We start from the raw sequence: 72,089 nt of genomic DNA, 5'->3' as shown, positions 1-72,089 counted from the left end.
TGTCAAGGAGCTTACACCCAATGTTTTCTTCTAGGAGTTTTACAGTTTTGGGTCCATTTTGAGTTGATTTTTGTGTATGGTATAAGATAAGAATCCGTTATCCTTCTTTTCTGGATATCCAGTTTTCCCAACATCATTTACTGAAGAAACTATCCTTTCTCCATTGTATATTCTTGGTACTTTGGTCAAAAATTAGTTAAACATATTTACATAGGCTTAATTCTGAGCTATTTTATTCTATTGGTCTATGCATGTGTTTTAAGGCTAGTACCACCTGATTAGTATACCATACCATATGATTAATATACCTTTGTAATATAGTTTCAATTCAGGAAGTATGATGCTTCCAGTTTCGTTCTCCTTGCTCAAGACTGCTTTGCTGAGTCAGGCTCCCTGCTCAGTGGGGGGTCTGCTTATCTTCCTCTCCCTCTGCCCTTCCCCCTGCTCTCTCTCCCTCCCTTTCTCTCTCTTAAATAAATGAATACATCTTTTTTTTTTTTAAGACACTTTTTTTTTTAAATAGGAGACATTATAAAAAGGCTTCATGTTTTGCAATGGCTGCTGTTTCTCTCCTCTAGGTCTGGACCACGAAGGTTAAATTCTTACCTTAACTACTATCTTTCTTATGAGACTGAGAATGCATGCATATTCCTTTTGTGTCTCTGGCTCCTAGTGGTTTTATAATCTTACACTAGTGTTTGCTTGGCCTTTACCCATTTGTTTAACATTTTCCCTGAAATTTTTTACCTGAAATTTTGCTTGTATGTTGTTGCCTGCCTATTATTCGTAAATAAGTGCTTGTGACCTCTCTTGAGGGTGCCAGTCTTTCTTTATATTTTGGGCAGGCTGGTTGACCTACAACTTCAGCTGTAAAAAGAGAGAAAAATTACTGGCCCATAGGACAAAGCAAGGCACACTGGGAAAATATAAATAGTGCAGTTTGATGTGTAGCCTGGGGTAGGTAGTGTGATCACAATGAAGTGGTCAGGTGGGTGGGGTAGAGGGGAATGTGAACCTTTTTCCTTCAAAGATGTGATACTAAGCTCTCCAGGCCAGATATAGGGGGGTTAGGAATAGGAAAAATCACTCAAGCAGCAGTGTGGATAATGGATAGAACAAAGGAAGAATAGAGGCAGAAAGCTTATTTAGAAAGCTTTAATTCAGGTGAGGGCTTGACCTATTGTGGTGGCAGTGTACTTGAAGAAGATGTGAGAGTTTTGAGAGAGATTTTGATAACAGAATGAAAATAATTTAGCAATCAACTGATTGTAGGAGAAACACATGAAATGAGTTTACAATAACTTCCAGTTTCTGGCTTATGTGATAGAGTAGATGTTGAAATCAAAGGGGATAAAAGAGAAGATTTTGAGCAAAAGATCACAAGAGGGTCTGAATGTGGAATATAATAAATTCTCTTTGGATGTAGTATGTTCAAAACAACTATAAGATTCCCAGGTAGAGATGTTAAAATGATATATGGTTCTAGAGTTTTAGAAAGAGGATTAAAATGAAGATGCAGATTATGAAGTCAGCAGTATATTAATGCCTGGAAAAGAGGCAACAGAAGATGCTAGGCACTGTTGTAGGTACATGGGATATAACAGTGGGAAGAAAGAAGAGGTTCCTGCTCTGAAGAAGCTTACATATTAAATAGTAATAATAAAATAGACAAATGCATAAGGAATGTAATTTCACACTATTAAAAATAAGGAAAAAATAGACCCCTTAAGGATGCTAAAATTTAGGAGTTGGATGAACAACAAAAAACTGTTTGTAAAGAATCAAGAAGGAGAAGTAGATGCAAATTATTGAAGAGAAATCAAGAGCAAGAGGCATCAGAGCATCAAGGGAAAGTGTTCAAGAGGGCTGATGCTAAAGGTAGTGAACAATCAGTAGATTTTCTCCTTAATTTTGTTCAAGGGTCTACGGCTCTGCCTTTGCAATCAGAGTTGCCAGAGTGAGCATATGGAATGCTGGCTTTCCTGTTCTGATTGCTGATTTTAAAACAAATCTCACCATATTTTTGATCTCTTATTCTCGAAATGTTCCCATGAGTAAAATTGAGTCATCTTTAGAATATTAGAATTTAGAATCCTTTAGAGGATTAAAAATCACATATTCTTTATTCAAGTTAATTATAGCTATCTCATCTCTTAGGCAAGGAAAGCCTTGCTCCCTCAAACCATATTGAAGAAAATGGGTACATTCTGATGTTGTTCTCTTTGAATAAAGACAAACATTTTCAGGGGCACCTGGGTGGCTCAGTTGGTTAAGTGTCTGCCTTGGGCTCAGGTCCTGGGATAGAGCCCTGTGGCAGGCTGCCTCCTCAGCAGGGAGCCTGCTTCTCCCTCTCCCCCTGCAGCTCCCCCTGCTTCTGCTCTCTCGCTCTCTCTGTCAAATAAATCAATAAAATCTTTTTTCTTTTAAAGAAATATTTTCAGTCACAGTACTTAAGTATTATTCTCTTTGTAACTTTTTTTTTTCTGGACAATAACATTGGTACACTTTCGATGATCTTAAAAGTAAACTAGATTATTTTCCATTCCTAGAACTATGTGTAGAAGTTCACAGTACCAAATTATTTTTATCTACAATTCAGTTTTTTGTCTTGGATGTTGAATATGAAACCTTGAAGATTCTTTGAGATACGTGATTTTGTCCCTCAAATTCATTATTCATTATTCGGTTGCTTTTCTATGTTGCTTAGAATAGGATCTGTGAGAAGTTTTTGAATGTATTTCAGATATAATTATATTTTAAATTCTGTCAGGTTTTACTAGTACTGCTAATGCATTTAAGTGTGCATTAAAACACAATCCTTTTTTATCCATTTCATTTTCACAGGCAAGAATTGTAGTGTCAGGATAGTTATTTTCTGAATTAGCTGTAAGCCAGGCAGAAGTTTTTCTGTGGCATGCATTTTTTAGAAATGGCAGGAGAAGAAATTTCACAGTGGGCAGCATCATTTTGAAAACATGATTATTAATCTTTTTCTGAGCAAAAGTGCAATAGATAAAGAAATTAGTTCAGCAGCAGGAGAGCCTAAACATTTTTGTATTTGTTGCAGGGTGTGAGATGGAAAATAAAATAGACAAAGTTACAGCCAAAATCCATTCTCCTTGAAAAGTTTTGAATGTAAACAATGGCAAATATATCTTTATTACTTTGTTTTTGAACTTGAGAGGGCACCAGTTCTTCACCTTTGTTAAGTACAAGGAAAATGGCCTTTTGATGGGCTTGTATTGTACCAGGTTGAACAAGAGCATGGCCTCCTCATTATTAACAATTCTATTGTGATAAAACAGTGAGTGAGTAGAAGAACTTTGTTGTACCACTTCAAAGTCTTTTTTTTTTTTTTAAGATTTACTTATTTATTTTAGAGAGAGAGAGAAAGAGAGAGGGTACAAGTTGGTGGGGGGAGCAGAGGGAGAGAATCCTCAAGCAGACTCCCTGCTGTGCATGGAGCCCAATGCAGGGCTTTATCCCAGGACCCTGACATCATGACCTGAGCCAAAATCAAAAGCCGACACTCAACCAACTGAGCTAAGCAGGCGCCCCTCAAAATCTTTCTAAAATCAAGATCTTTCTGACACAGTAACTGTTATCTAGCAAAACTACTGCCCAGGAAAGGGCACAGGCCATTCACACTTGCTCACTCTAGTTATATTGGTTGTTAAAGAGTTGTTTTTCCTTTTCTTCAAAACTGTCATTTCATGAAAGAGAAGACTTTGTGACTTATAAGAAATACAATGATAGTATTTTAGCATTTTGCCAGGGGACAGAGCAATATGCAGATCATATGAAGACATGAGAAACTACCATATCCAAAAGCCCTGAGGATCTGTAAGGAACTTTCTATAATAAGGCAAAGTAACACTATTTTCTGCTGAGGCTTTGGCCCTAATCTTCAAAACCAGTCCCTACTGAGATGCTCAAACTCCACAGAGAGATTACCTATAAGGGCAAGTGTGGGTTACCAGAGCTAAAGGTTTGCTCTGGATACTTCCAGCACAAAGCCTACAACTGAATTTTAGATGGTTCCTCCCCAATGTGAGAAAAGGGCACTGGTGCCAGAACAACCTTTTTGTCAGCAGTGTATGGTGGGAACTACCCTGCGACTCATGCTTCCGGCCCTTCTAAGTCAAGGTGATAGCTCCTGGGATCAGATGCCAGCTGAGAGTGGGGGAAGAATGGAGTGGGTGAGGGAGGGGGGGGAGGAGAGTGTGTGAGTGAATGAGTGGGTGAGAGAGAGAGAGTGTGTGTGTGTGCCTGTTAGAGAGACAGAGAGGGAGACAGAGAGAGACAGAAAGAGAGAGAGGGAGAGAGTGCCAGTGCACATGTGGGCTTACAATATTTTACTTTCATGTCAACAATTCTCTCTCCATTAACGCCATAAACAAAGTAATCTTCTTAGACCTGGTCAATCTACTGCACCCACCATTTCTCCCTTCCTCCCTCCCTCCCTCCTTTCTTTCCTTCCTTTCCCTACACTTAGGGGGAAAAAAAGAGGGCAGTTCAGTAAAGAAGTTAGGTAAGGAAAAAGCTTTGAGCTTTCCCAAAAGACTATTTTTCAACATACAGTTTTTCACAAGAATCTTATAGTTGGGTTTGTTTTTGGTTTCATTGGATATGTGATTTAAGAGTTGATAAAGTTCCACATACAACACATAACAGAATGAAATACAGTAATTTTTTTTCTCTAAATGACCTTAGTTACTTGTATTTACATTCATCTTTTTTTTTTTTCATAGTTGAAAATCAAGCTCCCATTTTTTTTCTGTTAAAAAAAAATAGATCATTCTTCACTGTGAAACCTATGCCCTAGGCTTTGGGAAAGACAAGATTTTATTCCTTTTGAATGTAATAGACCTGTTATTTCAATAATTTGTTTTTAACTGTACACTTCGGATTCTATTATCTAATCCTTTGAAATTTTCCATCTGCTTTTACTCCATTTTTATTCCACTGCGTATAGTTAGATTTTTCTTTTCCTTCTTTCTACACTAGGGAAAAACAAAAAACAAAAAACATCAGATTGCTCTATTGTAGACCGCTCTCTGGTGCTGAGATTGCAGGATTATCAATTTTAGCATTCTAAGCAAGTGTTCTTTTACTCTCTAAATTTCAATTGTTGCCAGAGTGGCAAAAATTCTTTTTCAAAACATATGCCAGAATTTGGGACAATAGTGGGCCCCTGTTGTAAAACAGAAGAGATTCTGCAAGTTGATGCCAATTTGCCTTGGAGAGACTAGAGCAAGTCAAAGCTTTCTCTAAAGAAACAATACCCAATTTCACTCCATTTTAATATAGCACCAAATGAGACATAATTTCAAAAACTTCTTAAAACACAACCACGTACAGTAACTGTAATTGATTTGTGGCTGTATTTAATGTTTATGTATTTAGTTACCACAAAAATATTAACAAAATGGCCTTAAGGATTGCATTCATTTCTGAATATACAAAAGTTTAATTATGGTCAGTAATAAAACATAAAAGGGCAGCTTTTGTGCTAGATGTAGAATCTCAACTTCTCCTAAGCCCTTGTGGGGGGCAGGGCAATCTTTAGAGAACAAAAGACTACTTCAGTTGTAGGGGATAACATGAGCTAACTGATTTAATGATTTTGTGACCCACTTACCTTGAAGGAAAAAAAAAGTTACTTTTCATTGTACTCCCTTACCAAGACATCCTTAACCTTTGTCAGATATTTCCAGGCCTGGGTTGTCATATTTTAAAGTAATGTCCTTTAAAGTAAGAAATTATCTTAACAAATCTATAATTCATATCCAATGTGTCTCATTTCACCAAATTCCCAAGGTCAATAGTGAGAAAATGGGTCAAAGTACCCAAAAGTACAAAATGCTATACATGGCAAAGCAATCCCCCAAACCTTGAATATCTTATGGGCCATACTAAGGAAATGGCCAGAGTTGTGATGACCATTCCTACATGCGAGAATTTTTGTGCAATTATTTCCTTGATCCAGCAATGGGTTGGAGTCTGAGCAGGAAGCTGATGCCATATAGGAACTGAGTTCTTTGAAAAGTGTTTTAAAACAATCCATTTGAAAAGGTGTGTGCAGGTAATAGAGAACAACAAGAGATTGTGGAGTACCCTGTGAGCTAGTAAGGGAAGGGTGACATGTCCCCTAATTTCCCCTAAATAAGAGCAATGGATGTTATTTGCCAGAACCTGGAAACAGAGAGATGTGTGTAGAGAGAGGGTGGCCTGACAGGAACAGAGACCTTTGGTGATGAGACACAGCCAGGCCATGCCCTACCCAGAGAGAGCTCTGGATTGAATACAACAGCCTTACTCCTTTCCCCTCCTCCAATCTCCTGCTTGTGTTCTCCATTGGCTGGATCCAACCCAAAGTCCTGGCACAGTAGAGTGGAGAACCAATATGGAGGTACATGAAGAAGATACTCAGCACATACCCCAATCTAAAAATGCCACCATTTCTGTGATCTAGATTTTGACCAGGGATATGAAGTAAATGTGACCAAAGAATAACTTTCTGCTTAATATTCAGGAATTCTTAGTTATGTCCTATGATGCAGGATGAGCATAATGATTTTTAAGTCTCTTACCCTTCTCCTCTCACTCAGTCTGACACCCCCTTTATTCTCAACCATTCTAGCTTTCAGATCAACTTTTCTACCACTGCTTCCTTCAGTGACATGGAAGGAACACACTGTGATTGAGGGACTGTTAGGTCTGTGGCTGAGAAGCTGACGTGATCCAACCCCTGCCACTGCACTGTCATGTAGACAAGATAAATACATAGAAGAAATTCCCGTTATGAGGTAACAAGAAAGATATGGACAAAGATTCATAGGCCTATGTCTGCAGAGTGTCTACTTGGCAGCCATGTTTCATAGAATACAAAAATACCTGAGTCCACCTGTAAGGCAATTTGTTTCTCCTTATTTCAATGAATAAAATGGCAAACTGATTTTGATTACACTTCTCCTGTGAGTCTGCATGCTAGAAATACAGACTAGCTATGTAGATTCAATTGTTTAAATTCCAGAAAATTTATTTTTCTTTTGATTTTGGTTAACATGAGCCCATACTGGAAAGACAGGCCTAAAGTTAATATGATATTTTGAGACTTCAAGACTAGGTAGGATCCTGGAGCAGGGTGATTTCCCTAAGATATTTTAGGTCATTATCAGGGGCCTCTTAGGAGGAAGTGTGCAAATGCTTTCCATGTAAGTGTTCATATTCTCTAACATTGCAATATATTAATTTCTTATTCAGATTATTATAGTATCAGCCTAACATGAAAGCAGTATGGGAGAACTATAAAATTATAAAGTGTGTGAGTATGTGTATGTGAAAGAGAGAGAGACACACACACACACACACAGAGACAGATAGGGAGAGAGAGAGAGGGAGAAAGAGAGATATTAAGTACTAGAAATGTGATAGAATTGCCCAATTTTTTGAAGTTACATCAATTGTGAATGCAAATTTATCAGTCAGAATTCAGTCTTTTTTGTAGCAATATGAAATTAAAATTATTCACAGAACAAAATTTTAAATACAACAAAGAACACTGCAAGCAATGGGAAGATTTGGGTAGGAATCACTTTATCCTAGGAGTTAAAATAACGACCCTGCAATGAAGACCATCAGACCCTGAAGAGTGACATGCGTACCTTCAGCTATCTCAGTTGTCTGTGTGACCTAGGATCAGGTTCTGTCTCTGATCCTATTTCTAATAACTTACTAGGCCTGTGCAAACTCTTTCCTCCAGAACCAAAATGTTTAATCTGTATGATAATAAAAATGGATTTTCAAACTTGTTTTGAGCCTGAGCATTTTTTCTTTATTATCTTGTACAGAAGCCCACTATTGGGGTGATTGCTATTGTTTAAATGATGGTGCAGGGAACTTACTATTCTAAGCACTTCCACTTCCCTGTTCCTGCCCCCAGGGCCTCTGACACACATCTGAAGAATATAGTTTGAAAATCACTGAACAAATCATCTAAGAGATTTTTTTCAGTTGTATATCTTTGGGATTAAAGAATGAATAACTTGATTGAATACTAAGTTTGCCTCCAGTCCTGATTAGATAAAGAGACCCACCATCCTCTTTTGTAAAAAAACAATTGTCAGTTTTGTAAATTACTACTCACATTTACAGGAAATATCTGAACCTACCACTTACAGAGAGCCAACCATACTTAATTTGCTAAAGGATCATATGTGACTTACTCTGAGCTGGTTTGCTTCTGGGTCAGGTAGGTACTCTTGCAAAACACAAAGGATGGATAATTTTTAACTTACCGGACTACATACATTTTTAGCAGCTTGTACATTTTTACCACTCCTGTTTATAAATTTCATTGCCATACACATAGCACATTAATTACTTGAATTAAAGTACCAGAGGCAAGGGTCATATTTAAATTTTCTATTTAAAACAGATACTGCCCACCTCACCATTTCTTTGAAGCAGAGCTATTTTTTCTTTCTTTCTTTCTTTCTTTCTTTCTTTCTTTCTTTCTTTCTTTCTTTCTTTCTTTCTTCCTTTCTTTCTTTCCCTCTCTCTCTCTCTCTCTCTCTCTCTTTCTTTCTTCCTTTCTTTCTTTCTTTCTTTCTTTCTTTCTTTCTTTCTTTCCTCCTGAATGGACCTTATGTCCAGTCTAACTATGTCCAAACTAACACCAGTTTTCCACAAAGCAATGCCTTAACACAGGAATATGCCCAAAGTGCATATAGTATTTATATAGGACATTAATTTTTAAAGTACATATTTTCAAGGATGTGGCACAGAGCTGCAGCTATTCCTGGAATATAGATGATATCCAAGACAGATGTGAATTCACACCAAATCATGACTATCTACAGGTACTCGTAAAAACAGTCAGTTATACAGTTAGTTATGCTTCCACATTCCCCAAATTCTCTAGATTTGAATGTTATAGAAATTTACTCTTTAAGCAGCTATGAATTCGTTTTGATATGGTAGAGGATGGTAGGTATTTTACTTTCCTTTAATGATTTTAGGTGGCAGTGGTTATCCTTTGAAAAACTACTTAATTACTTCTTTGTCTCATCCCCAGACTCCCTCTGAAAATAGAATCAATATAAGTTATAATGGAACTCAATGAGTGACTGGAATGATAATGAAGAATGCATTAGGAATCCTTATAAATGGAACATGAATGTCTTCTTCAATCTAGTGGAGACTCACCATGCTGTCCTTCAGATGTTTGAAGGCTTTATAATATTTAGCATGGCCATTAAGTGCAGTTTAATTTTAAAAGAAGCTGCAGAAATTAATGCAGCTCACCAAACGGCTGAAGTAAGTGACTACGATAATATGCACTTTCAAAAAATTGGTTCCAAATAGTAAAGTGGAGCTAAAGATATTGGGGCACGATGTGGATTTTCATTTCGAAAGGAGGGGACAATCCCTCTAACTACTATATTTGGGTAATTATTTATATTACAGAAGTAAATTATATACCACAGTTCTATTTCACCAGCATGTGGGTGTTCTGGTAGTAAACAATAGGGGATAAAAACAATTTTGGGCTGAGGAATTTCTTTTCTCCAAGCAGAGGCCAGAGACGTAGTAACTGAATTTGAGGATCTGTCTAGCGGTTGAGGGTGGGAGGAGCCCCCAAATAAGCCTGTCCAAAGTGTGGTGGCTTATCACCATTTTAGAGACTGGCATAAAGCTTGGGTCTCAATGGAAGGCACTTTTGCCCTTCTCAGCTGCCCACTCATGTCTTTGGGGCTATAATGAGGGTATGTATTAATTCTTATTTCTTCCTTATACTTCTGGTAAAATATTCTTAATGTTATCAACTAGCAAGAAAAATAAAATTAAGAAGAAATATGTTGAAACGCTCTGACAATTTTAGTCTCCTCTTTGGAGTAAATTCAGAGTTCTCAAAATGTTCCCACAGAGGATAGAGGAAAGTTTTCTAGAGTTTGAGGTTTTATTCACACAACCATTTTGTTACCAGAGTACCTAGACATTGTTTAGTGGAAAATGGCAATGATGTTTTGGATTGTGGAAGAAACAAATATATATATATATATATAATTCATTACATGTTTTTCCCACAATCTATGTATGATATGTATATATCTTCAAAATGTCTAAATTTGAGATACATATAACTATAATGCAATCTAAGTACTGATAAGAATAATAAAGTAACTCATTCTCTTATTTAAATAGAAGAATCTTGATATCTTTGCCCATTGAATCAAATTTCAGTGTTCATTCTCCCACTGATGATCTAAATTTTTGACTTTGGGAAAAATCACTCAGTTTTCTGTACATTTTAAAAATGTGGTTGTGAGAAAAAATGGTGTTTACTAACGTGAGCCATGGGTTCCTGAGGATTGCAGAGTTATTTTTACAAGGTCTAAATTCCAAATAGGCACCAAGTTTTACCTATAGATAGTCTTAATGATTTACTCACCTAAGCATAATACATTAAAGTGTATTTGATACAATAATAATTTTCAAAAACCATTTTTCATTTTATTGTAGCTATATGTAATAACATAATTTCTCAATCAATTGAAACAATCAACACCTGCATATCCATAGGGGTTTTTGGTTTTTTTTTTGTTTTGATCTTAGAAAGGGGTCCTCATATTTGAATAAGTTTGGCAATCTCATGAAGATGTGACCTTTCAAGTTACCTCCAACATAGTATTCTATGATCTCAGAATACTTTCATCATGTTTATCGTGGCTTGATTCAAATGAAAAGTAAATCTGGCAAAAATGAGTTTCATTTTATGGAATAGTTTTGTAACATATCCTCGAAACTTAAAATGTGAACATTTTCTTGCCACTACTGGAATGGTCATGGTAGACAACCCCTTGATCTATTATATTTATAATGTTTGACATAAAAAAGACAGTAAAGTTTGTATCTGAAAGATGGGAAGTCTGGTCAAACGTATATAGAGTAGGCCTTTGATTATGAATGACTTGGACACAAGTGGACCAGGGCATAATTTCTTAGTGTTGAATCTGATATTCATTCCCTTCTTTAAACTTTTAATATCTGAATAATAATTAGACTTTTCCAAAACTGGTATCAAATTTCTTCTTTGACTCATTGATAATAAAAAAGAAAAATTTTAATGATCTTTCTAACTCTACCGGGCCTTCTATTGTGGCACATATTTCTGAGGCACTGTCATTCTAGAACACAAAGAGTGTCACGTTAGTTTCAGTCTCAGACTCCTCCAACAGAATGGCAAAACCAGCAATCCCTCCCCTTGTCCACAATTTTCTCCAAACTGGTACTGGAAGAAACCAGTATAGGAAATATCTGTATGGTGGATATTTGTTGGAATACATGCACTCATGATTAGATTTTCCCTCACAGGAATTTTTATTTGGGGTCTGGGATGCTGGTGCATTAAGGCTCTGGAACTAAAATTGATGCCAAACAGGATAGTGGTAGTCATTTTCCACAATATTCTTGGTGAACTAGAAATGGTCAGTTTTGCGGAAAGAATGAAAAAGTATAGTGTAAAACAGAGGAAAACTGCCTTCTTTTGATTTCCTTGATCTAGTAAGTAAATATTGGTGGCACTTCTTCCCTCTAAGTTTCATGAGTTATCCTTACAGCTGCCAATGGATCCCTCTTCTCCATTATGCTTGTCTGAATGGGTGTCTGCCGCTTGCAATGGAAAAAGACTTGACTGACCAACTCAGTTTCTCATATGCTAGAGGCTAAGGCCATCCCAGCACACTGGTGGCATCCCCAGTACTGCTGTTTTGTTTCTGATGTTGGCATGTGACTCATTCCTTCCAAGGGAATGTTTCTAACTGTACACACAAGACCTTCCACCTCTCTTCTATTCCAAACAATGATGTACTTTTCAGTCTCTTATTGCATACATTCTCTCACACTGAAGTGGGGAAAAAGATCTTCCTTTTCATTTGATTAACAAGCTCACAAAACCCTGCTGCTCTTGTACTCCCAATTTCCTGTAGATATTTTTGTGTGCTAGACCTTTCATTCTAGAATTCTCTCTCTCTCTCTCTTATTTCTTGTGACAGTCTCTTCTCAAAACTCTGAGTAATGAGTCACAGGAACTCCCTTGAGGGCCAACTTGAGTGTATCATTCAGTTTCAAAATTGGCCCTCTGCTTCAATCAGAAACCACTAACAGTGAGTCAAATGTGTGTTTTGTACTCTCTTCCCTTTGGATAACTTACTTCCCACAAGGTCCCTTGATTGTTTATGTCCACAGAGCTTTGGTGGGCCCACTTAAATAATTATTTAAAGCATGTTCAGACAAGTCTGAATCCACAGAGTCTACAGAATTTGAGCTCTCAGGTCATGATTTCCATTAAACCATTTGGATATCAACTCTTGACGACTCAAGAAGTTAGCCACTGTGTCTTTGAAAGCCAGAATAGCGGTCACATCAACCAAAGTTGTCTATCTCTATTTCTGAATATTGCTTATTTCTTTATTCCTAGGCTCTGTACTCTGTCAATTTATTCTGACCACGCCATGTTGGAACTCACAGATACCAACTTCTGACTGTAACTACCAATTGTCCTCTACTGGTTTCACCTGTGACTACTTTGTTTTGACAGTTATACTAGAGGTCTAGTGACTTCTGCTCTATGTCAACTGCTAATTCCAAAAGCATGCCACTCTGTACTCACCTGGATCATTGAAAGAAAAAATCTAATAATCCTTTAAACACAAATTAATAAACTCAAAAGCTTTTCATGATTAGACTAATCATTGTCAACCTTTCTTAAGTTACAAAACAACTGGATAGATACATCATGACATTGTTTACACACAAAATGTGACTCATTTAGAAGCTGTCTTATGATAAAATAAGTGTACCAGAATTTGAAGAGACAGTTTATAAAAACTATGAATATTATATAATAAATGATCTTAGAAGAAATCAAGATCTGAAAATAAGGAGAACGTTTTCTTTATTCCAGGGTGAATCCACAGCAGTATTTGATAAGGTTCAAAATGGCTTATTTGAGATTCACTAGGGTCTCATCAGAACTATTATGAAAATTTTAAAAATTATTCTTATTGCCATAAATCCTAGATTTATGATTTGTATATCTAGGAACATCATCTATACTGTCTTTAAGAAAATCTAGGCGAATACTCCTAGCCTGCCATGTCTGAAAATTTAACTTGAGAACTTTAGGTATCAGAATTATTCCCCCATCTCCGTCCCACTCCCAGTATAAAATTGCTAATACCTTCTGGGACCAAAAATTATTTGGTCTTATTTAGAAAAGGACTGTGGGACAGAGACTGAACTTCTTCCTTCTCCTTTCAATTGGATCAATGCTGCCTGAAACTCTTACGGTACAAGTTGCAGCTTACATGTGGTAATAGGAACAGAATCCACTCCATTTAAATTCAAATGTATTAAGCCCTTTCTTATGGGTTGGGTACTGTGTAAGCACTTCTGTGTAAAATGCCACTTCCAAACCTACAGGAACCCGGTAAGTCAGAACCCTTATGTTCTTTCCAGATAAGGTCATGCAGCTAATAAGTGGCAGATGTGGGATTTAAAACCCAGGGTCCTTGACATTCTATACAGCTCCTATTCAGAGGGAAGATCCTAGACAATAGGGGGTAAACTCTATGAGGACCTAATTAGGAGGCACTGTAAGAGACCTTAAAAGATCACTTTAAAGCCCTAGAACATTAGGCAGTTTATTTCTGGCCACCTCTTTCACACATTTTTGGGTTTCTTTTTTCAGTATTTGCTGTGTTACTACCTCGTCTTTTAGGAAGACAGCAGGAATTCCATTCCTAAAATTGTGTTGCTTCAGGAATGAGTATGAAGATGAAATATAAACTTCTCTGGAAAATAATTTTTATAGCATAAAGCAAATGTCCCGTTGGTGAGTGAGGGTTTATAGGAATAGCTTGGAGGAAGCAGTAGCAATAATCTGGTCAATTTAGAGATCTGGTGGTATAGCCTTTTCATTTTTCCCATGAGCAAATCAACGTCCAGAAGTATAATAAACTTCCTGAAGGCTCTAGCTAGATATGGAAGTGCAAGGACTCAAATCCACGTCTCTTGACTGCCCACTGAAACTTTTTCCTATATTTGCTACCCCATACTGCTCTTTTGTATATAAGTAGGTCCCTAGGAGTATGTTGGCTTTCCTATTTAAAATTGCATCTGTATTTTCAGGCAATTATTTCTCAAAGCCATTATGGAGATAAAATATAGATTCGATCATAAATCACTGGACATCTGGAGGAAAAATTAAACAGTAGCTTAAAAAAGTGGGTTAAAGGAAATCAAACAGGACTGTCCAATTCTTGGTATAGGACAAATTTAGGATTAGAGGTTTTGGCATAATCTTCAGCATTAATAAATCAAAATTCTAAGTTCACTTTTTATATCAGCCACAGAATGATAGCTTTGAGTTTGTTTTCCAGATGACACTGTCCTTTCCAACCTACCTCATTCTCAGGCTGAAAGCTGGAGTCCATTTGAACAATAAAAGTCAATTGCACGTTATATTACATCAGCATTGTAGGCACATTCAACTCATTCTCCATCATCAAAGGAATAGGCCAGCAGAGGGCTTTGGGCAGCCTTGGCAAATACTTAAGCTTATGTGAGGCCAAGGATAATGTAATTCTGCTCCTGTGCAAGAAGAGATTTGTACTTCCCTAAGCAAATTGGCCTGAAAGGAACCACTGTGGTGTCCTCTAATAGGGCACATGATTTCTTCAGCAGCAATTCTGCAGCTGTTGCTGTGCTTTCTGAATAGAAGCTTCTTCTAAATCCTGGTGAAGCGAATTCTTATAAAACTGCCCTTGGGAAACACTTGGAGAGCCATCTTTCCCTTTTCTGGTTCTCAGTGTGGTGTCACTCTAGGATGCCTTTCATGGGGGTACAAATTAGTCCACTTTATCCTAAGAATATTGTGAAGCAGTGTGGTCCTTACTTTATTAATCTAATCTATTCTACAAATACTTATCAAGCCCAAACTCTGTTAGGTGCCTCAGATATGACAGCAAATACAGCATGTTTGTTGACATCAGGAAATTCTCAATAGAAAATAAAATTAAAATATTAGTTTCCTTTGTCCAAGTACACACTGCCTGTACCCAAATGATCTGAGGTTCGAGTTCAAGTTGAGTCTGATTCTGGAGTTCAAATGTTACCTATTGCACTCTACTGCTTCTGTGACAGGTCAGAACTTCACCTTGTTCTCAAAGTCTCCCTAGCTCTTTTGTGAATTTGCCTGTGGGTTGCTTTCTGGCATCTAAAGAATTTACTTGGCCTGCTGAGCAGGAATTATTCAACACTGTAAATATAACAATCATTTGAGGAAAAAAATGATAATTGAAAACATACTTGCTCCTGTTTTATTTTATGTTAATGGAAAATTCAAAATAAATATTCTATATTTGTCTAGAAGCAATTAAGTGACAAGAAGGATAATATTTTAAATTTCATTGAGACTCCATATACCATCTGCTTGGCAGGACGGGAGTTGTGAAAGGGTCTATGGGGGAGGATGCCATCAAAGGCATGGTTTTATCCTAGGCTACTCTGGGTATGAGCTTTCAGCATGGCCGCTCATAATTTGCTGTTGCAGACATCCCACAATTGATTTTTTAGAACCTACAACAACAGGTGATTAGGTCAAAACTGAAGCTTGATATGTTTGAAGTTAATTTTCACCTAAGTGGAAAATTGTATAACATCTGATAGAAGCTAAAAGGAAACACTTATCACTTCACCCTTTCAAAGGGCTTTAAGCTATTATTTAATTCCCACTGAATCACTTTGAGGCTCAGAATTTTCATCTCCATTTCACAGATAAGTAGGAAAAGAAACCATGGGAGGTTCAACATCTGGCCACAGGCCATGTAAAAAAATCAATATCAGAGTGGAGATCAGAACTCTGCAAACTTGGGTCCTTTTGACTTCTCTGCTTTGAGGACAATGCATCTTGCAAATTGACCCAGTCTTTGAAAAGTCAAACTCCTTGGTAAAGTCCCTGTGTCCTTTGCAAGTCAAAACTTTCTGACTTGTATTTCAGGCTCTTTGGAAACCCTCTACTCTTCAAAAAACATGGGGGAGGGAAGGCATCAAATAAGCATGGTAGAAATTGAAGTGACACAAAACACCATATATCTGATTCATCCATTAACTATGCCTGTGTAGCATCTTCAGAATCAACTTACTGCTTTATTTGGTCAAGTACAACACATCTCAAATTACCCCAATAGTATTCTTGTGTACTTCTAGTTGACCTTTGAGAAGACCCTAGCTAGATTTAGCTTTTCTTTGTCAGTCCCTTCCTCTGGAAAAGAGAAATCAGCAAATTAACTTTTCAGAGAAGGATTAATGTCTTAGAGTTTTCTAACATAGCAACTCCAAAGGAGGGGTAAGCAAAAGTGAACTAACAAAACTAACAACTTTCATCACAGACATCTAAATGGTGACCTAATCCCCCCCCCCCTTTGGAGAGATATTCATGCTCCTCTCAACCTCATTTGGACCAAATTACTGATGATGTGTGTACAACCCCATCATTTGACCCATATTCACATTTAGAGTTCCTGGAAAACAAAAGTCACTAGGGCTAATTAGTGCAGAAAAGACTGCTTAGAACCACCAGGGGTTCAAAAGATAGGGAACAGGATAGAGAGGCAGGATAACAGAGAAGTCAGGAGTGGAAAGGTAAATAGCATTAATAGAGTATCGGTTGGTACCTAGTGAATACCTGTGGAAGAGGAATCTTTATAGGTATTTCTGTTCCTGTACACACTGCCCATTATGTTCCACTCTATCCCTTCACCACAATTATACCTGCTTCCTTGAATCATGTATATTGTTATAAAATATTTCTTGAATTCCTCTTTATGACTATGTAACCATGTTTGCAATTTTTCTATAGAATACTGTTGTCTTTTTCCCCCTGAAAAAAAGGTCAAACGTCATACTATTTAAATATACTAGTTATCTGTTGCTGTGAACCAACTTACCCTAAATTCATCAGCTTAAAATAGCACCTCTTTATTATCTCATGATTTTGTGGATCAAGAATCTAGCATAGCTTAGTGAGCACCTGTGCTTTAGGGTTTCTCACAAGTTGCAATCAAAGTGGGGTTATGGTCTTATCTGAATGCTCAACTGGAGAAAGATCAGCTTCCAAGCCCACTCACTTGGTTCCCTGAGAGCTAGTGGACTGGGCTTGCTTCATCAGAGCAAACATACGAAAGAACAAGGGAGGAAGATGGGGAGAACAAAAGTTCACCATCTTTTGAATTCTTATCATGCAGGTGATATGTCATAACGTTTGCAGTACTCTGTTCATGAAAAAAAGAAAGTCACTAGATACAGCTCACACTCAAGGGAAGGGCTTACACAGAGGTCTGAATGCCAAGACGTAGGGAATCACTGGAGCTAGGAGAGTAGCTGGCGACCACAGTTTATTTGAGTCTTAGATAGCAAGTTTTTTTTTTTTTTTTTTTTTTTTTGCTTAAGATGTATTATAAATCTGAGAGAAATGTATATTAGACAACTCAATTGTGTCAGAGAAGGTTTTAAATTCTATAATTAGTCAAATTCTATCTTACAAAGTAAATTAAAACAGATGACCTAATAGGAAATATATTCCTCCCTGACTCCTCTGACAGGGTCTTAGAGTGAAATATGTCAAGAAGAGGTGAGCTCTCAGCTCTGATGAGGAAGGATCAGTAAAGAGTGGAATCAGTCTTTGATGTTCAGGAATGTACATGTGTGGGGTGGAGTTGGGAATGGCAGATGGTGGGAGAGTGCTGCTGAAGACCATGGCCCTCCTACCCTGATGTGAAATCAAATTCACCATTTCACAATATGCCTCCAATAAACATACAAAGCAATTAAATGGGTTCTAAGAGTGTTTGCTGTCGCTGCACATACAACTGACCATACTCAGCCTGAGAAAAAACTGTCCCTTTGGAGCCTCCTGCCTTATCATCAAGGGTGAAAGAAAAAAGGAATTGGTGATGTTATATTTTTTACCTACGACATCTAATAAATAGATTCTTAATCCCTTTTTAAAGTGTATGATATTAATAACACTTATTTCATTTTAACCACATAGGAAGATTAAGAAGGATTTAGATAAGCTAGTTCTTCATTTCTCAAACTACATTGTAAGTTATTTTGTAACAGCAGAAAACATATATTTATAACGATTTAAAAAAAAGAGGAATAGCAGAGCAAAGAAATGGAGTGAATTTTGAAAATTAGGCCTTTATGTTATTGCCTAGACAACTTCAATAAGAGATCCTTATGTCACTTCATTAATTAGCATGTGTTTTTATGTGAATGGCACTATATGTACCCTTGGAGTGCTGAATAATAAATAGACCAGTTTCTAATCTTAAGGAACATATGTGGAACAAAAATATATGTTAATTCATTTGTTAAATACATAGTTCTTGGGAGCTTATTTTATGAAAGCTATTTGTACTAATCACTGAGGATAAAATAGTGAAATACAATGACAAGTTTCTTCCCTTGTAGAGCATGTATTAAGATCAGGAAAATGGATATAAACAAGTAAGCAGATATATACCTAAAACACCTACAGAGTATAACAAGGAAAAATAAACTGTGTGGTGTGATAGAGAATAATTAATTATTAATTGGTTATGGAAGATCCCTCTGAAGAGGTGACTTTTAGGTGGAGCCATGAAGGATGAGAAACCATGTATGAACTATGGGAATGGCAGTTTATGGACATGGGACGCTAAGGGTAAAGGCTTTGCATAGGCAACGCTTGTTTTAGAAACTGAAAGAAGGCCCACGTGACCTTTGGATCCATAGTTAGCAGGAAACTAGGGTTAGAGACAGCTCCTCTGGTATCTCAGGTCACTGTAAAGATTGTGAATTTTACTCCAAGTACAATGGGAAGCCATAGAAGAGTTTTCAAACAGGGAGGGATATCTGACATATAATTTAAAAGCTCGCTCCACTGCTTGTGTAGAGGATGAATTAAAAGGGGAAAAAAGCATGAGCATTATGAAGCAGGCCATTGAAGATGGTAGTGGTTTAGAATAGGTGGTGATGTTGGCCATGGAAACAAGAGAAGAGACAGATCCAAACATATTTGGAAATAGAACTAACAGGATTTTCTGGTGTTTTGGATGATGTAAAGGGAAGAGCCAGAAAAATGGTCCCCAGATTTTGTGTTTTAGTCCCTGGGTATATGATGACATCATTCATTAAGATGGAGGTATGTATATGGTAGAGGCATATTAAGAGTTGAAATATACTATGTTAATGATTTTACAGTATAAATACCACACGCTTAATAAAATTATAAAAACACAATAATCATATAATTTTGAGTTATACAGTGGCGATACATTTTAGATAATTAGCAAAGTTGAATTTGGTACGGTTTCTAAAGGAGGTGGTACTTAGCCACCTAAAGAAGGAGATGGATGCCTCAGGGAAAACAGGAAGAGTAACATTTCTTGTATGAGACAATTTACTACTTGCATTTAAATTATGTCAGTTCATTGGACAAGAAAGCATTTGCTCAGGAAGTAAACTGGTCCATTCTGGGGTATGTGAATCTTCTTATATGGTTCTAAGAACATTGCTTGGCACTAAACCACTACTTGCTATACCTTGTACAAATACTTTGCATGCATTAAATGATGGGGCTTATATTCTGATAAGTGGACAATATGAATCCCGTTGTGGTGCTCCATGGAGAGCCATGAGACCAGGAGGGGCAAAAACAAAACAAAACAAAACAAAACAAAACAAAACAAAACAAAACAGCATGAGGCTAGATGGCAGGGGTGTGCGTTGTGAAGTTCTATCCTATTTCTGGGGCTGTCAGTCAATGATCAGCTGAGAAGGACCTAAATCTTCCCAAAGTTAACGCCCTTCTCTGAAATAAATTAGAGATGCAGGGGAGCACATTCACCCTTCAGACCAGGAGAAGCCTCTTTAGTGAATAAAGAACTCAGGATGACTTAATGAAGTGTATGTTTCACTTAGGCTGTGAGGGCACTTAGGTGCGTGGATGACTGTTATTGAGATTCCAGGTGTATTAGGCTCTGTGGAATTGAATCCCGAAGGATTAGGTCTTTGCATTACAGTTCCAATTTTCCCTAGGAAACAGACCAAAAACATACAAACACAGTATTTTCTTTTGTAGTGAAAATAACAGAGTACATAGCATTAAAAATAGGCACTCTCTTTTCCTCCCATGAAAGAACAGTCAAGTACTGAGCCATGACACATATAAAAAAGACGATAGATGTGGCCAAGAGATAAGACTCTCTAGTCTACTGATTCCAGAGGTGGGAATGTATCCCAGGGAGAGACCATCCCAATCCCTCATTTCTCTCTAGAACTCCACTTTTCTCTTTCTCCCTTCTTTCTCTATGTATTTCCTTCTCCCTCTTCATGCCAAGCAGCACATTATTGGCGGATACTGTAAGTATGATGTTAGAATACGCATAGTAATATGCAAAGAAGTCATGTGTACTTTTTCACTTAACACTTTTGAAGCAAGGTAATTTTAGCTTTTAATGGAATCTTACAGTACTTAATAAACCAAATGTTATGGGGCCAACCTGGGGTCCCCAAAATGCAAGGATAAAATATTTTTATATGGAAGTTTTTTTAGCTATAGGGCTTATTTCTTTAAACTAATAAGACTTCTATTAAATTTCATGATTAATTTAAATAATTATTTTCTCGGTAAAAACTGTTTATCCCAAAGCATGTTTGCATGCCATGGTCAGGCTGGGGTAGTACGAGCATGGTTCTCAAACGTTGGCACACATCAGAATGACCTAAAGAGTCTGTTAAAACATTGCTATGCCCAAACTCTAAAACATTTAGAGTTTCTGATTTAGTAGGTTTGGGGTAAAGTCTGAGAATTTATATTTTCTGACAAAACTCACAGGTAATTCTAATGCTCCTTGTTAGGGAACATAGAGAACCCCTGGTCTAGGGATCTCTTTCTCTAAGCACGAACCCCAGAAAAATCAGGCCCCACTCCAAACGTACTGAATCAGAATGCACATTTTAACAAGATCCTTAAATCATAATAATAATAACTATTATTATTATTATTATTCTTTAGGAACAGCTTTATTGAGGTATAATTCACATGCCATACAACTCACCCATTCAAAATATACGATTCAATGGTTTTAGTATATTTACAAAAAAAGTGCATGACCATCACCACTATCTAATTGTAGGACACTTTTATCACCCTCAAAAGAAACCTCATACCCATTAACAGTCACACACTATTCCTCCTCCCTTGTTCTTAGACCACAGATTCACTTTGTTTCTAAGAATTTGCCTATTCTAGACTTTTTAGTATAAATCAAGTAAGACAATATGGTATTTTGTGTCTGGTTTCTGTCTCTTGGTATCATGTTTTAAAGATTTATCCATGTTGTATCATGTATCAGTACTTCATTCTTTTTATTGCTACGTAATATTCTATTGTATGGATATACCACTTTTGTTTATCCATTCATCAGTTGATGTACATTAGGATTGTTTCCACCTTTTGGCTACTGTGAATAACGCCGTTATGAACACTGGTGTATAGTATTTTGTCTGGATGTATGTTTTCAATTTTCTTGGGTATACACCTAGGAGCGGGCTTGCTGGGTCATCTGAAACTTCATATTTAACATTTTGAGGACATCCCAGATAGTTTTTCGAAGTGGCTACATGAGCTAACAGTCTCACCAGCAATGTATAAGTGTTTCAATTGCTCTACATCCTTGTCAACACTTATAATTTATGCCTGTCCTTTTATTTTAGCCATTCTAAAACATGTGAAGTGGCATCTCATTTTGGTTTTAATTTGCATTTCCCTAATTATTGATGATATTCTTTTCCCATGCATTTTTCTGGCCATTTGTATGTATTCTTTGGAGAGATGTCCATCCCAAACCCCAAGTAATTTTTTTAAAAGATTTTTAATTTATTTAAGCAATCTCTACAACTAACATGGGGCTCTCTACAACTGAGGGAGTCCTAACTAGTGCATTGAAGCCAGGGATACTACTGACCGTCCTATAACATACAGGGCAGACTCTTAGAGCAAAGAATTACCCACACCAAAATATCAATTGTGCTGACATTAAAAAACTGTGATCTAGGGTAGCCGACCAGCCTTTTCCCTAGGGACTGAGGTATTCGCCAGGATGTGGGATTTTCAGTGCTAAAAATAAGATTGTCCCTGACAAACCAAGGTAGCTGATCACCATTCGTCACTGGGCTGTGTGGATCCTACTCTTAGATTTTAATAATACTGGATGAAAGAGGGCCCATAGTTTGAAATAAAGGCTGAATAGCCAGAAAGGCAACTTCTCAGGGACTCACTTGCATTTGTCCCTGTGAGTTTCAGGGTGCTTCCTGCCAGTCCGGGCCCCACAGGGAATCCAAGCTTCCCAGTGCACTTCTGCCTCTGTGTCTCCAAGCATGGTGAGCTGGGCCCAGCTGCTAGAGGTTACTGACTTTGCATGAGCCGCATGACTGCTGCCCAGCATTTGAGGCTTGCTGATGCCTTTACACCTCTCATTCCTTCTTTAAAAAAGGTGTATAACAATAGGAACAATACAGCATGGGGTGGGCTTTGTGGAGTCCATGGATAAAGGCACAAAAATCATCACAGCCTCTCTAGTTGGAAAGTGGTGGGGATCACAAGCTATCAGAGGCAGTAATGAACCCAAAGAGTGCTTTCAGCCTCTCATTTTATGGTGCCTGTGAGGCTCCATGCTTAAACAAAGAGTAGCATGCTGGATTCATGACCATTTGGGGATCATGTGAGAATAATGCCCTTTTAACTGTCAGGATGGAGAAAGAGAACCAAAACCTTCCCTTTGTAAATCCCACATGGCCCACTGGGAAGGTTTGGTCACTTTTAGAGGATGAAGTGTTGGTGACCCAGCTCGGCCAGGTTAAACAGTGACAGATGGTTATGTAATGGAACAGAGCAAAGCTTCTCAAACTTGGGCATGCAGCGGAACCATGCTTGTTCAGACACAGCGCTGCCCCCAAGCTTTCTGACCTAGACCTTGGTAGGTCTAGGGTGAAAGCTGAGAATTGCATTTCTAGCAAGTTCTCACCTCAGTAGAGTGAGAGAATATAGCCTTCCCTCTCCTTACTACTCAATGTGTTGTGCATGGGGCCAACACTCGGGGTGTGACCTGGGAGCCGTGAGAAATGAAGAATCTCAGGTCCACTCAGGCTGACTGAATGAATCAGAATCTGCTTGTTAATGTCCCCAGTTGAGATGTATGCACATGAACATTCGAGAAGTGCTAGTCAAGATTATGTAATGACGGTGTCCATGCTCTTGCTGATCCTCTAAACCAGAGCTTGATACACATCAAAATCATCTGGAAATCTCCCTGCCCAGGACATAACTCCAGGAATTAAATCAGAACCTCCGCAAACAGGACTCAGTGTTTTTAAAGTTTCCAAGTGATCTCAATGTGACCACATTTTGAATTCCTGTTTTCAATAATACATTTAACCTAAGAGACGCAGCAACACCAATGTGCTTTACCAGGAAAGCCTGCTCACCTGCTCGACTTACAATCTTGCATTGCCTCCAAATTTCCAACCACCTGCTTTGAACTTTAAGTTACATTTTCTACTCTCCTCCTTTCCATGATCTGCTCTGGTTTCCCTACCTTGTCAACAAATTCTACCTTCTTGGTTTTAAAGCAGGTAGAAAGTATCAACACCTTTAAAATCCAAAGTCAGTATTAATCCATCTGGAGGCTAGACTGTTTACTTAGAATGCCTTGTGATACTTGTTAAAAATGCACAATCCTGGTGCCACCCTAGGCTGACCGAAGAGAAACTTTTGTTTTCAGGGTTCCTCATTGTTTCACAAACAAAACTGTTGGTCCTGATGCACATACAAATTAGGGCACTGCTGACCTAGAATTTCTGGTATCCCTTCATCACCTCCCCCAGCTTCGTTCAGTTCACTATCTAGAAAGTGTCCTGCACAAGCACATACATCAAGAACTGCACAGTTGTGTATTCTCAGCTACCTGAGAGAGGCTAGAACAGAGTTATCTGTGCCACCCAGGCAAACGCCACGGCCTGCCTCCAATAGCCCACCTTCTTCACCGCTGTGCAGATTTGCTGGATGCCAGCCCAGACTCCATTCCCCTGCTGAATTTGTAGTTACCAATGGAAATCAAGTTCACAGGGTTAAAACATTCGCTTTCTGTTGCTTCTTATAGTTCTGTTTTCCTTTTGATGGTTATCTTGTTTCCCCAATAATATTGCAAGTTTTCTGGTTACAAGTGTTTGGTGTTTGGCATCAATGTATGTTCTCTTCTCAGGACATGAGATTTTTTTCTTCTGAGTGAACTCATCCTTGGCAGATAATTTTCCAGCACAAAGGAATGAAACAGGGCATAAAAATACAAAATTTCTTTCATTGGGCCCAAACATCATCATAGGAGAGACTTTTTACCCTAGGCTTGAAGGTCTATAAATAATTTCAAAAACAAGCAAAGCAGCAAATGATAGCATCTAATTTGCTCTATTAGGTACAAGGGTGGCTAGCAGGAGTAACCTCGCAGGGAGTCTTGCACGTTTTATCCGAGATCTGGTCTGCTGTAGCTAAAATCTTGACTCTACTCTCATGAAAGAACCTTTCATGTGGGGCTCAGGAGTAGTTTGTTCACGACTTGTCCCCGTTCTTCTGAATATAAACAGAAGTATTTAGGTTGACTAAGGACACATTCCTTTTTCAAATGGAAACAATGATTTGAGAGTGTTTCTAGATTTGAAAATACTATGTAAGTGAGAAGCAAGTGTAAAGTCCTACGAAAACATCAGGCTGGTGCTAAGGAGAGTGAGCTGTGAACTGGGAGATGGAATCCAGCCATTGCAACGATCTCGCGAAAGCTGGCTCCATTTCCCTCATGCCACATGCTGGCATCAGCCTCGGTCTAAGCTGCAGCTGAAGCATTTACTCTAGTTACTGTTTGAAAACAACCTTGCTGACAAACAGGAACAGTCCAGGTTGTCTTCATCCAACTTTGCCAACTGTTTCCCATAGACCAATTAGGTTTGGCTAGAGGCCCACTTAACTAGAGATACAATTTTCTGTTGAAGATTAAATTGTTCAAAAGAGAGACTCTGGTATTGGGGAGTAGATGAAAGTGCAACAAACCTCTGAGTGAGTATCAGAGCTGGCCCCTGATAAAACTGTGACAGAGGATCAGTTTCCCTTTGATGCCTTCCTGGCAACACCACAGCCACCCTAAGTGAAAATAAACCCGCAGATCTCCAGAGCTGACACTAAAATGGGAACGCATGGGTGGGAAGGAGTAGCTGTTCTTTGAGTCTGAAACTTTCCCAGCACTACCCTTGTGAACTCTCACTGATTGGTGCTTCCAAGCCCCTCCCCTTGGGGAGGATGTAGTAATTTCTTTAATGCTCTGACACAAAAAGAGGTAAGTGAAGAAAATGGAAGTTCCATATAGGTGCAGCTCAGGTAAGGCCAAAGCATTCAAACAATACATCACCAAAAAATAGAAGGAAAAAAAAAAAAAAGAAGTGAACATAAATTCCAACTAACTTTGTTTAAAGTACCCATAACCACCTTGTCGTTTACTCTAGAGGACTCCCAGCAACTTCTTTTTTAACTACTGATATTTCTCCGCGTAGTTGAAACATTACGTAGTGGAATGGACATAGATTTTGGTCAGACAGTTTTGTCTAACCTTGACTGAGGTAGTTAATGTCATTGAGCTGCCATTCTCAGCCATTAAATTGTCATAATAACAACATGTGCTATATTTTAGTTGTGGTTGATCACAATCCTATTTGCCAAATATTCCACCTGGCATCCCATTTCAAATCCAGTGCCATGAGCCATTTTTAGAGATTTTGAAACTATGTATTTATTAACAGAGCAAAAAATAGCCTATGGGACTAATAGAGAAATTTGTATGAGAACTTGGGGGCTGCTGTTGACAAAAATAAAAATGCTAAAATATGGATTCGGGACCTAATCAAGAACATTACTCATCTTTGTATTAAGGTTCCCTCATAATATCTTCCCAGTGCAATTTTAAGCTTGCTATGGGCCAGTTACTTCGACATGCATTATATTTTTCACCTTTTCCTATGGGAGGTATAATTCAGTTATCCTCTTTCTGTTCCACAATTGCACATTGGGTATATGAGGAAAGATAATATTGTTTTGTTCACAAGAAAAGCAACACCTAGGTCTATGGTGAGAAAGTTGTGCACCACTTGGACACCCTGTATTTCGGCTAGCAGTGGTGACTGAATGGGATTTTCAGGTTGTCTCTTCAGGGAGAGAGGTGTATTCTTCATGTAGAAGGGGAACTGAGTATTTAGTAGCCAAATAGTGCACTGTAGACTGTATTTCAGTAGGCTGTGTATTCCATTTTCCCTTTCTGTCCCTCCCTGCAGGAGGATTATGTTTCCCTCTCTATAGAATTTAGGAGTGACTATCTGACTTATTTGTCCAATAAAATGTGGGCAGAAGCGGTGCGTGCTGAATCAGAGCAGAAGTTTTATGAGCCAACCTGTGATTTTCCATGTTTCTTTCTCCTGTGCAAATTTCCAGTGAGAAGGGGCACTTTCAGTCTAGATTCCACAAGGAACCGAAGGTGGAGCAGAGGCCACAGCTGATCTACATTAGATCCGCAGCATGAATAAAAAATAAGCCTTTGTTGTTGTATGCCACTAAGTTCTGGGTCTTTTTCTAACCTCAGTGTCACCTAGATTAGGCTGACTGCTATAGTACTTGAGGTTATTATGAATATCAAATAAGCTACCATTTACCAGTTTCTAGAAGAGAGTCTGAAATGCGATGTGGGTTCAATGAAATGTGTTAGGATGAAGTGGCGGGTATGACTTTCAGCCTACCGTGAAGAAGTGTACACCTGCCTCATCATCCAGACTTCAAAGTCCAGCCCCAAAGAGGCTCAGTCCATTCTCCTACCTGCAGAAGGCTCTCCTCATAATTCTAATGTCCTGTCAGAGGATATGTTGTGTCCTTGGCCATGAGTACGAGGAAAAATTTCAGTCTTCTAGCAATGCTTGGCTTCCTTTCCACCTTTCCACAGGGGTACAAACATAGAAACCTTCACAGAAATGATAAAAAATGTAATAAGGCAGCATGACATTATTAATTTACCATTTTAATACATCAAAGTCATGTATAAAATATCATATACAGTATAATGGAGTTGATATGTAATAATTTTTTTATACCTTTCCTGACTGAAACATGTTTGTCTTTCTTTGAACCTTAGGAAGTAATGTGGGAATAATTAAGAAATTAGCTAAGAAAAAAATAATACCTTTTCAAGAGCAACACAACTTAGGGGATTTTGTGACCTTGGGCAAACCAAATAACCTTTCCTAGCCTCATCTTCTCCAGCTATAAAACGGAAATAAAAATATTTTCTTCAGAGAAATGTGAAGGCTAAGTGAAGTAATATATGCAAAAGGGCTGGGAGAGCACTTGGCATGTAGTTGGTACTCAGTATAACCACAAATATTAAAAACCTAACTAAGCGAACTTCTAATAGGTAAATTGTAGGTGGTGGTGTTGCTTTGATTGGTTGTTGCGCAGTTTTTGTTTGGTTTTTGAAGGTGCTGTTCTATACTCAACGGTTAACATTTTTTGCCTGCCCTCTTTTAGGTATAATAACAAATTTTCCCTTATGATAGAATGTCCTGGATTTTTCCAACTAAAATTACTAACTCTAGAAAAATGAGAGCTAATAAATGATTGGACAATGATCTGAAGCCCTGATGTGCGATGTAACTCAATTTCAGAAAAATTATTTCCCCTTTGTCCCCTGGGCTTTTGAAGCAAGAGCATTTGGACAACCTCCCTGAATTATAGCCCTTTTGGTGTAGTTTAAATCATCATCACTCTGAGAGGCAGAGACCATGACTTATAGGATTAAGACATGGGCTAATAATGTCCCAGCCTTGGAGCTTGAGATTTTTGCCTTTCTCAAGCTCTGTGACCCGCATATGTCACCAGACCCACCTCTACTTGTATTTCCTTTGTTGAAAAGTTATATTTTTCTCTTCTTGTATTTGTTGTTGTGGAAAATGGGGAAAATTATGTAAAGTTTTTAGTAAATAATAGCATTCTTAAGTATATTAAATAGTATGTTTTAGAAATAAAGATGACTTGGCTTTCCAAATAGACATTAGGTATAATCTTAAGGCACACAGACATGGTTGTAAGATGTTCATTTTAGGGGCGCCTGGGTGGCAGAGCGGTTAAGCGTCTGCCTTCGGCTCAGGGCGTGATCCTGGTGTTATGGGATCGAGCCCCACATCAGGCTTCTCCGCTATGAGCCTGCTTCTTCCTCTCCCACTCCCCCTGCTTGTGTTCCCTCTCTTGCTGGCTGTCTCTATCTCTGTCGAATGAATAAAAAAAAAAAAAATTAAAAAAAAAAAAGATGTTCATTTTACTGCCACCTTTATTGAACTTCATATACTCAATTTTCTTTTTACTAGTCCAGTTTTATTATTGGATTATCATTTAATTATTTTTTTAGGTCCTCCTCTGGGATAAAACCACATTTGCCCTTGAGTTTTACTTGAAGAATCTTGTTCAATTTAAATCTGCATATTACCTACTGCCCCAAATCTACCTTCATAGTTTCCTAATATCCTTGAGTTTTACAAGGATAGTTTCATCCACAGCAAATATTTTATTATTCTGATTAATGTGAAGTACTTGTGTTATTGCAGAATGAATTATGATTTCAAGGAGTTCACTGGGAAAGACAAGGAATGTCTAGTTTAAATTAAATAAACTTTGTAAAGGTGATATGTATATTGATGATGATGATGATGGTGATGATAGCTAATATTTATCGACTACAAAGTACAATCACTACATATCAACACTGAGCTGGCTATAAGTTTAAACATATTATATTACTTATTTTCAACAAGAGCCTTCTGAGTTGGGTACCATTGTTATCCCAATTTTACAGATAAGGAAACTGAGGTTTAGAGCATTGTTTGCCAAAGTCACAGATCAAAACAGTAGAGAAATCAGGCTCAACAAATCAATAGATTAAAAATGTCCATGAGCCTGCATTGTTCTTTTCCTAAAAGTTCCAAAACCAAATATCCATTTTTTTTTTAACTGCTTTGATTCTATAGAGGACGAAACATTCTTTGAAGTCTTAAAAGAGTCAATTTGAGGAATGGTCCAGGTGATCTACCCCAATAGTCTATTGAGGGTAGGAATAATAAACAAGGAGACCTATGAAGGAAAGTCATGGGAATTGTGTTTACCAAAGCGGACTCTTGCCCCCGTTCAAGCTCCTCCCCAGCTATTTAATGGAATGCCTTCTGCAACCAGCCCTATTCCTCCCTGAAATCCATGAAAGCCTGGCTCTCTTACTCACCCTCCACTAACTTTAGGTTTGGAGATTACGTTTGTCCCAACATACACAAAAGCCAGTATTGTGTTTATTGGAGATTCTTGGATATGCTGATAGTCCCTGGAGAGGTGTAGTTATTTACTATTCCACTTATGGACAAGTCTATCAGGTGCTGAGTACATGGCTGTAATGTGTAGGGGGATACCAGTTGTATATCATGCTGAGATTTGCTTTCTAGTTCCTTTAAACCCCATTTGCCCAAGGTTTGACCGGTTTTCTGCATGTTGTTCTCTTATCATAGATTGTTTTTTGAATGTACCTACCATTTCTGCCTGTGCTTTCTGATTTGTGGCCCCAGGGCAGAATTTACTTGATCTGACCTTGATCTTTTATTGTCCTTTTCCTGGCAATCAGGGTATCCAGGGTGTGTTCCCAGGGATTGCCAGATATTCCAGCTTACTTTCTGCTCATCTCCTGTATTTTCATCTTTGTTCCCAGTCTGGAGCACTAGAAGAAAAGACCACAGAAGTGTCTAGAACAGAGGTGTCTAGAGCAAAAAAGCATTACCCAGCATGTAGCAGAAAGAAAATATTTCTATTTAAAATAATGGAAACAATTAACTTCTTCCATTTTCATATTCTAAGGAAGCTACAGAATTCACATCAGGAAGACAATTACTCTTTTACTGAGGAAAATATTTATTATACTTTCTGGTCAAGAAATATAAAGGGAGCTAAACTGCTCTGCATAATAAAATAACGACTGACCTAATATGAAATGCCCTTGGAATTTTAAGGACAGACCAGGAAGACTTGCCTTAAGAGAAACTTAAGTCTAATAAGAAGCAAAAGTATTAAGGAGTTTTCATAAGTTTTGAGGAAGGGAGCCTTAGCAAAACAGGGTCTTACACAAGTGATAAAGTGAGGCTGATGGAATTTAGGACTAATGGTGTCAGACATGCAAATATGCTACTATGTAATTTCCCTTCATTTTCCTCTGAAGTGTCCAGCAACGATTTATTAATCATAAATAATAACAGCTTTGGATTAGTACTTCCTTTAGGAATAAAAACAGTACTTTACTTTGGGGGAAACAGAGCAATAAGTCTTAGGAACCCTTTGGAGACATGGCGCAAAGATGAAGAGAAGTGCATGAAGAGACACCAGGAGCTGGAGAAGACATGTGTGGTTGGAGCTCAGAATATGGGTGTACAAAGAGCCAGGACACATAGGGCCCCTTAGGAATTAGGAGACTATCTAGGAGGAGACTCAGTTTCCTGACTGGGTCCATTTATTTTCTTTAAATATTAAAGAAAATCATGTTCTCAGGAGGCTGGAGGACTTGAGGCACTTGGTTTCATAGATCACAGAATCTTCTACAAAACAGAAAGAAAAATGGATTCAGATAGAGCTTAAATAAATACATGGATAAAGTAGATTCATTCAGAGAATGCCAATCAGAAGTTAGGAAATGTTACTAAAAGTTATTGAAATGTATTAAAGGAAATTAATGAGCTTTTAGCAATATATCCTGAGTCTTCAAGACAGATTACAAGAAACCCCCACAACTTCCCATTGATACTGTTTCTGAGAACAAGTTGCCAGTAGGATGATATCTACAGAGCAAGGTGTAGGAATCCTACATTCATGCCCATGCCCAATTATACACAGAACTATGAGTGGTTAGCATATATCATTATTCTCTTTAATGACATCACGTATATTTCTTCTATTGTACTTTTCATGACATCTGGTTATTGTGTACATTTGCCTATTGCCCGAATCCCACTACTAATATTTCATATTCTTGAATGCAAGACTTTGTCTTAATTGTTCACTGCTATATCTCTGGCAGATAGCACATGCTCTATAAAAATTCGTTGACTTGAATGAATGAAGTTAAAAAGTTACAGAGGATACAGACCTTATGACATTTGCTACATAAAGGAACAAAATAAAGTACTGTTACAGGTAAGAAAGTGGAAACAACTGTACCACATAAAAGCATGATACAGAAATCCATAACCTGCCACAACTGCTATAATGCAGTGATTTATTCATTGAGTATAGAGACTATTTTCTTCAATGTATGGCTAATGCACTGATGGTCCCTAAGGTCTGTGCCATCTGGCAATACAATTTTTCTTTTTTGAAATAGACATATGTAAATCGGGCTTTGGAAATTATGAGTTTGGAATATATTAAGAAACTGCACAAAAGCAATTACAATTTTTGAAAAATTCAGAATGTAGCCACGTAAATTATTAGCCCATCAAAGCAGGCCACATTCAAATGTTGTTACCATTTTTAAAGTATTTTGAACCTCTCTCTTTTGAACTGCTACAGTCACATAGAAAAATGCTCTTCACTGTCTGTACCCTAGGTTTTTTCCCCCAAGCATCACAATTTGAGTTGATAACCACTGTATTTACTCAAATATGCTTCAAAGGATTTTGGCTACTTCCAAAGACTTGCTATATTTGAGAATATTCAGAAGAGTCTACAATAATTTATGAATATATCTCATAAAATGTTTCAGGACATAGTGGTCTCACTCTATACACTTGGTTACACTGAAAGCCTCACATCCACTTAAAGTTTTTAGTTTTAATACGTTTGCTAAATGATCAATCTTAAAACTTTCCTACCTGTAAGTTATAATTGTTCCATATGATCAGTGAGACCATTCATAAGTTTTGCCTGTTTTAATGTTCCTGCTGTCAATCCACTGATGGGTTCATTTAATGGAGACCTAGAGTCTCCTTGGTTACAAGGATTATAATAAAGACTATTGAAAAAGGGAAACATCTTCATTCTTAATTTTTCAGCAACATTAGACTACAAGGTTTTTAGAACATGACAGCCTGTAGATGAAGTAAGATTTCATGAAGATAATTACTCAAGTAAATCCTTAAATGTAAGAGCATATTCATTCATGATGGTAGATTATACACTTTTTTGTATTGCTAGTAGACACCAATAGTTACTGTACATTCATGCACACATGTACACCAAGGAACTGGCCTTCTGTGCTTTCCTGCTGGTTAAAAAGCCTTTGGGGCCCTTGAAATAATTGCAAATCATCCACTCCTAGCCAGGCTAGCTTAGAGTTTCATTTAAAAATGTTTATTCCATCTTTGGCCTAGGAGCGAAAGTAGTGGCAAAAGAATTTCTTACTGCTTTTATTTATACTTATTATAACATTTAATATTATATATTACATATATATATTTATATATAATATGTATATATAAAGAATAAATGTGATTTTCTTTTCCCCCTCTGCTTAACAGATCTAAATTTGGCAGGAGAAATACAATATCATTTTACTATCAGCTTCCCACTCCATGAAAGCAAGAGGTTCTCATTCTGTCTGGATGCTGATTTGCTTGAGTTTATAAAGAACATATTCCACTAAAGCTGACCTACTCACTCTTCCACCTCTTTTTCTACAAAATTAAGCCTATGTTAAACAAAAACTTGCTTGTCACTAGACATGGCTACTTAAGATACCCGTGAGTGCTAATTCTATTTTTGTTCATTCCTTTTACATCTTTTGGCTCACATGAAAATTATGGAGCAGAAGTGGAGGGGACTACTTTCCTGCTTAAGTAGTTAGATCTTTTTCTTAAAAGTGAGTGTCTAGGATTCAGTATGATCCAATGCACCTTTTCCATCACAATGGCCTCCAGAACACTCCTCAGAACAAAGTCTTACTTTCTCAGATATCTTTTCAGATTTCAGATATCTGATGGGGAAAAATATAACAAAAAGTGAAAAGCATAGTGTAACTTTCATTTATTATTGGTTAAGAGTGTGTTTATTAAGTAAAAAGCCCATCTTACACTGCATCAAATGATGTATTGTGGCCAAGAAAGTGGAGAGTGATAATGTTGTTCTGTGGTGTAGTGGCAGGTTCAGTTTGAGCCTCACACTTGAAAACTGAAGTGATAAGAGGCATATTATGGGACATAAAGAATAATTCAAGGACTGAGAATGCTTTGCCTAGTGAGAGAAAACTCAAGGAGAATATAACTCCGAATACCTCATAGGAGGAAGAGAGCATAAACTTGTTATGTAACACCCTTAGTGGCTAAAATTAGGATATGTTACAGGTATGGATTTATTGTGAGGGACAGGGCAAAGGAGGGAAAAGCTATTATCCCCTATGACTTCACAGCTATAGCTCTCTGGCTGCCCCAATCCTTCACCTCCCATGCTCTGGCACTGGTTCTCTCTCTTGATTTTCTGGAATACAATCAATTTCCCCATTGCACAAACAAACTAGAAAAACACTGCTTCCTTTGAACAAGTCAAAGGCACTGGGAAGTATAAAAAGACAGGTTTTGTTTGCTTGTTTTGTCATTTTTTTGGGTCAAAATCAAAGATAAATCAAGCTCTAGCAAAGTTTATAAGTGGAAACGGCAGATTAACAAAAAACAATAATAAAGAATATCTTTGCAATTAATAATTTTCCCAATTCTAACCCTAAATTGATTTAAGCTGGCAGTATTCCCATACTTGGTGGGAATTTAATTCTGTTTTTCAGTCTTTTTCTTAGGTTAAAACCATTCCCATTGTCATGCTATAATTCTGTATAAACAAGCCACGCTATTATTCTGTAATCTATAGCTCACTTCAGTTGAAATGTACAATCTTTAAGTGGAATGTTTACCTGCTGTTTTCTTTTTCAGTACAAGGATTTCTCATGGTAAGATAGAGTCCACTTAATTTTCATATTTATCTATATCAATACCTAGAGAGGAGTTCCTTAATATTCTGCAGCAGCCACTGGCCAAAGACTTATGTTAGGGATATAATAGGAAAGACATGTTTCTGGTGACCTTGCAGGCTTCATTGTCAAGCCAAGGGCAATCAGATCAGCAGTTTCTATTTTATAAATATAACAAAAAGATTTCTCTGTTTATCTCTTGTTACATAACAGATACCCCAAAACCTAATGGCTTAAAACAACAAATGTTTTAATACATCTCAAAATTCTGTAGATTAGGAATTTAGGCAGAGCTCCGCTGGGCAACTCTTTCCATGTAGTGTCTACAGAGGTGTCTCTATGGTGCCACCTGGATGGTTTGGTCTGAAGGATCCAAGATAGGTTTGTTCACATGTCTGCGACATTAGTGGGGAGGAGTGAAGATCGGGCTCATTTGAGGCTATCTAGCAGAGTACCTAAATGTGGCTTTTTCAGCATGGCAATCTCAGGGTCAATTAGAAATTGCTTATGGCTGTTCTGGGCTCTCAAAAAGTGTGTTCCAAGATATAGGAAGTAGAAACTACCAATCTCTTAAGGCCTGGGCCCAGAAATTGTATTCCATTGGTCAAGCAACCACAAAGCCCTACACATTTTAAATGGAGGTAACATGGAGCCTACTTCTTAATCGAAGGCAAGTCAAAGAATTTGCAACTATTTTTAATCTTCCATAGCACTAATTGTGGAAGTCTATGGGAATGTACACATAATATATGTACGATAAACTCTGCATGCATTCTCAGTTCTCTTCTTATAAAGAATTAACATTGGTCTGGCTCTTCTCATGTCCTCATCTTGCATTGTTAAATTATGCAGGTTTCTCTGCACCACGTGGTACTTTTCCACACCTATTTGTTATTGGATGTCTTTTTTTTTAAATCACAATGGCTTTGTTTTTTGCAGAAAATTATAATTATCCTTTACATGTGTTGAATGTTCACTTTACTTGCCACCTTCATTACTATAAACCTGAAGAAACGTATTATTTCTTTCCAATATATTCTGTGAAGTGCTGGCTTTCAGCTTCAAATTCCTGGGAATAGTACCCTTACCTCTTTTTATTTGAGCTCTTTACTCTAAGTTATGTGCTACCTACTTTGTTTTTTGTTTTTAAGACTTTATTTTTTAGAGCAGTTTTAGGTTTACAATAAAATTGAGAGGGAGCTACAGAGATTTCCCATATACCTCCTGCTCCCACACATGCATAGCCTCTCACATTATCAACATAACTCACCAGAATGGTACATTTTTTTTTACCAAGAATGAGCCTACATTGACACATCATAACCATTCAAAGTCCATAGTTTATCTTAGGATTCACTCTTGGTGTTGTGCATTCTGTGTGTTTGGACAAATGCATAATGACATATATCCATCATTATAATATCATGCAGAGTATTTTCACTGCCCTGAAAATCCTCTCTGCTCTGCCTATTCATCTCTCCTCTGCCAACCTCAGGCAATCACTGATTTTTTTATTGTCTCCATAGTTTTATCTTTTCCAGAAAGTCACATCCTACTTTATTTTCTTGGTTCTGTGCCAGCTATGTCTGTGGAGATGAGAGACACTAAATGCTGCTCACTCGACCAAAGGGTTTCTCAGTCTGGACATTATTGACATTTTGGGACAGATAAGTTTTTTGTGGAGTACTGTCCAGTGCATTGTAAGTGTTTAGCTGCATTCCTGGCCTCTACCCACTACACGTGAATGGCACTCCCCTCTCCCATTATGCCAGTTGTGTCTAGACATTGCCAAATGTGCCCAGGGAGCACAATTTCCCCTGGTTTAGAACCATTCCTTTAACGGGGGATACTAACTTCTTGAATAGAACTCAAGTTGAAAAAAAAGTAATTCCACCAACTGAACAGAAATACAGAACTCATGTAACCCCTGACACAGGAATGCAGAAGCTTCACTGTTTAACTTATCAAGACTGGAGTCCTATGGGCTCTGTACCCAACCTTATTCCCAGAGTCCTCTTCCTGGCCCATGGTCCCAGAATAAAAATATACATAATCTCATTCATAGCTGTTCTATTTAGTGTCCTCTTACTGCCTTAGAGTCTGGGTAATGCCTCTTATATTCTGATTGCATACAATTTCTCCCCACTTCCATCAAATTGTCATTCCTAAGATGGAAGATACCAATCTTTAATTAGGCATGAATTAACACAGATGGCTGGAATTCCATGAATCAAATGAATTTTCTCCTCCTCCTCTCTATTCTCCTTCAATGATCAATCACAAAGGTTTTTAGATAAACATCTCCATTTAATTCTCAACAATTTACAGGTAGAGAGATGATTGATTTATTAGAATCTTATCATTAAATTTGGTTTTGGAATACCACTGATCTCCAGTTCTGACAAAGCTTGAGTTGGCCCATACGTGCACTTCCCTTGCTGATTACAACTAAATATTCTATAGAAAAAGAAAACAATTACCTGAGTACACTAAAAAAGAGATTACACAGCAGAGCCCAAACTTGGGGAAATTACCTGTATTTGGTGAGTTTCTCATTTTATTATCTCTTTGGGCTTGAACTTAATGGAAAGCCCTAGTCATGCATCTGTATGGAAACAAAAACTCTGATAGAAATCCTTTCTGTTCTAATGAACTGGGCAAAGGGACTGCTATAGTCTGAAGAGTTGGAAAGAAACCATGATTCATTTTCCTCTCCTTTTTTTTACTCCCAGCCTTCCACAGCAGGCAGGACCCAGTAGTAAAACTTCATGGAAATGGCAGCATGGGAAGCTAAAGCTCTGAGTGAAACTCCATCTGTCTGGTCAAAAGAACTGGGGAGATGGATTTCTGAGGGCCAGGGAATATTGGGAGAATTCTAATAAGGAGTAAGGTTGAAAAAAGAGAACAACTAATTCTGTGCATGAAGCTGTACAGGTCCTGGGCTTACCACCTAACATATATGCACAAGACAGGTCAAAGTTACCCTTGCACAGGCTATAAGATTTAAGTTACCATCCAAGTTTCAAATTGGGCCCTGAGTGGCATCTAAGTGGAAAGATCAAGACAACAGAAAAAAGGATTTTAAAAACTGAACTGAGATTAGAACCACTGCCCATAAGATGTGAGGCATAACTTGCTGTTTGAACTTAAAATAAAAAAAACAACAAAACAAAAAACAGAAACAAAATGACATTCTTGGGAAGATTTTGGCAGGACTTAGAATCTATATAACATTATATAATAAAATTACCAAAATGTAATCCAAAATCATTTGGCATACTGAAATAACAGGAAAATGTGACTTAATTTTGAGGAACAAACATTTAGGAGATGTCAACTCTGAAATGAGCCATGTATTAGAATCACCGCACAAAAACTTTCAAGGAGCTATTACAAATATGCTCAATAAGGTGAAGATAAACACACTTAAAGTGAATAGAAAGACAATTTTCAGCAGATATATTAAAACTACAAAAAAGAACTAAATAGAAAATTTAAAACTTAAAAATACAATAATAGAAATATAAAAATTTATCTGATAAGCTCAATAGATAATGGAAATAAAAATAAGTTAACCTGTAGATAATATATATTATGCACCCTGAAAAACAGAGAAAAAAAGACTGAATAAAAATGAACAGACTCAGAGGCCTATAAAACAATAGCAAAAGGTATAATAATCAAGCCATTGGAGTCCCAGAGGGAGAGGGGAAATAAATGGGTGCAGAAATTTTTTTGATGAAATAACAGCTGAAAATTTCTCAAATTGGATGAAAGACACAAATTTACAGATTCAAGAAGCTCATTGAACTCCAAATAGATGAAAATTAAAGAAAACCATCCTCAGAAATATTATAATCAGTGTTTAAAAACAAAAGCTAAAGAAAAAAGAAAAACCTTGAAAGCAGGCAAACAAAAATCACACATTATCTGCAGGAGAAGAACAATTCCAATTACTGTGAATTTATATCAAATAAGATGAAGGCCAGAAGACAGTGAAACAACACTTTTGTAGTGCTGAAAGGAAAGAACCATTAATCCAGAATTAGATATGCAGAGGAAATATCTTTCAGGAATGAAGGTGAAATACATATTACCAATAACTTTAAACTTTCATGAACATCAGCTTCTATAAGGGGAAAAGAGCCTCTCACAATAGATAGGGAGAAGGAAAAATGAAAGATCACCTAAGATAAATTTTCCCAATTAGGCTCATCCTGTTCTTAAATCTGTGGCCTCTGATCTTTAAACTTTAAACCTCCTTCTAATGCCAATCTCTATTTTTTTCTTCTCAGATGTTGTAACATCTGGAGGATCTGGTTTTAGTTAATCAGATAATTGTAAGGTGAAAGATGTATGGACTTAATCTCATAACATCTTGAATTTTCTACCTATATTTGATATTGACTGGCCTTTTCCTGGATGGTTAATACAATAAAATTCATAATAAGTTAAAGTTTCATAACAGTCAAAGTATTTTTTCTCTAAGAAAAACTTTGGCAATCTGGAATTGTCTATAAGAGTATGTATGACTTGGACTGTGCGAGATCTGGAAGTAATGTCACCTAAGTAATGGATGGGAGGACTGGGGTAGTTTGGGGAACAACAGCAACAACAAAAATTCTTTTTTTCAAATGAGTTAAATTGATCTCCTATTCTCCTTGGACATCTTATTTTACTTGGTATTGCCTTTGGAATAACAATATACAGAGTGAATATACAGTCAAATGCAGTATCCTTAAGGCCTCTTGAAATGTTTTCAGTGTGGGTCTGAGTTTTACTATTCGATGTTTGAGTGCTTTAAGGATTTCTGCCCTGGAAGCACCCTGCTCCATTTAAGATAGATAGTAGGGTGATTTGTTGCTGAATGATTAGTCTGGATGTCACATTAGGAAATTTAACAGTAAAAGAGAATTAGAAAAGTAGAGTATGAACTGACTGGGAAAGGAGTATATTGATGATTTCACCCAAGGCAAACCTTACATTCCAGTGGAGACAACAAAGCGAGCCACATACAAATACCATGTTTGACCCTGCAGCATATGGCCTGAAAACAAAGTTTATAGTATCACAAGCCATCAAGGTGTTAACCCCCATGTCTAAGGAAAAAAAGAAAAAAAAAAAAAAAGAAACTAAACTGAACTAAACTAAAACCTTCATGGTTAATTGTCTAAAAAGCTCATTAGCCCTATTACACATGGGGCTCAAGTCATTATCATAGAATATCAGGTTGTTGTTGTTTTTTTTTAATCCTTTGTCCTTTTAAATGAATTTTCTTTTCACAGCCTATCCCAACATTTCCTTGAATCTCTGCACTTCCATAACAATCTGGCTTCCACTTCTCTCCAAGGTTGCTACCATTTGTAGCTCCCATCAGTTGTGGAAAAAAATTGGCTTATTTTTGCCCAGGATATTTACACACATCTCCTTCTTTGCTTTCTGATACTGCATCTAGGACACTTTATATCTGCGAAGTACTCAGTCGCTTTTAAGAAACTATTGCCTCTCAAATTATTTTACACAGGTATTCCTGAAGGTAAAAGAGAGCAAATCTATCCTTTTTAGGGAAATTGATGGAGTAGGGGAGGGATGGCATAGCTTTAAATGATGCTGACTGTTAAAAATCCCATTGATATCTCATTTCATTTTAAGATTAATGTAATATTTACATGAATCTGTCCCAAAGATATTCATGTTTATGTGATATAAAATGCTACTCTAAGTTACTAGTTCAAATGTGTAAGGACACCACAACATCCCCAAATCCTTATTTAAGACTGACATCTTATGAGGAACATATGACATTTGACCTGCATATGACCCTTGAGTGGCAGTCAACAGAATATTATTATCTTTGTTAAACAGATGAGAGGTCTGAGGCTCAGAGAGGGTGAAAAGCCTTTCAAGATCAAAGTTGTTAACCAAAACTATGTTGACATGATTTGAGTGTTTATTATATCTCAAAGGCTTTATACTTCATTAGCATATTGAATGCTAGGTACTATTACAGTGCCCATTTTACTTATGAGAAAACAGACTGGGAGAGGTTAAGCAATTTCTCCAAGCTTAGTATACAATGATTGTTAGACTCAAGACACAAACTTTTGTTTGAAATCAAAGCTATACCTTTAACTTGTTAACTGTGTGGTAGAGTCTGGAATGCAGCTGTTTTCTCTCTCTGTTCAGGCAGTTCAGTATGCTTTTAGTCTATATGGTGATTTCCTCTTTTGGTAAGTGTCTGATGTTATTTTGGTCTTTCCCATAGACTTTTCCTAAGAATTGTACAAACTTAACCATTGAGTAAGTTCGTTGACCAACTGTTTTCAGGTCCAGCTACATTTGGTTCATACTTTGAGTCCATGGTCCATGATAGTTTGATTGAGCAAGGAAAAATGCAGGTGACTATAAAATCAAGGCAGGAAGTAAATTTACTAGAATCATGTTCTTTATAGTTCTTTGAATTCTTGGCTCTTGCTGTCTCTTGTCTGTCTTTTGAGGCATTGACTTAGCAGTTTTCTAGGACCTTGAGTCACACTTTAGGCTGGGCACTAGGCCAGCAAGGAATTGGAAGCTGAGAAGTGTTCTTGGGATGCCAATGGCAAGAGCATAAACCAAGGTAAGGACCAGTTCACCAGGCTGGGGAGCATCCATGAATACGAAGAAAACTAAAAAGCCGAGTCAGAGTTTGTGACTGAAGCTGCAGTGTGCTGGAGATATAAAGGCCAAGAGGGAAAGGAATACTAATAACAATAGTAAGAAAAACTTATCCAAAATTTAAAAATAATGCAAAGGGCATGGGCACATCTAGTATTTTATTGGGGCACTATATAATAGGTCACCCAAAATTACATATTTTTAAGAGAATACAACTGTGTTTAGCTTTGCTAGTTACTATATGATCAAAGTCCTGGCACTGAAAAGTTATATGTTAACTTGTTGATTTTGTCTGCTAGAGATGCAAATGATTTAATTTTTGCTACAATAAATAACCCCAAGACTATGAATTTATTGCCCTGTAGAACATTAACAAGTTTTATAACTGACTTTACATTTTACTCAGACTTTATTCTCTGCCTTCCCCCACCCCACTTTCCCAAATTATTAACATTTTACATTAATGTGATACATTTGTTATAATTGCTGAGTTACTATTATTAACTAACCTCATTATTTTTAATGACTATATACAACTAATCTTCAAATGCTTTTTTGAACTAACATTACCATTTTACTGATACACTCATTTATGAGCTACATAATTTTTATATTTGTATGATATGCTTCTTAAATATCATTCTTTGAAATAGGAAACTGACTTTTTGATTGATAATATAGATTACTGAAGGTCACACAGCTGGGAGGTTACATAAGCAGGAAGAAATCAAAGAGCAAAAGCATGAAAGTGAGTCTGGGTCTAGAGAAGAATTGGTAAAGAGAGTGCTTCTCTCATGGCATGGAGCCCCTTAAACATAAGTACCAGCCTGCTTCATGTGCCTTCCTGTTCCTTAAAGGAGTGAGGGTTGGAGCTTATTCAGAGAATGGTGTCTAAGTCTCTTGCCCAGGGTAATAAGCTTAATTGTAGTAATTGTGCCATTAATGACTTGTAGCTCAATAAAAACTCTAATGTGTGTGTATATATACATATATATATTAAAGATTTTATTTATTTATTTTAGAGAGAGAGGTGGGGGAGGGGCAGAGGGAGAGACAGAATCTCAAGCAGAATCCCTGCTGAGCCTGGAGCCCAGTGTGGGGCTCTATCCCAGGACCCCTGAGATCATGACCTGAGCTGAAATCAAGAGTCAGCTGCTTAACTGACTAGGTCACCCAGTCACCCCTAAAGTTCTTGTATATATTAATATTATTAATTGGTCAATATAACCTGTTTAATATGAATGCATACTTTATATATTTCTATAGGTCCAGGGAACAATAAGATTCATCCATTGTTACCTCAGGCAATAACTTCTGGGTACCAACATGCAAGCAAAACCTCACATCATAGATTTATTTATAACTCATTAAGCAATTTCTTCATGGCTTTGACACCAAAATCAAAGGCAATATGTCTTATTTAGTCCTCACGACACGTTAAAGAGGGCAGAGAGCAGGTCTCCTGTTCCTATTTACAGAGAAAGGCACTGAAGCTGAGAGCCTAAGTGGCTGGTCCGAAAGTCAAATATTTGTTTGATCTGTCAGTGATGTCTTTTTTCTTTTTCTTTTATTTTTTTGATCTATTTGATGCCTTGGCCAGGGCACACTTCACAACACAATATATCTGGTAGGTAGAATTCAATATGCATGCACACATACAACATCCAGTTCCTGACCAAAAGAAGCTTTCATTCTCAGAGATAAGACCCACAATTATGAAATAATTCATAGTGGAAATCATTAAAATGGTGTTTAATAAGTGTGCTGTATAAGCTGAAGGGTGAAGGGCGTCAGGGTGGGCTGGAGTGTTCAGAGAAGACCTCATTCTGACGATGGAGCTCAAACTGAACTTTGGAAGACAGACAGCATTTGGATAGAGAGAGGAAAGAGAATAGAGAATTCTAGGAAACAAATTTTCAGTGACTCTTTAGAAGTGTCCCAATAAACCCTTTGAACTACTTGCTAATTTGGTCCACTACTAAACACTTAGCACTTGTGCTAGGGCATTTTACAACCCTTTCTTATATTGTTTTAACTGCTTTAATCAACTACTCAGAGCTCCAACCTCTTGAAGAAGAAACTGTATTTGCCTTTTACTCCCATATTTATAATCTGACAAAGGCTTTGCTTCCAATTGTGGTGATGTTTTTATCAATTGTGGTGATGTTTTTATTCACAGTCTTCTAGACTGAGATGAGAACTTTTTTTTTTTTTCTAAGATTTTTATTTACTTATTTGACAGAGAGAGACAGCCAACGAGAGAGGGAACACATGCAGGGGGAGCGGGAGAGGAAGAAGCAGGCTCCCAGTGGAGGAGACTGATTTGGGGCTCGATCCCAGGGATCCAGGATCATGCCCTGAGCCGAAAGCAGACGCTTAACGACTGTGCCACCTAGGCACCCCTGAGATGAGAACTTCTGTCTTTAGCATGAAATCCAAATCTTAAGCTTATTTAGAAATTTAGTACCAAGATTTTTTTTATGTTTTTTTTTTATTATATTATGTTAGTCACCATACAGTACATCCCTAGTTTTTGATGTAAAGTTCGATGGTTCATTAGTTGCGTATAATACCCAGTGCACCACGCAATGCACACTTAGCATTATCTCCTTAGTACCAAGATTTACTCTAATTTTCCCCAAACACCAAACTGCAGTTGAAAATATTTTTAAAACTACAAGTTAATATCCCTCAAGTTCTCTTCCAGTTTCTCATGCTGTCCAACATAGTGAAAATATTTTATAATTTTGAGTATAAAGATCCTAGAATATTTACAGCATAAGCTTTGTAGTGATGGAAAGAAAATATGTGTAGAGAACTGTGATTTTGGCCACAGGGTTCCATAGCGGGGCACATCAAAGGCTCCTATCAGAACTAGTTTACCAGTATGCCATGAGATCATTTAGTGTGTTGTCTTAGAGATATGGGGAGACAATCCTATAAGAATTCATATTTTTGGGATAAACTAGTTCAGTTTTTTTAAAGTGATTTGTGAATAAATGGCTGAGGTGAGGTGAAGGGGAATAGAATTGCTTAAAAAATTTCCCTGCACGTGAGGTATGTGATTTTCTCTATTCAGTAAACTTCTCCGCATCTCTTATTTCTATAAACCTGTGCTCTCACAGGACTATGAAATATATCCTCAACTATTTTTTTTTTTTAAGATTTTATTTATTTGACAGAGAGACAGCCAGCGAGAGGGAACACAGGCAGGGGAGTGGGAAAGGAAGAAGCAGGCTCCCAGTGGAGGAGCCTGATGTGGGGTTCGATCCCAGGACTCTGGGATCATGCCCTGAGCCAAAGGCAGAGGCCTAATGACTAAGCCACCCAGGCGCCCCCTATCTTCAACTATTAATCCAAGTGGTTGCTGATAAGGATTAATCCCCTCCAGAACTAAGTGAAGTTTTATATTAAGCTTAAAGAACATAAAAGCTGTGTTTTGAATTAATGAGTATATAATGATTGAAATTACGTGTGGTGGGGTTGACATTTTGGAGTATGTGGTTTTGTTCAGTGCCCCATCATATCAAATGATTTACGCGGACACATACCTTGTTGATATCTACAGTCAATCATGCTGCACCAATGTTAACATGTTAAAGTCACAATAAACAGTAACCTTGTGTTTGGAAAAGATTGAAGTAAGCTTTAGAGCAAGACTTTGAAATAGCTTAGAATTTAGATTTGAAAAAGGATGCAAAATCACTGTTTTGGAAAGGAAATGCTCCTAACTTGGAAACATTCTCTCCTATTGGTTGAAAAGAAAAAATAAATAAAGGAAGAAGAAAAGAGGGAGACCAGGAGATATGTATCCTCACTCTTGACGTGAAGGAAAATAACTAAGAAACTGGAACACAAGGAATGTCAGTGCGTAGAAGAGAGTATCTTAATGAAATACAAAGTAGGTCCAGGAAGAGTGCTAAAAGAATTCACGAGAGTTGCTTACTGAAGTGCCTCATTAATAGCCACCTATAGCTTTTAGTGATTTATTAGTTATATTTATCTATTTTCAGTTTTGAGACACATAATTCCTGCAGATAAAATAGGATTGAGGTTTGAGAACATTTACAAAAGACAAGTAAGCCAATCTTATTTCAGCATACATTTCCAAGGAATGATAAATATAACTTCCCAATTATAACAGTGATAAATCATATTTACTTGAAGATCTGGAGATTTTACCTACAAAAGGGAAGAATGGATAGACCTATGACGTTACTGGTGGTGAGGACCATATCTGATTCTCCACTGGAAATAGAAACACTTTTAGCATAGTTCTTCCAGATACTAGGCTTATGTTCAAACATAACAGAATCATAACACAATCTCCTGAGAAGGATTTCTTCAATAAGGAGCCAACTAACTTCTACTTTCCTAAATAGTATTCCTTAAGATGCTAATTAAGTTTAAGTGACATAAGGATGAAAATTTCCATCTCCTTATTCCCAAAAGTATGTTCCTGAACATGTTAATTAGGTGTTTAATGAAATAAGTATTTCAAGGTCAAATCAGTTTGCCAAATGAGGATTGAAACTAAGTTGCATGACTTATCTACTGTTGTGTAACAAACTTCCCCAAAATTTAGTGGCATTAAACAACAAATTTTCTTTTGCTCACAATACGCATGAGCCAATAGTTAGGGCTGGATCAGCCAGGAAGTTCTTCTGCTCATCTTGTCTATTGTCACTAATGTGGTACCACCATCTGTAGCTTGACTGAGGTTGGCTGCTTTCATTCACATATCTGGTGGCTGAGCCACTCTCCACACCACCTCTCACCTTCAGGGGGACTAGCCCAACTTCTTCACCTGGTGTCAAGAGGGCCCAAGAGGGGAAGCTAAAGATCTTGTGGGTTCTGGCTCAAATGTTGCACAAAATCATTTCCACTATATCTTATTGGCAAAAGCAAGTTATAAGGTCTGCCAAGATTCAGGATCCTATTCTTGATGGGAGCATCTGTAGAGAATTTGTGACAATTTTTAGGCCAATATATATTTAAAACAATTTTCTGTATTACATAATTTCACAGAATTATAAAGAACCATTATATCCATGTAGAATATAGTATATACTGCTGTGAATGTGTGTATGTGAATGTGGTTATTCATTGACATATTGTCACCAGCAATACACTTGGGGAAATTCCATTTTGGTCTATTAATCTTCCCCTTTTGATCCTCGGTCCCACTTTTCATAATTCTTAAGTATAAGAAATTTCTGAGATTCATTCTCAATTCTCCTACCATTTCCTAGAAGCTGGGGCTCATTAATAGTCATGATTATAGTCTTAGATTATAACTCATGGATAGAAGAAACCTAGTCAATTGACTTTAATTTTATTATATGCTAAATGAAGGGTTGAGAGAGGGAATAATTTTTCAAGAATATCTCCCAATGCAGCGAATCATAATGTATTAACCATATTAGCTGTTTTCCTAAATTTTACTTAATTAAAATTTAGTTGTATTCATTGTCAATTTTATGGGCTCTTGAAAGACACAGGCCTAAGTTCAAATATTGGCTCTGACACTTTTTAGCTGAGACAAATTAACAGCTTTTACCCCTAGTTTCCTCAAGTGTAAAATGTAATTAGTAAAATATATTCCAAAGTGTTAATGATTCAATGACATATGCTCAAAGAATGATTGGCCTAAAGTAACCACTCATAAATGGAAGCTACTACTATTACAACTAATGCTCATTTGATGTTGTAAGTGTGACCCTAAACTTTCCCTTCCTTTTCATGCCATTCTTCTGGAGTAGGAGACCCATACTCACTTCCTCTAATCCCTTTACCATTCTGCTCTCCTTCTCAGTTCACTTTTTGTGCTCTCACCTCATTATGAAAATCACTTCAAAGTTCACCATATGTCAAAGATCCATGCTGTAATGCTGAACGTGGGGTATAAAAAAAAATGCAAATTTCAGAATTTCAAGTCATGTATACTGTAACCTTAATGGAAGAAGATAGGAGGGATTCTCAGAGCCAGGCAGAGATGCCAGTTTAGGGAGTAGGAATAATCCACTGACAGCAGACAGAGAAGCCAATCACTTGTGATGACAGCCTATAAGATCAAGACCAAAACATCCGAAACATGAGGCCAGGAGTTATTGCAGAAAGATGGAGCAGAGAAAAAAGATGGAGCAGAGAGCTGGTGGATCAAAATAGGTTCGTGAATACTACATTTTGTAAACAAAGCTCTTCACACACACAGTTTGGCAATCCTATTAGGCTGGGAATATTTCCTTAAGGCAGAAAAACTGAGATGAGCACAGCCCTTTGTTTGACTTTTCTGCTGGTTGAGGTAATGTTATAGCTTTTTGATTTATCTTAGAGGAGAGCTGTCTCTTAGTCTGTGATGAGCCTGGAGAGGTCTTTGACTGCCTGGTATCTTCCTATCTCTTGGTGGGCTGAGTTGAGAAATGTCTATTCTGTTCTTGTTATTATTTTGGAGGAGGGTACCATGTGGAGGGTGAGATTATGACAGGTTACTTGTAAGATACACAAGTGAAATATTGCGTGTATGTGTGTTGGAGCATATGGGAATGTGCATATAGTATGTACATATATGTGTGTGAAGTTCTGTATAGTGAAAGAAAAATTACCAGAGAAGATCAATGACTTATCTTAGTTCTTGGGATTAACCAAAACCCTACCCTCCAGAATGGGGTTAGTAGGTAGCCTCATTTTGCCACCTATTAGAACCATCTCCCACAAGTGCGTCACTTGCAATCCCTGGCTGCAAAATGGGATCAAATTAAAATAATCATGCAGCTTTTTAATGGAAAATTTGAGCACTTACAGCACTGAGTTGTTTTTCAAAGTTGGTATTTTTGTCTCTAGTAATATGATTTCCTTGCATAGGGCAATGTTTGGATTGTGGCTGTATATCAGGGTTCCTACTAGTTTTACCCTCTTGACTATCCTTTGGAGGCTGAAGACTGGGACAGAATAAATCAATGAGTGCAGGATTGAACTGAAAACCCTGACTACTCTAAATGCAGGATATATGAGATGGTATAATACAAGAGAAGGTCCGGGAAATAAATGTAAGACTTTTCAGATCCGAGTAGCTACCCAGCTGAAACTATGGTGGTAAGGGGAAGACAGAGAGATGGAACATGAGGCTGGTGAAGTATAAACAACAATGGAAAAATGTGCTGGGGTATGGGTAGAGTACAAATTCTAGAGAAGGCATTCAGGCACTAAGTTACAACAATGAGTGTCTCCTCTGTTTGGAATGGCAGAAAGAAGGCTGGTATGTGACATTTCCTCCAGGCTGAGGATTTTCCCCCAATCATATCTTTTCTGCAACATTAACTCAAAGATTTCACAGGAATATAACAGATTTAAAATAAATGATAACATGATCAAGGTTATTATGCAATGGACCAACACGTTTACCTCATCATCAGCATGGCCTAGTGAGTAATCGGCAACTGGTATTGATGGTATCCAACTGCCCTAGAGACTATGTGTGATAGGATGCCTTTGAGGAAAGCATGTGACTAGCATGGTAGAAAAGCTGCAAAGACCCAAGAATTTGCATCTTTCTAGAATAAGGCAATCCACAGCTATTTCAGCTTTTCTCTCATGCCCACGTCCTGAGTATGGAGGGATATTTAGACGTTGGAAATTGTACTTTTGAGTCATGTTGAGTTGCTCATACTTTGTGCATTATGGTCTGACATGAGTGCTTTCCTAAAACCAAGTAAGTTGGCTTGGGGTGTAGCCTTCTCTTGTCTTGTGAGTTTGATTGTTATTCTGTACTCCAAGCCACGGTTGCTGTTCAAGCTGAGAGTTTCAGATGGCATGATTTTTTTGACTAGAAATTGGTAACTAAAGCCTTTGGACTCTGTGCAGTATCAATGACCTTGCAATGCCCTTGTCACTTCTAGTTTGCATTCATCTTGATATCTCTGCATCATTTTGATCTTGACCACCCTTCTTCCTTTGGTCTCTTTCCTCCTTAAAATCTATGACTTTATCCTTGATCTTCTTTTACAAAGATGACACCAACTGTGATGAGTATGCCTCCTGTTTTAACTATGAGTGTTCTTCTGAGGTGTAGTTCTCTGTTCCTGTCTTCCTGCCTACTGGCCCCCTCAGGCAGGTGACCCATCCACAAGGCTTGTATTAGTTTTCTATCACTGTGTAACAAATTACCACAACCTTAGCCACTTAAAACAACCCCCATTTATTATCATGGTTTCCACAGGTCAGGATTCTGGGCACAGCACAGATGGGTCATCTGCCTAGGGTCTCACAAAGTTAAAATCGAATTGTCAGCCAGGGCTGTGTTCTCATCTGACTCATGGCATTCTCTCTCAGGTTGTTGACAGAATTCTTCTTCTCAGGGCTACAGGACTCACGGCACTTTGGAGCCAGCAGGAAATCTAAGACTAGAGAGTCTCTAATCTATAGGCTTTTTAAAAAGGGCTCAACTGATTAAGGCAGGCTCACATAGGATAATCAAGGGGATAATCTTAGAATTCTGTATATCACAATACTGAAAGTACTCTGTGTGGATGATTCCAAAATTGGCATCTCTACTGAGGTCAAGGGCTACATTTTCTAGCACTAGATTTTAGTTGATTCTCTCACCTTTCTGTAGAAGTGCATATGCATAAATGCGTAACTTAAAAAAAAGCTGACAATAACATATCTCAAATCTTAAAATAATAGTAAGGAAAGAATTCAAGAACTTTCTGAAAGTTCAAGGCTGTTACAATTAGTTTGCTGAATATAAATACCAATATGCACTTGATTTTAGGGGACATAAAAAGAGTATACTTGCTGGTCTGGAAAAAGGCAGAATATACTTTGACCATCCTCCTATCCATATATCCATATCTTGACCATGGATCCAAAACTATGACAAAGTACTTGGTGATTATCCTTAAACATCTGGGTTCTGCTTTTGATATTACTAATACATATTGATGCCCTTTTTCTAAACAGAACAAGAGACTTTTGATGGCACATTATATCCTGAAAGCAATTGTGCATAAACAGAACTCTTCAGAGAGAGGACGGAAGAGCAAGAATCCCAGTAGCAGTGCAGATTGGTGGTGGCTCCAACTTAGTATCAGCAAACCAGGAATGTGGTAGAAGAAGATCCTACCTTAATCTGGTAAGATAAATGCACGTTGGACGTTGGGAAATGTCTATAGCCCTGTCTTAAGGCTGTAGATCTTGGAGGAGGCTGTATGTAGCCAAAGCCTAGCATTGTATTTCTCCCTAAATGTGAGGAGCGAAGGGACAACATTGTATCACAGGCTAAAAGATCCATCATCCTAGAGACTTTAAGAAACAATTTACTTAGAACACATTGTTGCATAGGAGCCATAATCTTTAGAAGGTTGTTTGGTTTCATCACATGGAAGTGAGAAGACATGTTATATGTATATGACTTACTTTGGAAGCTATATAGCTTCACATTCCTGTTTTAATATCATTTAACCACTGGGTATCTCACTCAGCTTCCTTTTCATCTGTACTCCTACTTTTGCTTTATATCTAGAAATCATGTTATTTTAGTTCATTCTCTTTTTATAGTCATCTTTATCAACACAACAACAAATTCAATAACCTAGAGTTTATGAAATTCTCCATTTGCATAGTTTCAAAAGGATACTTTTAAAATACAAATTGTGTTTTTATTTCCATCAGGGTGTTGTACAAGTACCCCAAATGCAGTATGTATAAAACAAAATGACCTTTTCACTCAAATCATCTCAGCACACCAATTTCTCTATCATTGTAAATAGTGTCACTCTTTTCCCAGGCACTTTAAAACTCACAAGATTAGAACTCAGAATCTTCTTTGATTAACTCTTATATCACTCACTTGATTTCTTTTCTAATTATTATTAAGTCATTATAAAAAATAATTATTTCTATGCCCATATTTTTTGGATACTTCATGAATAAGTAGTTGAGTCTTTTGTACTCTTCATGGTATCACATCATTAGAATCATAGGTCTGCGTTAAGTTCTCTTTTTTGAAATTTTTCTTTTCATCTCAACACCATACTCTGGTTTTCCTACTCTACTTACTTCAAATGGTTTTATATATGTTTTTTAATATGCATGTATCCTTATAAAATATGCAGTGCTATATATATAGGTTTAATGTACGTAAATGCTATGAGCTATGTAACTTGTTTTGCTTGCTTTTTTGGTTCAATACTATTTTTAAAACTTATAGATGAACAGTTAGGATAGTTTTTTTGCTTCTGATTGCAGCAAAGATGATGTATTATATCTACCTCATTGTCCTTATTCCCTAGTAATAGGCACTGATACTGCTTCCACCACCCTGAAAGCAAACGAGTATCTTTCCATAGATCTCCATACTGACCTAGTTCATTATAAGGAGTCACATACATACACAGCACCATGCAGTGCAGATACAATATGAAGTTCACTGGAAACCCCTACAAGTGCAGAACTAGAAAATACATAATCCCTTGGGCTCTCAGTGACCCACATCTTAGGTCTTTCACAGGTAGTCTTTATGTAACATGGCCACTGTTCCAGAGAAAGGCCCACCTCTGTAATGTTCTATATATTTATGGAATAGAGGGTACGTAACATCTAAGAGTAGTGTCTTGTAGTAGAGGCAGAACTTCTAGAGTCCAGTAATTGACTCTCACTCTTCTACTATAGTACTCAGACCTGCTGAACCAGTTCAAAATAAAGGATGGAGCATCCAGTACCATGACTATTTGAATTCAAGATTCAATGTCTGCAAGTTGACGTCTCCATCTCATTGTATTAGTTTTTTCGTAGACCATGACTATTTGTATATCATCAGCCTGTATGAGAATTTCTCTAGTATCTACAACTAGGTATATGAGTGCTGGGACATAGATATTCTTAATTTCACTTAGCATTGCTAACTGCTTTTGGCCAAAGTTGGGCTAGTTTCACTCTCACCAACACTGCACAAGGTCCTTACTTCACATTTTCACCCAAATTTGCAGTTATCCCACTTTAAAATTTCTATCAGTCTGTTGGGTCTAAACTGGTATCTTGTTTTATTTTTCTTCTCTCTGATTTCCACTGAGATTGAGCATATATTCAAATCCTGCTAGCTAGGTAGAATTCTCCATCTACGAACTGCTTGTTTAGAGTTTCCAGCCTCTTACTGACTTGCAGGAGTTTTTAGTATATATTAGATTAGCCTGTTCAACAGAACTTTCTATGATAATGGAAATGTTTTATCTTTGCACTATTGAATGCAGTATCCACTAGCCTCATGTGGCTAGGGAGCACTTCAAATGCAGTTAGTGCAACTAAGGAAATGTAATGTTATTTAATTGATTTAAATCCAAATTTTTAAATAGCCATATATGACTAGTTACTATGTATTAGACAATATAGCTCTAGGTAATACTCTTCTGTCAGTTTCAGAACTGTAAATATCTTCTTCCAGTCTGCATATTTCTATTAATTTTGTCTATAGCTGTAATATGTTAGTAGATACATAAAATTTTATCTTCTAGTTTTGTTCTTGTTATGAAGACATTTCTCACCCCTACATCCAATATTTTTTCTATTAACTTCATAATTTTACATTTAGATACTTTACATATATTATGTTCTGTAAGGCAGTTTTCTAGACCCATCTACTAAATAATCTGCCTATTCCCTATGGATTTGTGATGCCGACATTATCACAACCCATTTCTAAATGCACCCAGGTCAATGTCAATTTCTGGATTCTTATTCTCTTCTATTGTTCTGTTTGCCTGTTCTTGTATAAACAGCATTTGGTTTCTCTTATTATAACTTCGTAGTATGTCTTAATTTTTTTTTTATTATGTTATGTTAGTCACCATACAGCACTTCATTAGTTTTTGATGTAGTGTTCCACGATACATTGTTTAACACCTGGAGCTCCATGCAATAGGTGCCCTCCTTAATACCCATCACTGGGTTAAACCATCCCCCCACAGCCCTCCCCTCTGAAACCCTCAGTTTGTTTCCTGGCATCCGTAGTCTTTCATGGTTTGTTTCCCCGTCTGACTTCCCCCACCCCTTCATTTTTCCCTTCCTTCTCCTAATGTCCTCCATGTTATTCCTTATGTTCCACATATAAATGAAGTCATATGATAATTATCTTTCTCTGTTTATTTCACTTAGCATAATCCCCTCCAGTTTCATCCATGTTGATGCAAATGGTGGGTATTTATCCTTTCTGATGGCTGAGTAATATTCCATTGTACACATGGACCACATCTTCTTTATCCATTGTCTGTTGAAGGGCATCTTGATTCCTTCCACAGTTTGGCTATTGTGGACATTGCTGCTATGAACATTGGGGTGCACATACCCCTTCTTTTCACCACATCTGTATCTTTGGGATAAATACCTAGTAGTGCAATCCTGGGTCATAGGGTAGCTCTATTTTTTAACTTTTTGAGGAACCTCCATACTGTTTTCCAAAGTAGCTTTACCAGCTTGCATTCCCACCAACAGTGTAAGAGGGTTCCCCTTTCTCCACATCCTTGCCAACATTTGTTGTTTCCTGTTTTGTTAATTTGTGCCATTCTAACTCGTGTAAGGTGGTATCTCAATGTGGTTTTGGTTTGAATTTCCCTGATGGCTAATAATGTTGAATGCTTGTTCATGTGTCGGTTAGCCATTCCTATGTCTTCTTTGGAGAAGTGTGTGTTATAATATGTCTTAATATGCAGCAGCATTAGTTTTCTTCCTTTGCTATTTTTAGATCTTATATTTTTCCACATAAATTTTAGAATAAAAATTTCAAATTTCTCACAATATCCAGCTAGAATATTAATTATAATTGCATTTGAGTTATAATTTGATTGAGGGGTAAACTGAGAACTTGAGAAGATTTTCATCTCATTCATTAACATGGTTTAACCCTCCATTTATTCATATCTTCTTTTTATATTTCTTATCAGGTTTGCTGTAATGATCTCATGCATTAAGTCAATTACTATTTATTTTTTTGCTATGATAGTTATTAGAGTAGAGAACACTATGAGTTAAGTTTGTGTTGGCAAACTTGGAGAACAATTATGTTAGGTCTGATGGTATGTCTAACGCTACTCTGCAAATGATTATACTATTGAAAAATGATAATTTTTCTCTCTCTTTCCTATATTCTTCTTTCTCTTGTCTCTCTTTTTCTCTTTCCTTCTTTGTTTTTCATTTTATGGTATTTCATTTTTAAAGATATATTTATTTTTATTTTAAAGAGAGAGAGAGAGAAAGTGCAAGCGGTGGTGGGGGGGAGAGGGAGAAAGAGATAAAATCTTGAGCAGACTCCCCACTGAGTGTGGAGTTCGAGACAGGGCTCAGTCTCACAACCCTGAGGTCATGACCTGAGTCAAAACCAACAGTTGGAGGCTCAATGAACTGAACCATCCCGGTGTCCCTGGTTTTACTATCCCACCCTTTTGTGCTATGTTAAATGCTAACAGTGATAGTCCACATAGTGAGCATCATTACCTTTTTCCTGATTTTAAGGGATATGCATTGTTTCTCTTCTAAGTGTGATGTTTGCTCTAGATTTTATATGTAATTATTTACCAAGTTAAGGAATTATTATCATTTTCTCAAACTCTCATAATTTAAAAAAATAAATAGGTATTGAACTTCATAAAATTATGTTCTTGAGATAATCATGTGATTTTTCTTTTTTATGCATTAATTTGGCAAATTTGATAAATGTGCTGATGTCAAACCATCCTTACATTTTGGAATATACCCTACATGATTAAGATTGTCAGCCCAGTCCTGTAGAATATAAAAACTGAGCAAAGATTACAGTGCTAACAATTTATTTAGAAGATGCCAGTTCAGGACTGGGGGGATGTTGGTAAAAAGGAAACTGAGGTCAGGGGAGACACAGTGCATTACGTTGTCATGAATTATAGCACTGGCTACTGCCTCGTGATGAGCTCTGTATAGGAAAGACTAGTGGCGTACTCAACTAGTCTTTTAATTTAACATGTATATCTTCTCTGGCAGTGCTACAAAGAGAAATCACATCTCTGAGAGGTCACATTAGAGAGGAAAGAGGAAGAATTTACCTGCTCAGCTCTTTCTGATTCCCCCATTTCTCATTGGTTAAGTTTTACTCCATGGAGTTCTAATGCCCCTACACTTCTTTATTGCACCACCTGGGCTTTGGTGGCTGCTTAGGAAGGTAGATCTTGTAACCCAGAGTGTGGGGTTTCATCCATATCTGAAAGTGGAATAATGTCCCACCCTTTATCTTAGAACAATAGCATAGGATGGTGTGAGGCCAAAAGACCTTTAAAAATTTCCCTGATAAGGCAGTACTCTGAGTATTTCTATTTTTCTCCTACTCCCTGAGACACGTGAGTCTGGTAGGAAACCTAACATACATATCAGTTACTAATCACTTGGTTCATAATTGCATGGCATCATCAATATAGTAAACCCAGTAATGTTTCTTGGAATATCAAAGCGATCACGGTCCCTAAAAACTATATTATGACCCAGGCCAGATAAGTTAATATAACTCTGAGGCACAAAGGGAAAATTTAAAGAAGCATACTTAATGGGCATATGATACGAACTATCAGACACACATCTTTTAAATTTTTTACAAAGACACTAATCTCTGTAATTCCTCCAGAAAGAAGCAGAATGTAGAAAAAGCATGTTTTATGGTAAGTGGTTCATATAAACTGTAGCTGCTATTGAGAGTCAAGGTAATTGTTAGGAAAAGACATAGGGACAAATCACAGCTCACCCATATCCTATTGTGACAATTTTTCAATGTCACAGGCTGCTTGTTTCCCAAATCTTCTATACAATTATAGCAACTGCAGCTCAGCTTCACTCTTGCCTGCCTTTTTCCCCTTATCCTTGTTTCCATTACATATCACAGAGAATTATAAAGTATATCTTTCTACAGTTAATTTGGATTAACGACAGGGATTTAGAGCCAAGAGAACTTCAAGTTGAAGCATTCTGGTTCTTTAGTTAGCTTGTGAGGCATTGCATATGCATTCATCCATCTATTTATTCATTTGTTGATCCATTTGTTCCACAAATTCTTGTTGAATAAGAACATGTGGCATTCTGGACCTAGATCTCAAGGGAGATAAGGGAATGAGCAGTAGATACTTGAGTGTCAATTGCATAGAGTAAACAAGGAAGACTGGAGGATGCTCTGCAATAAAGAAGGAAAATGAAAAGATATAAAGAATGGGTCTTGGGGAATGCTCAGATTTTGGAGGAAAAGAAAAAAATCCTATGATTAAAAACGGAAACTCATGTGGTTGATAAAGGATAGCGCTTGTGAAAGATACATCCTGCAGAGCTGAGAACATTTCATCTCTTCAGAGAATATTGATATTCTCAAAATGTGATCACTAGGCCAGCATACAAAGTCTCACCCTAGCCTACAGAACTAGAAATCTGGAGGGAAGTTCCAGAAATATTTTTTTAAAAGATTTTTATTTATTTATTTAACAGAGAGAGAGAGAGCCAGCGAGAGAGGGAACACAAGCAAGGGAATGGAAGAGAAAGAAGCAGGCTCCCAGCGGAAGAGCCTGACATGGGGCTTGATCCCAGAACTCTAGGATCATGCCCTGAGCCGAAGGCAGACGCTTAACGACTGAGCCACTCAGGCACCCCCAGAAATACGTTTCTTAACAAGCACTCCAGGTGATTCTGATGCACAAGCTTGAGGATCACTTCTACAACCAACTATTTCCCTTGGCCTATAGAGATAATCTGTGCAGATTCTTACATTCTCATGGAGACCATGAGGAGACTATGAGACATGAGACTGTGAGACATGCCAATAAGGGAGAGATAATTTTTTCCCTCCCAACTCAATGGTTTGTTGTAAATGTACACTTTCCTTATTAACTAAGGGGAAAACTATCAACCTAATGTCAGAATTCACCCAGGCAGAAATTGGGTATAATATTTATTATTGTTCTTACCAATCATTGCACCAGTATAGCCTTAAGACATATGAAGAATTCCTTAAATACCTGCTGAATTAGTTCAAATGAGAACAAATCCATTTTGAGGTTTTGACTAGAAAAGTAAAACTCAACAATTTTGTATTAGATTGGAAGATATTCAAACTTAATCTTGTGTATCCACGATCTCCTTTTCCAGTGTACAACAATGAAAAATGAAGCTCAAATGAATGTCCCTAGAGTCCTGTGAGAAAACTCAATGACAAAAGACTAATTAAGCTATACACTGAGCCTACTAAGGCAGAGAAACACCTCGGATATTTTAGAATTATGTTAAACAACAAAACAAAACAATATACAACAAATTCTTATCTGGTTAAACCAGTAATTTGTGCATATATGCACCAATTCTAGAAAACAGAAAACAAATAAATAGTATTAGAGTATATTGTAAATATGAAGCATAATAACTCTGGTTAAGTTAATGACTATGATTAGGTGACTGTGGTTATAGTGAGTACTATATAGTGCTGAGCCTTGTTTTAAGACTATTACTTATGTCATCACATTGAGACATGTTATGTAGATGTTACCCATTTTACAGATGGGAAACTTGAGAATTAGGGAGAATCAGGGCTTACTCAAAGCATCGGGTGGTAAGGAGTATAGAGTCAAGTCTCCACCTAATCACGCTTTAAAATCAAAGCCAATGTAATTTGCTGTTGGAGTATACTACCAAAGATCTAGAGACTTCAGATCTCTCAGTTTCTACTATTTTTATCTTCGGTATGTATGCATGATATGCGTGGAGATAGATGATGGACTCTTCTCTGAATGCACTGAGAGTCTTATTAATAGGGTACATTTGGAATATAAATAGAAACATGAAGATGTATAGATCTGAATTTTCATAGGATGTCAAGGCACCATTGGAAAAATCTCCTTTTCTGCATGTTATCTCTGGTATTTCAAGTATAAAAGTTAATATTATATCTACAAAGGCAGACCTCAGAAAAGAAGACAGAGAAAAGCACACAGGGCCATAACATTCTGGTGGCCTTGGTCACCACTTTGTAATTTGGGGGTTACTAATAGTACCTGTCTTGAGGAGGGGTTGTGAGTATTACATTAGGCAGTGCAGTAATACTCTTAGAACTATGTCTATCACAGAAGCAAAGGTCAATAAATGTTAGTAATCATTGTCACCGTCATGTTCATCATGAGAATTTCTGTGAAAACACATACAGCCTTCACACAGGCCCACAGTAACCCTCACTCATTCACAGTGGCCAGTTTGGCTTTAAATGATAGTGTCTATTTGCACTGGGGTTTAATCCTAAACACCTGTAAACAAGACCCAAGGGTCTTGGTTGGCCTCTGTGCTTAGACATTTTATAGACTGTGTAAGTGGCCAGTCTTTTGCCAATGGGGCAGGGTATGTGTGCTGTTGGGTGTCACTGTGATCTTGGTGTGATGCATGAACTCTACCTCCATCAGGTTTATTTTCCTAAACCAATGCAATCTCAAGATACTTTTCAAAGTGCTCATTTCTTTTTTCATCCTTTTATGTGGTATATTTTTGATTGTTAAGTTTCTGCCACCTAGTCACTATTCAATCAATGGACATTATCTATTTTATTACTGAAATAAACTTGCTTTTAAGAGTCTACTCTTAGGGGCACCTGGGTGGCTCAGTTGGTTAAGCGTCTGCCTTTGGCTCAGGTCATGATCCCAGGGTCCTGGGATCGAGTCCCGAGTTGGGCTCCCTGCTCAGCGAGAGAGCCTGCTTCTCCCACTCCCTCTGCCCCTCCCCCTGCTTGTGTGCTCTCTCTCCCTCTGTGTCAGATAAATAAATAAAATCTTAAAAAAAAAAAAAAAGAGTTTACTCTTAGAAGGGTCTCATCATTTTATACCCCTGATGCAGAATACAGGGTAACCAGCTGTGATGCTAGGAGTGGTTCCTATGCCAAAGTTTCCTTTCAGGTCACAGTGAATGAGATAGAAGATAAACAGTAATTGCCAGAGAGAAATGAAAACAAAAACAAAAACAAACATGTCTGAAGTCTGGCCCTGAGTGCATGTATCATGCATAGAAAGGTTTATTTCTTCACCTGAACTCCCCATTGCTGAGTGAATGTGATTGCTCAACCCCCATGTTAATCATGAGTGCAAAGCTGTGTGCCTGCATCTAGAAACCACAATGGAAAGTGGCACTAGGATAATAGGATTTCTGTCAGCAATTGAACTAAATGACACAGGCCAGTGGTTCCTTTTTGTTAGAACTGGGGCCAGGAGGAGCCGAATGACCCTGACCAGGGAAGGTGGCGCCAGGGAGTCTAGGCAGTCCTGCAGGATTGGACAGAAACCAGGGAACTAAAGGGGAAAAGCATGACATGGGAGGTGATCCTGCAGGGAGCAGGGCTTTTAGGTCATTTAAACCTATTTCTAATATAAAACAACCAATCCTATGGCTGAGAGCTGGGAGGGAGAATAGGCGTAGGCTGAGTTCTAGTAGCAAAGGAAAACCACAAGTGTGTCCATGCTCTTGGTCATCATTTCCAGCTCACCGAGCTTGCTCTTTGTGTCAATGCTTTACATAAACTATCACACTGAATCCATTTAATAGCACCAAGAGGTAAGATTTTTTATCATCCCCATTCTAAAGATGAGGAAATTGAGGTTCAGAGGAATTGAATATTTAACAAAAAGTTACCCCACAAATATAAGGCAAATTAAGGATTTGAAGCCAGGTCTTTCTGCTATCATGGGTGTGATATTCTCAAGAATGGCAGGATGGCAGAGCTCTGTGAATGGCCAGATGAAGAACTCTCCCAGGCTGGAGGCAATGCTAATTATACAGCTGTTGGCCTCAGTGGCTTAGAAAACAGTGAAAAAGTTTGCAACATCTCTTACGTGGGGCTGGCATCAGGTCATCATAAGAAGCAAGGACTGCTAAGTTGCACTGGAGGTCCTAGAGGCATAGTCTCATGCTCCACTGCCTCATGTAAGGTAGAGACACAACTTCCTGTCATCCCTCCTTAGAGCTCTTCTGGGTCATCTTGTGATAAGGCAGAGCAACTAAGATCACCAATCTTGAGCCAAAGACTCACTAGCAGCTTATAGATCTCTCTCAGATAATGATATCTTCAAAAGCAAATAAAAATATCTCAATATAGTGTGGAGATGCTTATACAATTGGGCAATAAAACAGACATTTGTCTTGGTGTTTACGGGGAGACAACAAAGCATAGTGTTCATGTGCAGGTGCTGGAATCAGATTGTTGGGGACTGAAATCCTGGCTCTACTACTCTATAACCCTTGGTGAGTTATTACCTAAGACTAAGTTTCCTCCTCTGTGAAACAACAGATAGTAATAGTACCCACTTCATTGGTTTGTTAAACATATTTAGAGAGTTGAATGAAAAAAATCCGTTGTAAAAATTCACCAGCTATTAGCAGAGGTGATGTTTGTGATACTGGGTAGAGATTCCTATAGCACCTGGAGAAAGGCAACCAGGCCAGAAGAAGGGGAGAGCAATGGTATATTCTCAAATGGGGATCAGGGCCCTAATTATTCCTGCTCTTTGCTTTTCTATGTCCCTCTCCTACTACTTTAGTCACTGGTTTCCTCTCTGGACCCCTCCTTAGGAACTTTTTAAATTTTTTTCTATTGATGAATTAATTCATTCATACATTCTTCATTTATTCATTTAACAAAGTTGTTGAACATCAGTCCTCTTGGGAGGATGCAGGGTCAGTAGGATGATAGTTTCACTTCTAAAGACACAAGTACAAGTTCTGCACTAATATCCATGGTTTTGGAAGATCTGTTATATATATATACCTTGTCAAGTTTGGATCCACAAGAATCTGGGAAGGTATTATTCCTATTTGCATATAAGAGAATTAAGGCTAGTTACCACATAACTATAAACAAGAATTTCTTGGGCAGGGACTTACTCTGACTCCACTGAACAATGTCCAAGTGTTTCTCAAGTAGCAGCTGTATTAAGCTATGTGTGACCTGTGCTATAAGAAAACTGTAGCAATGGCATGGATGGAGCTAGAGAGTAAAATGCTAAGTGAAATGTGTCAGTCAGAGACAGACAAATACCATATGATTTCATTCATAAGTGGAATTTAAGAAACTAAACAAATGGTCAAAGGGGGAAAAAAAGAGTGAAAGAGAGGCAAACCAAGAAATAATTCCTTCCTTCCTTCCTTCCTTCCTTCCTTCCTTCCTTCCTTCCTTCCTTCCTTCCTTCCTTCCTTCCTTCCTTCCTTCTTTTTCTTTCTTCCTTTCCTTTCCTTTCCTTTCCTTTCCTTTCCTTTCCTTTCCTTTCCTTTCCTTTCCTCTCCTCTCCTCTCCTCTCCTCTCCTCTCCTCTCCTCTCCTCTCCTCTCCTCTCCTCTCCTTTCCTTTCCTTCCTTCAGAGAGTGCAAGTGGGGAGGGACAAAGGGAGAGAGAATCTTAAGCAGGCTCCATGTCCAGCCATGTGGAGCCCAACATGGGGCTCAATCTCACGATCCGGAGATCACCACCTGAGCTGAACTCAGGAGTCAGATGGTTAACTAATGAGCCAGCCAGGTGCCCCAGAATTTTTTAACTATAGAGAACAAATTGGTGGTTACCAGAGGGGAGGTGGGTGGGAGGATGGGTGAAATAGGTGATGGGGATTAAGGAGGGCACTTGTTCTGATGAGCACTGGACGACGTATGGAAGTGCTGAATCACTATCTCGTTCACCTGAAACTAATGTAACACTGTATGTTAACTATATTGGAATTAAAATAATATTAGAAAAAAGAAAACTGTAAACTTGGTATTGAGTTTAAGGTAGAGAAAAAAAAATTCTCATCAGGATGAAATAATCACTGAAACCTTAATTGAGAAGGTGGGATTGAAACTATAATTTGGAGGAAGAGAAGAAAAATGTTTTTCTTCTCTCTTTTGTTTCTCTGATCGGAAAAACATAAATCCCATAAATCTGGTACCTGAAGTAAATTTAAATGACTTATTAAAAAATGGGTGATTGTTCATTGTGCCAGAGAGATCATGTGTCCAACTGCTGATAAACAGATGAAATTCAATATAATTATCAGCTAGGCTCTGTTTAGTCGCTTGTTTATTGCTATGTAAGCAATCAAGTTTTAAATAAAACATGGAAAGAGAAATGCCAAGTGCTGCCAAAAGAAATAAATCAAATTTAATTAGTTTCCAGGTACACACCTCTTATTTAGGCCCCCAGCTGGCTTTCTCTCTTGCCCCTGTCAATGTGAAGAATGAGGAATGACCAAGTTAACACAGATACTCAGAGGGCAAAGACAAACAGGTGTACTTCCCAGAGTTGAGAGAAAAAAAAATAGTTTTGCAGATGGTTTATAAAATTAGACTTTTATGCATTTTAAGGGAGTGGGTGCAGTTCCCTATAATGCTTATTCTGAAGTAATCAGGAAAATAATTAGCTACTTTACATAATTATTATCAGTTGATGATATAATTGTGTAGTAATAGAAAGCATGCCATTGATTATTACCTCATGAATGAAAAACACATTTTTCTCTAAATTAGCTTCATTCAAAGCAGCAGAAAACACAAAACACATAGCTGAAATGTGACATAATGTTAGAAACATTTTAATCCATGTCACTCTTTCTCTGATGTTTAAAAATCAAACCAGCTCATTCACATCATATGATGGCAGACCAAGAGCATCTTTCTCATTTTGTGTGTGCATGATACACAAAAATATGGAAGAAAACAAATTTTCTATTGAATAAATTTACCCTTGCTTCTTTATGAAACTGAAGATGACAAGAATTCACCTTTAACAAAATATATACTTACTAGGCATAAATATGTTTTTAATTCATAAAATGTGCAAAAGTCTCTCTTTTGTCTTGTTTCTGAACATTGCTTAGTGCTGCATATTTTCCCCCAGGTTTTTTATCTGTGAAATGCAGTGGCTCATTTACATATTTCTAGTCTCATGAAAATTTAAGGTTACAGGACCTAAATGAGTAATATTCTATTTAACTTGACATTCAGGCTGCAAACAGCCCCTGGATCTATCAAATTTTTGGTTTATTTTCCTATCTCTTTTAGTTATATGAGGGACTAAAATTTTATATCCAAATGGAAAGCTTTGTAGCAAGTCAGATAATTAAGATAAATAAGGTAGACCATAATGGTGATTTTTTAAAACAAAATATGCACTTTGTATTATTTTGGTATTAATATATTCTCTCAAATTATTCTTTAAAATAGAATGATTTTAAGACACTTCTACCTGTGTGATAACCTGGAGAATTTCCAAGTAAAAGTTTATTCTTTTAATTCTGTGCTTCCCATGTATTTGTGCACTGCACAACCGCAAACTATAAACAAGGTTAAATGTGGTGGTGTCCAGCCTGGCTGGAGCCAAGGTAGATTAATTATGATTAAGCAGAGCTGAATTTTTGTTTTGCAGGAAAAAATATTCTAAAGATGAAACCCAGAAAAAACTGGATAGTTGATGAGGTATTTATAAGATCGTGATTAGAGGTGAGGAGGGGACAGAAAAGGAAAGAGGGGAGAGGAAGAAAAAAAAGGGGAGCTGTGTTCTAGGATCCAAGTGGGAGTTGGTGAGATCAGGAAATGAAGTTGTCAGTAGTTGTCATTGCATCTTTGCAAATAGACCAGAGCCCAACAATGAGGGATGGGAGGACAGGGCTAGAAGCACCTCAGATGAAGATACTAGACATCACTGTGCACAATGAGGTTATACACAATGCCACTGACACGACTGCAAGAAGACATGCATTATAAAACTGTACACCTGTGGTTTGTATTTGAAACCTTGTTTTATATTCATCCTTTTTTAAAATCTACAAATAATTTCAAAAACTGAAGGATGCAGATAATTGATAATGTTATCAAGTATTTCTGATTCTATATCTTCTGAGTAAGCTCTGGATTCCTTGGGTGAGGTCATGTAACTAGTCCTGGCCAATAAGTCAGAAACAGAAGAATCATGTATACATTTGAGGCTGGGCCATTAATTGCTGATTCAAGACCTTCCAGAAGTCTCCCTTCCCTCTGCAACAGTGACCTGCTCTATTAACCTTGGTTCCTGAGACAGCAAGGCCACCAGCCTCCCTCCAATATGCAGTGGATGTGTAATGTGAATTATAAATAAATTTTTGCTATTTTAAGCTACTGAAATCTTGGGGTCTGTTCTTAGCAGCATAACCTAGGCTATCCAACAGAAATATGCCCCCTAATTATGTTTTTAGATTTTCCAGTTTCTAGGCCAGTTTTGATTGAGTTAGAACATTATTTTAATAGGCTTATTCTCCTCTCTAAAAGAGTAAGATGTTAAGTCCTGCTTCAGGTTGCAAAATCTGATGGCTTATTATCACCTAAAATGTCCATTCCATATGGGTCTCTGGTTACAGTAGGTTCTTATATTCTCTCTCCCTCTCTCATACCTGGTTTTAGCTACTTCTCCAGGTTTTCCTATCCTCATTAGTTATCAATGGTTATTCTACCAGTCTGACTCTTTTCTAGGACCAGAGCCTCCCTGGAAAGTCTACTTTAAGTCAGTAAGCCTCACTGCCTCTATTCACCACAGCCAGTCTAGAGTTCTGCCCCTCTTGTCAGCCCAGGTTTTTAAAGTTCTGCTTTCTTTGGACAGAGTTTCCAAACTTATCACTAGCAGCGAGTCTGATTCCTGGCTGAATGATATGCCTAGCTGAAAGCATCAGTGCCAACCAGCGCTAGAACAGGGACTGTGAGCACAGTGCTCTCTTGAACTTGGTGCTTTGCCCATGTAGCTGTGCCCCGAGAGCCAAGCACTGAAGCTAGATCCATTTTCCAAATGTTGACTTCACATGGTGCTCAGTTCTGGGCTAGATCCTGTTTCTTCTTTCATGCTGGTTCCATATGGTAAATGTGACCCCTGAGGACTTAGAAGCAAGTTCAGAAGATAATTCCTGATGACTGAACCTGGAGGTAGAGAGCTTATTAAATAGCCCAACAATGAGCATTAATAGCAAGGTCAGGAGAGAGAAAAAGAGAAAGAACCTCAGGTTCTGAATGCTCAGAATCAAGAGGTAGGCTGGCCAAAACCCAGGCTCGGAGCCCAGCAAGTTAATACAAGACAGGTGGCTGCACTTAGAATACAGGGACTTGAGACACTGGGCCAGGAACTTAGAAAATATCTTAGCTCTTCAGTTCCCAGGGGAACTTAGAGAGAGCTGCAAGATAAAAGCACAGTCAATTATTTTGGAAGGAAAAGTAAAACAGCGAAGATTGATAAGGGAGCATGTGATACGGCAACTGCATTTTTGGCTCTAGCCTCTTCTTTAGACCAATGTTTCTTTAAGTGACGGCCATATATCAGTTACCTCACTATCGCTGGGGGAGAGGGGCTGACAATATGAATAAATGGATCTATTAAATAATAACACCTAGATAATGCAGATGAACACGAGAAGATTCTATTTCCCACTAAGAAAGACATGATGCCCTTTGTCCAGGAGTCTAAAACTGAATTGGGCAGAGAGAAGTACAATGAATTATTAAATATGTACATAGATGAAATAGAGTTTACAATACATGCAAAGGAGAAAATAATTTCTGGAAGCATTCCTTTCCTTGAAGCTTTTAGGTTTCAACATGCCAGGAGAGGAGAAAGGTCAAATGTGAGAAAAAGATAGTTAAATGAGGCAATCTTTGATTAAAAGAAAAAGGAGAGAGAGAAAGAGAATTTTATGGGAACACAAAGGAAGGGATATTTCTTTCAAGTTAAGAGAATATGTTAAGATTTTATTAAAAAGGATCTTTAAGGTGAGCTTTTTAGAAGAGGGTACTGTGGGATAGGAAGGTATTCTGAGAGGAGGAAAGAGTCTAAGTAAAGGCACAACGGTGGGAAAAAGTTGCACAGGGTAATCTCCTAAGCCATTGGCTTCCAAATGTTGTTTCACAGAATTATGCCATACTTCCTACCAACAGGTACTTTATTTTAAGACTCCTGGATCCCAGACATGTGGATTTTGGCTTAATGGTTGAAGTTGGTCCCAGGGAATTATACTTTGGAAAATTCCTCATATCCATCAGGAATCTTTGCGGCAAGGAGTAGAATCTACTCCAGAGGCATTAAGAAGACATTCATTTAAGAAAAACCTGTGTAACGGCAGCATTATTCATAGCAGCCTGAAAGTGAAAACAATCCAAATGTCCAACAACTGTTAAATGAATAAACAGAAAGCCATGGAATAGAGCACCACTTAGTAAAAAGAACCAAAGTATTGATACATGTTACAACATGGATAACTTCAAACATTAGTGAATAAACATTAGTGAAAAAAAGCCAGGTGCGAACAACCACATATTACAAGATTGTATTATATGAAATATCCAAAAAAGCAAATCTATATAACCCAGAGAGAAAGAAAATTAATAGTTGTCTATGGCTGGGCGGTTAGAACCAGGATTAACCACAAATAGACATAAGGAATTTGGGGGGAAATGTTCGAAAACTGGAGTATGGTGAATGACGCACACCAATCTCTGTAAACTTACCCCAAAATATCACTGAATTGTACACTGAAAATTGCAAATATTATGACATGGAGATTTTACCTCAAAAAACTGTTTAAAAACTACCCTGTCTACTCACAGCATTGCAGCTTGGAGGGAGCCTGCCAAAACACCCCAAGTCCTGCCACCACCATGTTGCCCTAGACACCATAGCAGCACTAGCACTGGACCTCTCCCCGATACCAGGGATGCTCCACACATACCTCTCCTACTCGACTTTCCAAAGCCCTAATGCAGAGTCAAGGGTGGGTGTGGCACTCAGCAGCCCCGAGGTGGCACCAAGGGATGCTGGGAACATGTGTCTGACATTGGCTACTTCTGTACTGGCAAGCAGTGTCTATGTCCCAGCAAAGCTCATCTGTAGAAAATCTCTAATCATAGCAAGGATCCTTAGAAGTGAGGCAACTGAACTTCTCGTGAGTTTCTGACAGACAGGCAGCTTTAGGGACCAGTATACCATACTGTAAGTTCCTCTGGGGGTATGTTTTCTGATATTTGTTTGTTTGTTTTTACCCAAGGAACTGATGGGGCTGGAATGTAGCTAGAAGAAGGGGCATTAGGGAAAAGGTAAAGTGCGTCTGGGGGCAACTCCAAAGGGAGAGGGCAAGCTTCATAAGTGCTAAAGTAGCCAACAAGTTGGATGCCTCTGGTCTCTCTTAACATTTATGAAAGAAAGGCACACGCTTCCAGAGGACAAGCCCCCCAAACCCAACACACTCGATGCTCAAGTTTTCAGAACGATTCCATCATTGAAGACTATATGTCAGAAAGACTGAAATGTGATAAATTTCAGAAAGGAAAATGACAAAGTCATAGTGAAAAAACACATTGTAAATAGGTAACAGAAATTCCATACATGTGCAAATAAATGTTATTTTATATGAACATCCATCACTTTATGTGATGAACACTTAACTATAAATGTACCTAAGACTCAAGGAATGTGATCATCTTTGTAGATTTACCACCTTAATTCTTTTTAATAACAAGGCTTTATCATGTGACTTCTATGTGACACTGAACCACATTTATGACACAAAACTATAGTCACGTCAACTATTTTGGCCTTTTAAGAAGTAATGAGATTAGAAATCATAGAGATGGGGTAGCTGGACTTGAGATCTGGGAGAATTTTGACAAGGAAAAGTAGAGAAGAAAGGATTCTGAGCAGTGGAGTTAGTTCACACAAATGCACCAGGAGGACGCAGAGCAAGTGAAGAAATAGCAAATAGCCTTGCAGTCACATTTTCTTTTCCTTTTAAAGGTATCAAAGTACTATCTTCTAAGTTGTCTTGAGTACCTAACATCCTAAGTGCCTCTGAATGCATCTATTGTTTATATTTATTCCACTTATTGCATATCAGAGCTACTCTGACACCTATATTTCTTATAACCTTTATTTCAAAGCATTTGACATCCTAGTTGATTTTGAATACTTGAAATAACATGCATTATTCTAGCATGCAGTGAAAGAGAAGAAATATGCATCCGAATTACCAGAGAAAGTATATAATATGCTTTCCTCGTACAGCCTGGAAATGAAAACCAAATTTTCCTGACTACAAATGTGAAAGCACTAGAAGATTCAGTAGTTACTTTTAAGACTGAGAAAAGAGATGTTTAAGCTGGAAATGATGAAAGGCTTTTTAATTAAAGCAGCACGAAAGATGGCTCTGCAATTTACTCTATTTTCATCATATACTCCTTCCTAACTTCAGTAAATCCTGGGGAGGTTGTGAAGCCAAGTGCTCCATTCCCTGTGCCAATCTTGGTTGCTAAATGTTTTCCATTCATTATAATGCATCGTCTGTAAGAGTCGCCCAATTTCTCTATGTCCTTTCTACTCTTTGGACTGCAGTGATTGTGAATGGGCCTGGATAATAGTGCCTACTTTCCCCTCTCCCTCTCTGTCCTACTTTCAAAGATAACAGTTGCTTGTTACCATCATAAATAGGGACGGCATGCAAACACAAGAGAGCTTTTCGGTGTGCAGTTTATTTCATCCAGAAGGGTAGAAAGCCCCCATGCACCCCATTTCAGCAAAGGACTAAAGGTATTTGATTGACAAGAAACTGCTTTTCAAATCACACAGAATTCAGGAGAGGGTTCCCAACCCCGGATTGGGTATGGTGCTGTTACGGCTGCAGAAATCCGGTTATTTACACTGTATACTAAAGCCTGAGGCAGCACTTACAGCCTGGTGTCAAAACAGCAGGGAGGATGGATATGTTAATTATCTTGATCTCGGTAGGTAATCATATATATATATATACATGTATATATATATATACATATATATATATATATATCTCAAATTATCACATTGTACATTTTAAATAAATCAAACTATATTTGTCAATTAGTCCTTAACAAGGTAAAAAAAAAAAAAGATAGGGGGCAAAGTAGCTCAGGAATGTTTTCTTTTGTAATCATTTGTTCAAGTACCATATTATGTGATGGGAAATTAGGAAGCAAAAATGTACTCCTGCAAACACCTTCTTACTGCCTTCGGTCTCTTATACCAGATCCCCCCTTAGAGCATGCATACTCCAGTTTCTGCATAGAAGTTCATGCTTCCTCTTTCTCATCTTTTATCCCTACAATAATTCTCCCTACATTTAAATTCTATCCATTCTTTAAGGTCCACCCTAAAACCCAACCTCTCCAATCAATTTTGTTCCTTACTCCCATAGATCTTATAGAATGTACAGATATCATCAATTTGACATATGCATGTGCTTTATCTCAGTTCTGTCATTATCTAAGAATTTTAGGTGAATTATCCTTATCTCCTAAGCATTAATGAATATCCTGTTCAGGAAGGAACTCTGTCTTCTACTGTTTTTATTCCCATGACTAAACTTACCAAAGGAGATTCACAAATATTTGTTGATACTTTGGTATCTCACTTTTCAAAAAAGAAAAACTCATAGAATTCTAGCATATTAGAGTTAGGAAGATAAGTGCAATCTCTCATTTAATGTGTTATTTTTCTTTTCATCTCTATGATATCTCAGACAGGTGGTCCCTCAAGACTGTGCCTGAATATTTCCAACGAAAAGAAGTTTATTAAACTTCAAGACAGTTCATTTTTGGACAGCTTTAAATGTTATAAAATTCTTTCTAATTATGGCCTAAGCTCCTCTTCAGTAACTTCTCTTCATTGGTCTAATTCTGCTTTGAGAAATGATGTAAGTTCAATCCTCCTTTTTGTAACATTCTTATATAGTTGAAAGCAAACAAGCATACATTCTTAGGAATTTAATCAGAATGGAACCTACCAGCAGAGGAAGAAGCAATTATCTCTGCTACCAGCAACTCGAATTCATCACCTCCACCAAAGAGAAACTTCAGCTCAAACCAAAAGATGCTTGCTGAGCAGCCTATTAAGACCCAGACAGCCTTGAACCCTGGATGGTCCCCTGTTTAGAGACACAGAGAAGTCACATACTTACTGGTGCCTCAAGACATAAAGGAACCTTAGTATTTCTCAACTGAAGTTTGAACTTCTTTTATAGAATGTCTCCATTGTAGTTCTTTTCTGCTTGACTTAGAAATCTTTACTGATGCGTAAGCAGCAACAGCGTTGATTTAACAAGCAGGTAATGCAATTAAGCCATGGTATTAAATGGTTAGATGCAGCCCAAGTGCATTTGATCAACTGAATCAAATCTATGAAGAAGCAAAGACATCAATGAAGACTGTGAAAATTAAAATACAACTTATATCAAAGGTAAAACTTTGTTTTCTTTGACTAAGGGCATGTTGAGGTGTGTTGAAAGAACACTGGCCTGACATCTGTGAGATTTGGTCTCTTAGACTTAGTTTTGTTCATTAATTTATACAACCCATGATGAGGTACATGGATTTCAGTTTTTTCAATTATAAATTGAGGAAGCTGGAATGGGTGAAAACCAAAGTTGCTTGAAACTTGAACTTACCCTTTGTTAAGCACTCTTCTAAATTCCATGTTCTCAGGTTTCTTAGAAAAGTTCTTCAACATCTTACTGAAAAGAAATAAAGCAAAATGTCGATCATTGTTTTCATTGATATTATCACTCTGTCTTTGAAAAACTCTATGAAAGCCAAATAAAATAATTTATAGTGATCAACTAACTTCAATGCTTGTTTTTCCCAAATTCTAGAATTTTAATTCTTGTAATTTCCCAAACTACTAGTGTCCCCCCAAGTTGGCCTTATACCTGGGCCGGCCTCTATACAGTGTATTTCACATATAATTTTAATTCACAGGGGTTTTAGAGATTGAACTCCCTCATTTTATAGTTCAGGTATACTGAGTTCTAGTTCAGTGTCTTCCACTATCCCATTACTCAACAATGCAATTTACACAAAATAGTGAATTCTTTCATAATATTAAAAACCAACTTCTAATATATCTGTACTAGTTAATTCTTACTGTGGAGAACCAACTCCACATTTCTGAAGCCATGTCTAATTGCAATTATCCAGGTGTGATAAGCCTTTAAAATCATGCTTTTTCTATAGTTGCTTGCTTAATTGAAGGGAAGGAAAAATAAAAACCCCTGATGGAAAGGTAATCAAAGCTTGAAATACGCATTTAAACTGCTTAGGGTAACTGAATTCACAAACTAATTACTGGTTCATCATATGGTCTGTGCTGTATGATTCCGGATTGGAAGGAGCTGCCACATATGATTGTATCTCTTCGGGCCCAAGTTGGTGTGACAGGCAAATGTGTGCCAAGACTACAACATTTTCCGTTTTCGTAAAGTGATAGAGGCACAGGCATTCAAAGAAGAGTAATGCTTCTGCCTTCAGGGTTAAAATGGTGAAACCTCTTGTCCCTGAACAACCTGAGACAACTTGCTCATTCTCAGTCATGACAAACAGAAAATAACATAAATTTCTCAGCCCTACTGCAATTTTATTCCCTGCAATACCTGTTTCTCTAAACAAAACTCTCGGGCACAAGTGCCTGGGAGGGACTTTTTAATACTTTTACTCTATGTCATTTTACAACAAAATTTCTGTCCAGTTCTGAGATTATGAGGAGTTGTTTAGTAATTTCCCTGTGGAGAGAACAAAGGGATGTAATAAAATTGCAGCAGCACGTATTTATAAACAACATTAACGGAACTGTACCAATTGTGAAAATTAAAGGACACTCGGGTGCTAGGGGATCTATAAAACTGCAGATTCTGAGGACCAGGATAGATAAATTACAGGACTGAGTTGATGTTTACTTTGGATGTTGAGTTGGGAATGGGATTGAAGGAAGCTATCTGCTTCCTTTCTTGGATCCATCTTTTTTTCTCCTCCTCTGCCTTTTCTCATTTCTAGAAAGATAACATGAAAAAAAAAAAAAAAGCAAAAAGGCAAAAAAAAAAAAAAAAAAGAAAAAAGATTGAAATCTGGGATGGTGAATCCTGTGACAGGAAGAACACTTTCTGTAAATCAAAAACTTTAGTATTTGTATGTGTAACTTAGCCATTCCACTGCAAGGTGTTAGCTCAAGCAAATTACTTGTAGAAGGATCTTAACCACAATGGTATTATTCAATTCAACTCAACAAATATGTTAGGAAACCCACTCTGTGTCTGTTAGTAACTGGTTAGGTATTGGAATTTTTTTTTTTAAGTCAGCTAAGTAGACACAGATATAGAGAAACAAGGAAAAGGTATTTACACAGTCTAAGTAAGAGAGACCCTTTAGGTGCCATGGGAGCTTAGAGAATGGGCACCTAGCAAAGACC

This window comes from Ursus americanus, chromosome 7, assembly GCF_024610735.1.
Source record: "Ursus americanus isolate L20-20 chromosome 7, mUrsAme1.1.p, whole genome shotgun sequence".
NCBI classification, from domain to species: domain Eukaryota; kingdom Metazoa; phylum Chordata; class Mammalia; order Carnivora; family Ursidae; genus Ursus; species Ursus americanus.
This window is presented reverse-complemented; position numbering follows the sequence as displayed.